The sequence below is a fragment of the Ylistrum balloti genome, unplaced genomic scaffold, assembly GCF_031769215.1.
Source record: "Ylistrum balloti isolate Yb309-2 unplaced genomic scaffold, AGI_CSIRO_Ybal_v1 Utg371430, whole genome shotgun sequence".
NCBI classification, from domain to species: Eukaryota; Metazoa; Mollusca; class Bivalvia; order Pectinida; family Pectinidae; genus Ylistrum; species Ylistrum balloti.
In genome coordinates this window covers 76,136-148,224 of record NW_026782751.1, presented here as the reverse complement: position 1 = coordinate 148,224, position 72,089 = coordinate 76,136, and the positions used below count along the sequence as shown (strand labels likewise).

Sequence of the window (72,089 nt, the reverse complement as noted above, 5' to 3'; positions counted from 1 at the left end):
CTAGAAGGACGAAACATCTGTATGATGTAACATCACTGACGAGTCCTAGAAGGACGAAACAGCTGTATGATGTTACATCACTGACAAGTCCTAGAGGGAAGAAACAGCTGTATGATGTAACATCACTGACAAGTCCTAGAAGGATGAAACAGCTGTATGATGTTACATCACTGACAAGTCCTAGAAGGACGAAACAGCTGTATGATGTTACATCACTGACAAGTCCTAGAAGGACGAAACAGCTGTATGATATAGCATCACTGACGAGTCCTAGAAGGACGAAACAGCTGTATGATGTAGCATCACTGACGAGTCCTAGAAGGACGAAACAGCTGTATGATGTAGCATCACTGACGAGTCCTAGAAGGACGAAACAGCTGTATGATGTTACATCACTGACAAGTCCTAGAAGGACGAAACAGCTGTATGATGCCGTTTAATTTGTTGTTTGACTATATTGTATCTAGCTCTTAATTTGGATCAAAAAATTTTATTCACTTGAGATCAAGATTTTGTATTCTTTGAGAAATATTTCAATGACTTATTACATGTATGTTAGACACAAGGCCCCCAACCCTTGCCCTACTATGAAAATAAAATAATTAACAAATTTTAAAGAAGTTTAAATAAAAACAAGAAAAAAAGTTATTAAAACTACACATACTTGAGATGTAGTATGTGTTGTTTAACTGATTCTGATACAGGAGACATTCATAACTTATGTAATTTCTAATCCACATCTTATAAAATACGCTTAATATCAGGCAAATGTGCCCACGCCATGAATCACCCTCTCAATAGCTTCCCTACACACCTCACTCGGCTTCCTTTCACCGGAACACGCATTAGGGACAGGGGTTGTTGTATAGGTTTGATGACGTCTATGTTGTGATGTGGTAGTGTTATGGAGTACAGCACTTGATTTTGTATGACTCTTCATCAAGTGACTAGAAACATGCTGAAAATTGCTTCATCATGTGTTAAGAATTAAATTAATATTTCACTCCAGTTTTCAATTTGTAGTTGCAAATGGCTTTGTCACAAACATGCTACCATACTTTGAGTCTTATGTTTGGATGCCATTCATATCAATTCTAAATTCAGATATCGAAGTAAACCGTCTTTACATACGACACATAATATTATTAGGAGTTCGAATCAATGAAAAGTTATACATACCCTCATAACAAAAGATGATACCTTAATGTAAAATGTTTACCGTTAATTGTCTCCGTAGGAATTATTTTCAGTAAACTTTTTTCCTTATCAAATTTAAAATCAGTAAACGAACTCCATCTTAAATATTTACCGTAAACTCTTTAAATAGCCACTGTTTAGAGTAAACAGTCTGGATATCAAATATTTACAGTTAACTTTCTCCATAACAAATATTTACAGTAAACTGTCTGGATATCAAATATCTACAGTAAACTGTTCAGACATAAAATATTTACAGTTAACTTTATCCATATCAAATATTTACATTATACTTTCTAAATAGCCACTGTTTACAGTAAACTGTCTACATATCAAATATCTACAGTAAACTTTCTACATTTGCATTATACTTTCTAAATAACAACTGTTTAGAATAAACTGTTTAGACATTAAATATTTACAATAAACTTTCTCTATATCAAATATTTCCAGTTTTCTGTGTTCATATCAAATATTCACAGTAAACTTTCACTCTGTCAATTTTTTAAAGTTAACTTTCTCTATAAAAATATTCACAGTAAACTTTCTCAATATCAAATACTTTATATCTTCTGTCTCCATATTAGAAATTAAACTATTCCATATAAAATATTTACAGTAAATTGTGTAAATATCAAACATCAGAAATGAATTCTCTTAATATCAAATCCTCGTATTTAATATAAACTATAGGCGAATTTTGGGAATTGCATTAAAGTACCTTCATATTCAGCACTAACTGTACGAAACGTTTAATTGTAGGCGATGGAGGATGCAGTTATATAGAAACATCTGATCCATTCCACGTGTTACTGGTTAACAATCGATGTTATCACATGGTACAAGACACGATCACATGGAACCAGGCTGCTACTGCGTGTCGTGCCAGAAATGGTTCACTTGCTGTCATTCGAAACTCAGAAACAAATAGCAGACTTCTTCAGAGAGCTCAGAATCTTGATTCTAACGACAGAGCTGAAGTGTCTTTTTACTGGATTGGAGGAAGAATACAGGCTAGAGGAGACGCCATCACATGGGAACTAGGTAAGGCAGTCAAAACACATCTATAGTGACGTTACGTATGTTTTTTTTGAAATTTTTAAAACTAGATATTCTTTGTACTTCTAACTTTTCTTCAGTGAATTGAAACCTGACAGACTTTTGGCACGTCCCTGTATATTACACAGTTATGCAAATATATGTTGGGCCCGATTGTGTCTATATTTGTGTTGTCAATATCGGTGTCGCAGTGGTAACGCTCTACTTAGTCATTTTTGTTTGGTATCTAGTGTACGATCGCTGTATCTAAAGACGTCCATTGTTTCAGATGTAAACGGAGCTGCGGTGGGCAACCCATTTACGGCATATGCGGAAGATCAGCCCTCGGGGTTTGGTGAAAGAGGATGCGTACTGATGGATCCTTCAGTTATGGGGTGGGCCACAGAATACTGTGAACTTGATTTTGAACTTGTGGGCTATGTCTGCGAATATGAACCAAATGGTAAGAAACCTATTATTGTGTTTTAACAATTTTTCGTCTGACATCAATAATGAATTATCTCTTTACTTTCTCCTATTGTATTACATCACTTGAGGTAGAGATAGGATACTGGATAAGTGGAGACCCTGATCTAAATCAGGACATATGTATTAAGATATTTGTTCCTCCTAGACAACTTTACAAGCCATCAAACTATTCTATGATAATGGAAATATCATTTTAGTTGATTAGGAGGCCATTCGTCTACAGAGTAAAAGGTGACTTGTTCGATACCTTATAGAAAAGATTTTTATTTCATTTCTTTTTTTCTGTTGCAACCTTTTTGTTTCCTAGCTTTAAAAAAGAAACATCTTTCGCCAGGGCTATGAGACTATGAGACAATCAGTTGGGTGAGGGTAATGACATGATAGCCTGTTGTCAGCATGATCTGACCGGATACCGTATCCTCATGACTGGACAAAAATACCATAAATGAAAAACCGGTTAATTTAAACCTGTATTTTGTATCATTGACAGTTCGAAATAACAATCGTAAGGTATTACTAATCGGTGGTATATTATGTAATACTGTATGTTTTGTTTATATCAACATTTTCAAAGTAATTTTTGTCTTCATTACAGGATCGATGTCAAATATGCGAACAAGTAAGTATTATATATTAAAATTGCAACCTGATTGTATCATAGATAGATAATAGATATAGATACATAAATGATATATTTATATAAGATACCTCATTTAGATGTAAAGATGCCTCATTTAGATATAAAGATATATCACATTTAGATATAAAGATATCACATTTAGATATAAAGATATCACATTAAAGATATCACATTTATATAAAGATATCACATTTAAGATATAAAGATATCACATTTAAGATATAAAGATATCACATTTAGATATAAAGATATCACATTTAGATATATATCACATTTAGATATAAAGATATCACATTTAGATATAAATATATCACATTTAGATATAAAGATATCACATTTAGATATAAAGATATCACATTTAGATATAAAGATATCACATTTAGATATAAAGATATCACATTTAAGATATAAAGATATTTAAGATATAAAGATATCACATTTAAGATATAAAGATATCACATTTAAGATATAAAGATATCACATTTAGATATAAAGATATCACATTTAGATATAAAGATATCACATTTAGATATAAAGATATCACATTTAGATATAAAGATATCACATTTAAGATATAAAGATATACATTTAGATATAAAGATATATATAAAGACATTTAGATATAAAGATATCACATTAGATATAAAGATATCACATTTAGATATCACATTTAGATATAAAGATATCACATTTAAGATATAAAGATATACATTTAGATATAAAGATATCACATTTAAGATATAAAGATATCACATTTAGATATAAAGATATATATAAAGATATCACATAATATAAAGATATCACATTTAAGATATAAAGATATCACATTTAGATATAAAGATATCACATTTAGATATAAAGATATCACATTTAAGATATAAAGATATCACATTTAGATATAAAGATATCACATTTAGATATAAAGATATCACATTTAGATATAAAGATATCACATTTAGATATAAAGATATCACATTTAGATATAAAGATATCACATTTAGATATAAAGATATCACATTTAGATATAAAGATATCACATTTAAGATATAAAGATATCACATTTAAGATATAAAGATATCACATTTAAGATATAAAGATATAAAGATATCACATTTAGATATAAAGATATCACATTTAGATATAAAGATATCACATTTAAGATATAAAGATATCACATTTAAGATATAAAGATATCACATTTAGATATAAAGATATACATTTAAGATATAAAGATATCACATTTAGATATAAAGATACATTTAAGATATAAAGATATCACATTTAAGATATAAAGATATCACATTTAGATATAAAGATATCACATTTAGATATAAAGATATCACATTTAAGATATAAAGATATCACATTTAAGATATAAAGATATCACATTTAGATATAAAGATATCACATTTAAGATATAAAGATATACATTTAGATATAAAGATATCACATTTAAGATATAAAGATATCACATTTAGATATAAAGATATCACATTTAAGATATAAAGATATCACATTTAGATATAAAGATATCACATTTAAGATATAAAGATATCACATTTAAGATATAAAGATATCACATTTAGATATAAAGATATCACATTTAGATATAAAGATATCACATTTAGATATAAAGATATCACATTTAAGATATAAAGATATCACATTTAGATATAAAGATATCACATTTAATATAAAGATATAAAGATATCACATTTAGATATAAAGATATCACATTTAGATATAAAGATATCACATTTAGATATAAAGATATCACATTTAGATATAAAGATATCACATTTAAGATATAAAGATATCACATTTAGATATAAAGATATCACATTTAAGATATAAAGATATCACATTTAGATATAAAGATATCACATTTAGATATAAAGATATACATTTAGATATAAAGATATCACATTTAGATATAAAGATATACATTTAGATATATCACACATTTAGATATAAAGATATCACATTTATATAAAGATATCACATTTAGATATAAAGATATCACATTTAAGATATAAAGATATACATTTAGATATAAAGATATCACATTTAGATATAAAGATATCACATTTAAGATATAAAGATATCACATTTAAGATATAAAGATATCACATTTAGATATAAAGATATCACATTTAATATATAAAGATATCACATTTAAGATATAAAGATATCACATTTAGATATACATTTAGATATAAAGATATCACATTTAATATATAATAGATATCACATTTAGATATAAAGATATCACATTTAGATATAAAGATATCACATTTAATATAAAGATATAATTTAGATATAAAGATATCACATTTAGATATAAAGATATCACATTTAAGATATAAAGATATCACATTTAAGATATAAAGATATCACATTTAGATATAAAGATATCACATTTAAGATATAAAGATATCACATTTAGATATAAAGATATCACATTTAGATATAAAGATATCACATTTAAGATATAAAGATATCACATTTAGATATAAAGATATCACATTTAGATATAAAGATATCACATTTAGATATAAAGATATCACATTTAGATATAAATATATCACATTTAGATATAAAGATATCACATTTAAGATATAAAGATATCACATTTAGATATACAGATATCACATTTAAGATATAAAGATATCACATTTAGATATAAAGATATCACATTTAGATATAAAGATATCACATTTAGATATAAAGATATCACATTTAGATATAAAGATATCACATTTAGATATAAAGATATCACATTTAAGATATAAAGATATCACATTTAAGATATAAAGATATCACATTTAAGATATAAAGATATCACATTTAGATATAAAGATATCACATTTAGATATAAATATATCTCATTTAGATATAAAGATATCACATTTAAGATATAAAGATATCACATTTAGATATAAAGATATCACATTTAAGATATAAAGATATCACATTTAGATATAAAGATATCACATTTAGATATAAAGATATCACATTTAGATATAAAAAAACCATTATGATTGGTTATATGTAGGTCCTGTAATGGGATATCACCATAAGGCTATATCATGGTAGCTTTATAACTTACATTGTAACAAGCCAGGATTATGATTCCTGAAAATAATATCAGATTAAGTAAATGATGTTTATGATACATCCATGAAATGTATCTAGTATTAAAGGTACAACGTATGTTCTAGTGACCGATTGTGATGGAGTATCCTACCATACCTACACACGTGTGTTGAAATACTAACCAACATTTTTGGTATTTGATTAACTCCCTGTAAAATATCAACAACTTGATACTTTAAAAGATGCACCGAGGGAGTATTTTTATACAAGCTTTTAATGTCTTATAATGACTCCGCAGACTACATGAGTGCATGTAACTATTCAAGTTTAATTGTTTAAAGAAAGTCACCATAGTCTTTAAACTTGTCAATTTAAATAGCGTTTTTATTAAGAATACCGCTTTGTATTGTTTTCCATATTCGTTCCACGTTTCCGTAATACCTAAAATTATATTTAGAAATAGCTTAAGATTTAGAATGATTCAATCTATATCATATAGGAATATATATATATATATAATAGATATATAAGTATATGGAAAAGAATTTGTGTTAGTGATAGAATTATCACTATATGTTTTTTAGCACTTTACATCTGCTATGAGTTGTCCTAAATCATGATGAACATGCTACGGTTGCTTATTGTCATTGTTGTGGTGTTTGTCCTTTACAGGGATGTCAAAAGTGCTGTTAACTTTCCTGCTTACGGTAGTCCTTGGTCACGCTGTATGATGGCGGTGCTCTGGCATCATTGAATGTTTATAAGAAACAGAATATGTTTGTATGACTGACAATCATCCAGTAATTCGTTTTTGTTATGTCAGATCCATTTTAGTTACGATTTTTTATTCTCATTGTGAAGCAAATGAACATTCCAGTGAACAGTAATGGTCAAACTTGATCACTTGTTTATCAGAAATGCTTTTCATATGTTTTTTGTTTTCGTTACCTTAAGAATGATCTAGTCAATAACGAAATTCTATACTATAATCCTGAATCATGACATAGTGTATTTGTCCTTTTTGTAAAAAAAAAATAGAAAAAAATGCACAAATGAAAAGGCAACAGTATTTTTTTGTACTTTAACAAAAAATATATATCTATCATCTTTGTCCTTAAAACAGATTGCGGAAATCCGCGAAAATAAACTTCTTTTAAATCTTTATTCAGCTTTTTTTTCAATTCGATGAAAGATTGTTTCTCAAGAAATCCCAATTGCGATGGCCGACAACAACGGAACCGACAGAAAAACCAACGAGCACAAAACACCTAAAGTTTCATATCGCCCAAACGAAATAGAATGTTTCTTAATTTGATCACTCATAATGACTTGTTCATAATTTTCATCAATCTGCATCATTTGAAACTCGGTGTAAGTAGTTTCCCAACAGTTGTCGACATCTTGCACGTCAATAGTGATATTTGGAACATACCCTTGAATATTTAATCAACTGCGACATCTAAACCCTATAGGATGGGTAGGATGGGGATGCATGAATATTGCTATCCATAAATGCAGTAGTCGCAATAAATAAAATGAAATTCTCACGCTTATCATACAACTTTGTGGAAAGCTTTCCATGTTGGTTTCGTTGAAGGAAAATACCGAAATCAGCGGCTGATTTAGAAGAGTCTGTTGTGTCCCTGATTTACAATTGTGGTGGGTATTTACGATGGGCATTGTCAATAAATGTCATATGTAAAGACAAGAGATCATTTTAATGGCAAATTCTACTCGCCTATGTTTACTTTTTACGATCCATTCAACAATAGATTTTGTGGTTTCAACAGTTAAGGGGAGGTAATCACTCTTAAACAATTTCAGCGATCTGCTTCACAATCAATTCTTTTAACATATAATGTCGTTCTGTTACTAAACATGGCTCTCCCCTGATTATGTAATAATTCATGTATAGCAAATAATTTATTTTTACTTGGAATCATAATCTCTTATTTCATATTTTAAACAGAACGTAGCCGAATTTACTTCGGTACATTGTAACTATTCCGTGTGTGTGTGTGTGTGTGTTTTTGTCCAGCCGGTCGATTCCACACCGTCTTGTTCACTACATACGTCAGTGCTAGTACGGTCCACACTAGTCATTTATCTGATGAAAGTGACGGTGTCGTCATCGAAATATTACACACAAATTCTATCATATAACATCTTTCAATTTGTTACATTCTGTCAATGACCTATCACATTTGATTCGCGCTTAACGGCACGTCGCCAGGGCTATTTTGGACCAAACTGCTTTATTGATATTAGCAATAAAACGGTATGCTGATAAAGCAAACAGGTTGTGCATAGTTGGTAAAATAATGATGCATTAAAACCCTGCATTTTGTTTAATAAAGCAAACAACCAATGGAAACTGAGCACGTGTTTTAAATGATCTGGAATCGTGAAATACGTTACAGAATGTTCCTTTGTAAGCATGGAGCCCAGAGAGGAACCCCTTTTCCCTGCCGTTTGTGTAGTTTATATTTAGTCACGTGCGACCACTTTACTGCCAATTCCCTATCATTGCAGCAGCGATAAATAAATATTATTTCTATATACCAAGTTTCTGATGGGGGATTTTTAAAGTGACACGGTTTTAGATTTTCTAATACAGAGAGATTAAGTATACAATTATGTTGTCGGCATGATTGTCTTTGATATATCCGAGCACTCAATCACCGATACAGGTTTCTGTGCCAGAAAGACAAATGGAAAACATTTACTAGTACTTGATTAAACAGCATGCTTTTCCTGTCTTTTAAACGCTATATGTTTAACATAAAATGTGAAAGTTAATTTAAAAGGAGTTCTGTAAGGTTTGCTCTGTGTTCGGGGTAGACTTACCATGATCTTGCAACGACAAGTCAACATGAACTGGTTAAACAGTCTACGGTAAGACATCGGGAATCTCGTTTGAAAGCTATAAAGAAAGGACTCGCAGAAGTAATGTTGGAATCAGGTTTTTAGTGAGTATATATCTTCATGATTCGAATTGGCTAAATGATTTTTAGTGTTTAATTTCAGTTGTCATCCGAACTAGAGTAAAAATTTCGTTCTGCAATCAGTAAGAGATTGTTTATAAAATTCCATGTTAATGTTAGAGCTGTACGAAATGTCCACAGTACAAGCCAAGTGGTTATCAATTATATTTGTATATGCGAGTTAAGCCTGCATGGTGACCTATGCACCATAGATTCCTAGTCAAGCTGACAAACAAAATCAGCCCGCATTTCAAAAGATGCAGATTGGTGACAATAACGTGAAGTTTACGTGTCTCTTGAGAGACATTCTATTTATTTGTGTGATATGAAGCTGGATGTTTGGATGCTCGTTAGTTTGTTTGTTGATTCCGTTGTTGTATACCATGTTCACATTTGGGGACATGACATTATTTACTTGGATTGACCAAGGTTTACATGACGGATTTATCATGATATAGATGTGATATAAGAATCAATTTGACATTTAAATGACAAATTCCAGCTCTCGGTATATCTTCTATAACACTAATCATAATGAATATGATTGTGTTGAAGGATTAGATCAGATTGTACTATGTGTATCAAACTTTGAAAATATCATAAAAGTATACAAAAAATACAGAAAGGGGGTCTCAGTCAGGAACAATGGAATTTTGCCCACGCACCAAATTAAATACAAGTGGATGGTATTTATGGCACCTTGAGTGACTTTCAATGATATAGGATTTAAAAAATCAAATGGTTCATAGGGCCTGTGCTACGACCAATTTAGTGTTGTAACAATAGAGTTAAGTTTTTCACATGAAAAAGTACTAAAATCACAGCGCTCATTACCAAATGATATAAAAAGAAAAGAAAAAAGCTTATTTACGAGTTCAGTGCACCAAATAGTTTTATCAAATTATTTGGTTCGTTATCTTAGGTGTTTACAAAAAATTGAGAACTTGTAAAATTGCCATTTAAAGGTTCGAGCAAACTTACTTTATTTCAATAAATTTCAATGAAAAAGAGTAAAATTTTCTAATAAACAATATTCTGACAAGGCAAGTGTTCACCAAAAATTCACTGAATTGAAGTAACCTAACAACAAAAATGAACAGATCCTACATATGTACTTAGAGCCTAGAGGTAGTTGTTAAGAAATGGTAAGGCAAAATTAGTCACTTAGCATAAAGGACATGCCTCAGCATCAATAGAGTGTGGTAGACTTATTCAATTTAATTCCTGGAGTATGTAAATGATTATTGAATCATACAGTTCTAAATTTAATTGTGATGGGTATAACAATATATATCTATTACCTGAGTGATATCATCAAGTAATATCTTGTACCGTTATTCCAAATATTTTTGCTATTGCACCCAAATGAATGACAGGTCCATCATTCCAAGTTGCCATACAAGGTTCATAGACAGTGACAAACCCGAAAAATTGACTAGGGGTCTTGATACACCGCAGTTGGCTAAAATCTTTGCTCATAGAAGAGGGATTATCAGTGGAAAGCGATTATCAAGATTTGCCAAAAGATTTATATAAAGTGTGTAAAAAAAGACCAAGATCAGATACAAAGAATGACTACTCCCGATATGATGAAGCTCCATTTTCAGAATATACGTGAGAGAATATCAGCAGTTACAATGTAAATAATGTTGAGACATTCACAGACACTACCCCGCATTTGGATGTCGACGATCTGAAGTATTCCACAACTTCTCATCCAAAATGTTCTATATGTCTTAGTTATAATGACAACTGTTGATATACCCAAATCTGCACACCACAGTCTGGTTGTCCAGAACACCTCGTTGGGAGATTTTTTACATTCCAATACTATAGTTTCTGTTGTCAACTGCATTCCATTACGAGATAAATTGGCTGACACTAGTTCATCATCAGTCATAAATGATCTCCTTGAACTCATTCACGAGACATTCACTCACGGCAATTCATCCAAATTACAGTTTAGGAACCTGTATGATTCAGCCTGTCATGCATAGACTGGCTAGTGACTGAAATAGTTCAGGATGCTGTATGGCATTGTGAATATGCATTTCTTTCAGCTTTTGGCTAGAGTCTACTTCTGCCAGATATACTCCACTTTTTTCCCGGCAAAATAAAAACCAATTTATCGTTATTTATGAAATGATTGTTTTCACAAATCTGTTCTAAACATCACTCTCTAGATTTTGTCACAAAGTTGTAGATATTTTGAACACAATTACTGTGCCCAAATGTCTTAGCATTTCCTATATCTCACGTGAATAAGCCCTTGCACACTACTCAGCTTTCACATATTAACATTTTATGGGGGGAAAGTCAACATCCTATTTGGTGGTATATCTATATCAACGAGAGTAATCACCTCGGTTCCAGAGTGCTTCCTATGGAGGACAGAAAAAAGCAACTACTTGAAATTATGTCCATTGCGTTGCCTGATGGATATGTTTTGGACACTATTGGCCCTTACTATGAAGCGTCGCCTGATGGATATGTTTTGGACACTATTGGCCCTTACTATGAAGCGTTGCCTGATGGATATGTTTTGGACACTATTGACCCTTACTATGAAGCGTCGCCTGATGGATATTTTTTGGACACTATTGGCCCTTACTATGTAGCGTCGCCTGATGGATATGTTTTGGACACTATTGACCCTTACTATGAAGCGTTGCCTGATGGATATGTTTTGGACACTATTGACCCTTACTATGAAGCGTTTTTCAGGGACCAACTACCATCCAGTTGCTTCAGCCAAGTTATTGACAAGCTGGTCCGCATTGTTACATCATGCTTGGACTGCTTCAGAAGACCGATGTATCAGCCTGACGTAGACCGGAAGCAGCGAGACATCAAAATGGCACCACGCATGCTCGCACGTGTGAAAGAAGACAAATTCCTTGCAGAGAAGGTTGAGAACGATCTATACATGTCGCACAGAGCAACAGAATAGTAGAAGAAGCAGAAAGCATCCAACATTCCATTTCCTCAGTTGAATTTGGAATACCTTGGAGACGATTGCATGCGGCACATATCAGATCAAGCTGTCGCCTGGTTACATTTCATCGAACAGAATATGATGGCTATAAAGTCTGGATATACCAGCAAGCAGATGATCTTGTTCGTGGACAGATATATCCACGTTACAAGTCTCAAACCAAATATAATGTTTGGATCCAGTTTGACATGAATGATCCTGACGGTCCTGTGAAATCCTCTCATTGTATCTGCTCTGCAGGCATGAGAGCATGTGGTATGAGTGTTCATGTTCCGCAATTCTTTACTATTTAGGACATTACATGGATAGGCAAATAAAAACTCCTTCTACCCATTTACATCAAATTCGAAAACAATACTTTGTGAAATATGTACATTGAAATCACCTCGTGACAATTATTAGATACACCCACACAACGTAAGAAGTAATAACATAACCAGGTTATAAATTTCCTCTTTTGATCAACAGTTATTGACACTTTTTCCAGACTTGGTAATGTCCAGTTCACTCATTTATTTATAAATGTTCACTATTGATAATCAGTAGCTAGCTTTGGATGAAATAATGTTGTAGAGATGAAATATTACGGTATGATCGTTTAGATGACTCTAAAACGGTATCATCATCTTCTAACCATACAATTTCTTGAAATATAGTAACTTTGCTCGAGCCTTTAAATGGCAATTTTACCAGTTCTCAATTTTTCTGAAATTTTCAGTGTATACGCTTCAGATAATGAACCAAATAATAAAAATATTTGGTGCATATTTGAAAACGGAAATAGGCTTTTTTCTTTCAAGAAAGCTTTTCTTATCTGAGAAACAGTCGAAAAATTTCATTTTTTAAGTTCGAGATTAATTAGTTAATTTTTATTAACAAACAATTCCTATATCTATTTTTGACGTGGAAACTTGCGGCATAATCTACTTATTCAAAACTGACATCCTATGACTATGTACACCATTGTTTTAACGTTTTATCGTGGAAATACTGACCTCTGTCGAACCCAAACAAAATTGACAAAAATTAAGATACTAATCTGTTGGCTTTTAAATGACACCTTTGGCATTAAGTACTAAAATTGAAAGTACGTGCTTCAGTTCTTTAAAATTGTCTGAGCTGAAAAAATGTCGGGAAAAAAAATATAAGTAAAAAGTATATTTGTTCTTAATCGGCCTAAATGACATTAAGTGACTATGATCATAATCTGGTTATATTTTGTTTGGACTTGTGAATTGTAAGATGGTGGATTTCATTAAGATAACTTAATATTTGATGACATAACTTTTTAAGTTTTGGCTTTTGAAATTTTGCGATTCTTCTGTTAGGATTCAACAGTTCAGCAGTTTTTACTGTTTACACTGCTGGTTTTCTTAAACTCCATAATTTTATAAAAGTTTTTATAAGCAATTCTTAATAGAGAAAAGTTGGGGTTTTTTTTAACCGGTGGTTATAATGTCGCAAATTCTTTTCCTGTGCCAATCAAACGCCGCGTCATATCGCGAATGAATAAACATATTTATTTCAGTCGCGAGAATTTTGCTTTACAATTTACAAAAACAGTGACAAGAAGATTGGGCACAAGTTATAGTGTTATAAACGCCCTATCCTCTAATATATACATCGTTATTTTTTAAAACTTGATAGCATGTGATATCAATTAACCAAAAAGAGAAGTAAAAACGAAAAGACAAACCAAACTGTCTCACAAAAAATGAGACAATATCACGTGTACCCACGACTGTCTATAAAAAATCTTTATTGTTCTGTAAGGTCAGATTACCATCTCATTCGCTATCGTCAATAAACAATAAACAAAGATATCATCAGTGTCCAATTTGTCCAATATACACATTAAATGTATAAACACGGGCATAACTGGGAAGGATATGATGTAAAATTAACATAAGAAGAGAAAGCTCTGCACCTATGCAATGTAAAACTGTATTTCCTCTCGTCAATTGTTTTTTTCGTTTCTGTTTACAGCTACATTTTCTATAATTGAAGTTAAACACTCCTTCAGTTATTATCTTACTACAGAAGTTCTTGCTTGTGAATTAGAACACCATTTTGACGGTATAACATATCACACCTTTGTATCAGATTCCGTTTATTTTGTAACTGGATATTGTGCTATAACACAAACCAGCCTTTTCTGTTGTCTTACTCCCTGTACTATACATGTGTTATTGGGTGGTGAACAAAGTTGTAAATCAGATGGCTGTTATGTTATCCTTACATCGACCCAGTGTCTCAAATTACACTTAATAATGATCAGCTCATACAGCAATATTTATCTGATATATAACAGTACCTGTTATACAAATTGGTACGTTTACATAATCATGGATGTCCAATATTGATTTTAATTAAGACTATGACTTTCTCCTCTGAGATTTCCGTAAACAAACCATACACATCTTCTATATAATCATTGGTAGTCTTTGCATTGTAATCTTTAAGCTGATTTGGCTCACGAGCAATATTTGATCAAGCGTTTGTACCTTGGACCCCGAAACGCTATAACACCGGAATAGTCATGGTTACATCATTCAATATCTGTGAGTGTCTGAACTGTTTTCAGCAGAACTGTATGATTAATTTCATACTTAGAAGCACTTAAGGTTTTGATAAGATGAAATGTAAATTAGATGCTTATTGCAATCAAGGTACATGATACATCTGTTAAATAAAGCAGTAACTACTGACGACATTCCAGTATAACATGTGTAAGTGTGTTTTACTAAAAAAGGGAAAAAGTAGGCAAAAAATAGAAGATTACATAGAAAACAACGAAAAATCGAGTTATTGAACATGACACGTAACTTTTTTTCCTATTTGAGAACGTCACCGTAAAAAAAAAGTAGGAAACAAATTTGACAACAAAATGAACTTTTGCATTTCTCGACACTTGCAGCAAATTTTAAGCTGGGAAAAAGTTTAGATGAAAAAAAAATCAAAAGTCCTAGGTTAAAAAGGAATATATAAAAAATAAATAAATACAAAATGTCACAAAGTCACTTTACAAAAAAAAAAAGAACAAAAAACTGAATAAAATTATTTATTTTACGTGTTTGATCAACAGGTGTTCACTCTGATATGTATCAACATATAAAGAATACGTGGTGACACGGCATCTTAATAACTTGATTTAATATCGTTATCAACAATGGCGCAGTAAGAGGTTCGCTTCACTCCACCTCTAGGCTTTATGGAGGGAAAACCTCCAAACGGATAATCTTAAATAGTTTAGTTGATTGGTTGCTGAGATTTACCAGCAGAATTTGTGCATACTCACATGGACTATACAGTGTCCTTTATCCGTGTCCATAGGAGATACATTCAATTTTATGTCCAAACCGACTTTCCAGCATCAACCGTTTACTACTTCTGTTTATGTAACCTTATCAACAGCAATAATTTAGTTCTGAAGACTAAGGAATTCTTTGTTTTGCACTTTCCATTTCTGGATAGTCACCTTCGGTCTTCCTCAGCTTATAGTTAGCGTTAACATAAAGCAGCAAATCAATTATGTACAATAGCACGATTCCAGTATAAATGTACCCAGCTTGTGGATAAACACATCTTGAGATGTAGATAAACAAAAATTATGAAACAGTTGGTTAAAATATCAATTCGGTTTCTTTTAAATATTTAATAAAGAATTCGTTTTGTGATATAATGATGCACATTTATAGCGGTTATAGAGAAGTTTCATACTGGTTTAGTTAGTTGTCCACGGCGTTTGTATATATGGTAACATTTATACAATAAAATTGTTGACTTGAATTGGTATATTAAAGGCAGGGACGTATAATACAGTATTATACGTCCCTGTTAAAGGGTAACTATTTTATCAAGACTTATTAGCAATGTTCCTGCAAAAAAAAACTGAGAGCAAGAAGCGGTACAAGAACCGTAACCCTATATCGTATAATGAATGATAAGGAATCTGGAATAGGATTGAGGATGTGCAAAAACTTGAGTCTGCAGCTTCGTGTTTAATGTTTGATGTTGCTTGTATTTTATTAGGGTGGTCTCCCTTGAAGCACCTGACAGCAGCTGTTTAACAGCTTTCGGCAAATACAAACTTTTTTTTCGTTTTCTTGACATTCTATAAACAAAATATAACTCAAAAGGAAAGGCTGAAGTAACCTGCGTTTTGCAAATCCGTACATGAATAAACAGTATACTAAGTATATGCTAGCTGCCATTTTGACAACCCGGCTGAAATGCTAATGAGGATGTCGTCAGAGAATGACATACGCATGCGTACTAGCTTTAACTATCACAGTCTACGGGGTTTCTCATTCTGATTCAGGGAGACCGCACCCCATCACAGGAAAAGGGAAACTGATTAATGCCGGCCAGAGAACTGTGATTTCGGGAGCCTGTATGACCGAATAGTGGGAGTTTTCGGACCCCCTTTTTATATATTGCTGTAAGTATAATCACGTAAGATACACTCAGTGCATATGCGGAATTAATCGTAAGGAAAATTGCCGATTTAGCTGTCTAGCAAACAATAGACGAGCTGTTAGCTCACCGCCTTTTCCGTCTGTCAGATGAGTGTTTACGTTGTATTTTCCCAGATCAAAGTCCAATTTTGTCGTATTTTGCTATGAAATAAGCCCTCGTTGTATTCTGAATACCCATTCCGTGTTAAAGAACGGGGAATCTAGATATATAACATCGTTTTTGCATCTAGTTCCCGTTTCGTACAGTCCATTCAATATTGTGTCATTGTTTACTTCATCATACATTGTATCTTTTGACAACATAGTTGCAGTACAGGTATAATCAGCTGGATAATCAACTAGAGCAACAAATTATGCGATTGATTACGGATTATCATCATATTTAGGAAAAAATTTAAAGGATGTGGAGATGCAGACGGTGGCTGAGCATGAATTTTGTGAAAGCAGCCATTTTCAAAGATGGCGATCATGCATAAATTCTGCATAATTACATATGAAATCCATATTGCCCAGGATTTGTGATATTTCGTGTTACTAGCATGAGAATTCTGTATTATTATGGGTGTGGTTGTATAAACCGGATTACAGATTCTGTGGGAAAGATTCATCTGGATGTACAAGTGATCACTGGTGACATTAGTATGTCTGGGAAAAACATCGCTATACACGAGCTGAAATATTGATCATAATTGATTTCCTTGGTCTGGCTCGGAGGTCTTTGTGAAGAATTGTGTGTTAAGTGAGTCGCGTGATATCAAACAACAGATTATATATTGTTCCTCAAAGCAGTGTTTCGAAGGCTGTGCAAAAATATGAGCAAAAACTTGTACAGGTTTTGCTCAGTATAAAATACACTATGATCAGGTTGCATATAATTTCTCATTAATGTCAGTTGGAATCAGTTTTGCATTTCAATAACCATGGACTTGCTTTCCAACAAGGGTTTGGCCATGTTTTTACATCAGATTTGAGTGTTGATATGTATATTTTCATATTTTCGAAACACATCCATTCCTCGCCCTCATTGAATGCATCCCCTCCCCAATATGGTTCTTGTTCTTGTGTTAGCAAATATGTTGGTTGGGTATCAGAAATTTATTTCATTTTTATTTCCATAGCCACCCAACTGTTAGGAAAACATAACCTTACTCAAGTCACATCATGCATTGTACACTTTCATCAATAACTTTGAGGGTAAAAATAAAAACGTCAATAGTTCTGGTTGTTGTTTTGAACAATTAATGAGAATGAGAAAGGTGTCTGTCTGCTCGGATATTCTATAGTCAAAGCAATAGAGTTGACAGCCAAAAACAGTCAACGCTAAGCTTTTTAAAAAATGCCAGACTGCAATGCCAAGGTTGAGTTACTGTTTAGTCAATTGTAGTACAGGTCTTCAAGGCTGTTTTGCCAAAGTATCAGTGAAGAAAAATGTCTGTCTGCATGATATAGAAATTTTTGAAAAGACAAACTCCAACAAGATAGTTAATCTTAACACCAAATATATGGTAACATATACAGAAGTTTCACATATTCTGTCTCATCATTCATGTTTTATGCCAAGACTGAAAGTCGTCAGTGACTCCTGGGTCAGTTCACTGCAAGAGGGGATATTTCTTTATGAACTCCCTAGGCCTTACACTGGTGTTGAAATATCACTTCTTTTTTTTTTTTTTTTTTTACATAATTTACTTTTGGCATTTTCTCATAGTACATAATGATAGAGACCCAATAGCTCTGACTTGTACATGTGAGAACACAGGTAGTGTGCTATAAAATCATCAGTATCACCTCTTTACCTTAATTGCTCTGGATGGCATATGTCGAGCCTCCCTTACTTTGTTCAATGAGCTTGCCACCAGTAAGGAGACCCATATCTTAAAATGGCAAAAATGAGAGATTTGTATTGGTGAAAATTACTCGTTTACATGCATCATTACAAGATGGATACCTGATGATAATCATTAGTTTTCAAAAGTTTGCAAGATCTGACAATATGCTTATTGATTTTGATAGTCATTTTGTCAGGTCCATCTGCCAAGTTATTTGAACTACACCTGTCAATATTCGCAAACATTTTCTTCAAACATGAAATGAATATATAATGTCAATATATTTAAATTCTTTTTCATTTCAGATTTTTTTCTTTTTTAAAAAATAATCATGTCGGAACTGGAAGCGCTACGACAGGAAACTGAACAGTTAAAAAATCAAATCAGGGTAAGTGAAAAAGAGCATGACCATCAACACAGTCATCATATATAGAAATAACCAAAATAATGATTGATTTATTCTGCCTATAATTTCTCCTTTCTGGTGTAACATGTATGTCCTTGCTTCAAGATTTCAAACAGGTGGTTGGTCTTGAAAAATAGCTTACTTATTGTAGTATCATCCTACAGCATTGTTGATTTACTGTTGGTCAAGAAAACCGATTCCAAAATTTTTGATGAGTCCCAATACTCCCACGTGAAAAGCATGAGCCCAGGACTCGAATATCTGAGTCACAAAAATCACTGATAAACAGGCTGATTTTGTTGGCAACTGGCTTTGATAAAAAAAAATGTGTGCATAAAACTTTAATAACCACGATCTAGTTTTAACATGGATCTTTGATAATGCTGAGAGAAATTAACTAATTAATAATGGCGCTGGAAATATCATGTTTTGACATTGGTACTGTACTCTAGAAAGAAATTATTTTAATCTCTAGGTTGTATTACCGGGTAGTTACCACCTCAACCATATAAACTGAGATAAAGAGGATGTTGTTCAGTGTGCTCTGTGGAAAGCATGTTATACTTTGGCCGAATCAATACATTTGAGCTGAATAATGAACTAAACTGCAAACCATGACAGCTGTACAGAATGAAATGTACAATTGCTATGTACAGCTAGATTATTCTAGTGTTTTGTGCTTGAAAGTTTTTCCTTAACTCTTAGAAAATTATGGACTGATTTGGCTTTTTGGGGAATTACTCCAGTGGAAGAGACCCATTTCTGATAGAAACTGCCTTATCTTTGTATAATTTGTAAAACTTGCCTTGAAAAGTTCCAAAGCCATTGACAAATTTTCTTTTCATGATAAGATGAAAATGTTCTATGGCTCCAATTTGGTCCAGTCAAAAACATGTTTTCAGTAGATATAATTGAACTGGCAGTCTGCTTGACAGTGACCACATAATGTCACCAAGGCATCTCTAAAATTGATTTATTTTATGGCTGGTAAATCTGATTTAGGAATCTTGAAGATGAGGAACACTGGACTGACTAGTCAACCTTGTGTGTTTGATCCCAACCCTAACCATCTGTGTTTATACACATAGTAATAGCAGAATATATGATAAAGAAGACAAAATGTGTTAAATATTTCACTTTAGGGATATATGTTAGCAATATTTCCAGTTTTTAAAAAAAATGATTGTTTCTTTCCAAAGGTTTCTATAATTATCAAAGTTGGTATTCTTATAGAAAACAGAAAGGTTTTCCTTTTTGGTTATGGCCTCTTCAACATTTACTGAAGCCCAGGGTTTTTTAAAATAAGTCCCATCAGCCCATGGTATGGTGTCCTGTGTATTACTTCTGTAAGCAAGTTATAAGTTGAGCTCTATACCTAAACAAAACTTGGGAGTCTGATGTAAGATAGATGTTTTACTGAAATAGCTCCTATGTATATGTCTGATGGCATGGTAATATGTAATAAAACCAAAATGATGGTGTATTAACCAGTAATTAAAGTATTTATCTGTCCCAGTTACATAGTAGTTGTAAAATCTGTGTGCATGTTTTTATGGAAGTATTTGTGCTGAGATATATAGCCAATAACAGTTTTATGTGCTTGCTTTGTGTCATGAAAATTATTTTGTAATGTTGTGTCGACCGTTATTTTGTTTTTCCTCTTTTCCTTCCATTTTGAGATGTCTGTTGCAGTCTACAAAAATCCAGGCAATTGAAATTGGACAAAAGCTGGTTAAATTATAAGAAAACCCAAATGGAACAGCAAAAGAAATCCAAAATGTTGTAAAGATATAGAAATGTTTTTTCATCAATATTTATTGTAGTTGCTTTTTAAAAGAAAATTATGCATCAAGACATGTGTCTCTTCATGTGATATGCATATATTAAAAAAGGATTTTCAATAATTCTTAGGTTTTGTATCATAGTACAAAGTGTGTACAGAGTTTTAGTCTTTTTGTTAATATGATTACTATATGGAGGAAGTTCAAGTGTCAGGTTTCTTAGTAAAAGTTATGATCAAATGCACAATCATTTTGCAGTACTCTTTTCTTTGTACTTGCAATATTTTAGAGGTTTCCGGCAACATTGTTCCAGTTAACGTGCATCAGTGAGTGCACCTTATTGCATGTAAGACCTATCAAAGATAACTGTTTAGGTGTTTAGTTGATATGGAAACCAATGTCTGCAGTATAACTGCTCTGTTTATTATATAACTGCATGATATTTCTGCTTCATTAGTTTGACAGATTGTAATCTGCACATTATATTCACATTTTAAAAGCATTTTGTTTTTACCTTTGAATTACTGATGTTAAAATCTTGCGTGGATTTGTTTGTCAAAACCGGCTAATGCCAATCTGGGATGTTGGAATTCCTTAAAATACAAAACAGGTTTTAAGGATAAATACGCTTTCATTGAGAAATATATCCATTACAGAAATATCTCGGGTTCATTTGAAACTGGCATTTATTGATATATTCTCGGTGCATTCAACAAAACAGTGTTGATAATTTATGATATTCAAGAATTTCTTTTGATTTTTTGTGTTTCCAGCTCTTAGTTGTTGGAAATGTCTGAAGTAAACTTTTAAACAAAGGTACTGGTAAAGAGCAAGATGATGTTTAAGTAACCTAGAAGTAGCAAAATTTTATCTTGCTGCTTATCAAGTAGAGTTCTTTGAAATAAAGGTTAGAGTTATTGAAAGGTACCATGTCTGTTTATTGATGCGTGTTGTTTTAATCAGATAGGATTTATAAGAAAAGTTTCCTTGATTTTGTGTTGTACAAGCAAGCTGAATGTTCTGTCTTTAACATCTCTGTTTATTTGTACATTACTTCCTGGTTCCTGGTTCAAGTTTGATTGTTCATAAATTACCATCAAATGGCCAGGTATACCTACCATATTTTTCGGGTTGTAAGCCACAGAGCCAATTTTACGATCCACAGATTAGCGGCATTGGAATATAATCTTGCAATGTGGTTAACCCATTTGTTGACCAAAGTTTGTGGATATAACAGACAGGGGATGGCAATTTATCTAGATCGTCAGTGAAACAATTAATATCAGTTTGCAAATGAATTATACACAGATTATACTTAATAAAGGATGGAGCATCAACACCATGGATTCCGTGATCGGTAGTTTTATTTGGTTGACATGTTTCGACTAGCTAGGCTAGCCGTCATCAGAACACCGGTACAAGTATTGGCATAGCTAAGTTTAAAATTACGGTTCAGTCATGACGTAATAACGCATTGTCTTGATCATGTGATGATAACAATAAAGATCGTTGCGCTATACAAAGTAAAAGGAACAAAGATATCTATAGATTATATACATACAAAAATGGTACAGCGATGCTGTTATTAAATTGAAGTGTTCAGTTACAATGTTCATATGTTAGTTGTTAATTTTTTCAAGGTATCATCAATGCATATTTGAGACCAGCTAGGCTAGACGTCATTGGGCAGCAATGTCAATAAATGTTTAGTACCAATCACAGGATGTTGGACTCCTCCACCTCTTTTTATTTTTCCCACAGATTATACTTATTTTATTGATTTGTTTCAAAAACAGTAATAGCAATTATCAAATTCATTTTGGATTGTCTATGTACTGATATAGGGCCTGACGTTACCTACAATTTACTGAACAATATCTCCATCAGTATCTGTACTGTTAAATATAAGCGAAGGCCCTTGCATGCTGACAAAATTACAGTCACTTATTTTTTCTTACAAGTTACATGAACCCATTCTTATTGTAAACAAGCATGGCAGTTTTTCCAGAATTTGAACCGATGAACTATCAATCTTGGTATGCAACAGGCTATCGTAAACTTCTGCAATGGCTTCTGAAGCAAGCACAAAAGTTCTGAAGATATTATTGTGATTCATCTTAAAAGGTATGATTGATTAAATCCACGAGAATGTTATTTTATTTCAATCTTAAAATCATCCAGTATACAGTTGCAAATGATGGTTCTAGATGATCTATTTCGGTCACAAACGTGTGATGGACAGGTACTCGTAAAAAAATTAGTATAGATGTGTTGTACAGGTGTCCTTGGTTAAATCACTATTTTTCATCATTTCTGGAAGCAGGACATGTTACAGCAACCAAAATTATTAGGTTGTGAGGTCAACAGTGTGATATGCCTTGACAAAATTTTGGTTCCTAAATACTTAACGGTCTGGACCACTAAGGAAAAAGCTGCGGCTTATTATGCGGAAAATATAGTAGTTTATCAGGAGTGTGGATCCTGAAGATAGCATTGGTTGTCTTTGTTATTTCAGTTTACTCCTAAACCCCACCAATAATACAGTAGTGATTCTATCTCACTGTAAGTCTGATTTTTTCCTGTTTTAATTGTAATTGATATCAGTCTTTATTATGCCTATCGTGTTTGTTTTGTAGTAAACACTTCTATAATTAGGTACAGGGCTGGTTTCAGTAGTCCCCTACTCATACACAACATGTACACAACACTTTTAATGGCTGGTTGTAAACTGTAGTGGCATCTGCTTAACACTGCCCAGATTTTCTGGAGGATGAACTATTGTACCAGGGTGTTTGGGAGATTACACATCTAGGTCAGCTTGCTATTGATGTTAGGCTTGTAAGACGTGCTGTTCTCCTAAGAAACATAGACCTATTGTTCACTAGTAGGTAAAATCAATTGTGTTCAGATTTCATGATAAAAACATATTGTAGTTGTCAAATATATTTTTTTCTTTTACAGAATTTTATTTAGTTGATACCCTACCATCATAAGCTATTGGTCAATCTGGAATGCCCTTCCTTAGTTCAAATTGGTTGGTAAACATCTGATGTCCACCTTGAACTATTCTGTCATTTTGCAATATTTCTCATTGAGCGATGGTTGTTCATGCATGGTGAATTATGAGACTAATTGGAAAAAGGAATGTTTGAATGTGTATTTAGACAGTTTAGTTTGTGATCACTTAAACTTTGTAATACAGGATTTTTCTGAATATAAAGTGTTCCCTATTGTATATGAAACTAGCAAAATTGTTTAATCCGTAGTAATGGATTCCTATAGGACAATCTTTGAAAACCAAAGGCACAAATTTTTAATCTCCATCAGGGGTAATTGAACTCGGAACATATTTGTCTTAGCTAACACATAACAGATTTATTTCTAATTTTGAGAAGAGACTGATTCAAGAATGAAGTGTGATAAGATTTATGGACTCCTGAGAGTTTTATGAAAAGATCATAACAAATATCATATACCTAGCTCTTTGTAATTAAAAATAAGTATTCCTTCAGTATTGAGGTTGAATGGCACTTTGAAAAGGCACTGCAGACAAAGTATGGGAAAGATAAGGCTTAGAAAACAATATGGAAGAAGATAACACCTTTGTTATTTGCAACCTGGACCAAGTTATTTAGAGCATGGTTAGAGTTATTCAGTGGTTAGTGAAAAATCTTAATGAAAAAACTAGTACTTTAGAAGAAAAACTGGCACTCAAAAAATGTCATTGTAACCTGTCTACAAATCTACAGCTGTGAAATGATTAAAGACTTTTTTCAATTTTGATTTGTTCATATTGGGAAATTTTCTTTTACCAAGCTTTGAATAACCAGGGTCTTGTGATTTAAAGGTTGTGTATATATGTATATCATGGTAGCAAGCTCATGGGAGAATAAGTAGCTTGAATAACATATGCTGCATGAGAACAATTGACTGCTGTGATTTAATTGTAGGTCATGTCAAATAGAACATCAGGAGATAAATTATCAAACAATTTGTATTTTAAAATCATTTGTTATTGTAATGATTCCATTTATTTACATGTGAAAAGATTCACATAAATATCACAGGCAGTACATAAAGATATTGTGAATAGTAGGGAGATTCTTAAATCACATGTAGTCTAAAATAACTTGTTAATATCATGAATGTTTTAAAGATTTGTAAATCACAGTTTAAAGTAGCCTGTTAACATTGTAAAGAGAAGAGAGATTCATAAAGCACAAGTAGTCTGAATTTTATATTTATATTTTCTAAAAAGGATTAAATTTGAGTTGAAATAAGAGGTTTACATATTTTGATGTAGATTTTATAAGATAATAATTTCATTTCTTAGTTGCAAACATGGTTTTCAAAATAAGAGACGTTTTGTAAAGATAAACTTTGGTGTCTTTGATCTACAATGATTGTTGAAAAAAAGTGTTGATATTGTTTATCCCTACTCTGTTTACTGACATTAACAACAACAAAAAATGTCAATATAGGAAAAAACAGTATCTTTCATGATTCAAAGACATAGAAAAATGGTCATGTAATCATTGATAAACTTGTGATGATATGAAAATCACTTCCTCAAGAAAAGAAGATACTTGTCTTGAAATGTAACTTTGGATAAATCCTAAATTATCGGTATATTGAATAGGCTGTATAAAAGCTTTTTGTCTAGTTTTCGGCTTCCTCTATCAACAAGTTTGGACTGTAGGTCCAATTGAAATCTTAAATTCAAATATGCAATTGGTTTGAAACGCCAAAAGATATTGACAACTGGTCTGTAACGAATGTGGCGGCTAGTCTTTTACAAATGCTGGTGAGAACAAAGTTCAAGTGGTGAATCAGAAGCAGTGTGCTGAGGACAGGTTATGTGTTCACTCGCTACTTCAGTGTGGTTAGGAGTTCTGGTCTCATCAGTGTACACACACAATGATGATTCACCTCTCCATTATGGTTACACTATTTATAGATTTACCTCCTCCTTCAGCATATTTTTAATCTGCTTTATGGCCATGCTCTCCAGCTGTACCTAGAAATAGCTGTAATTCAATTTCAGTTGGGTGCCTCTGTCGGTAATGCTGTCTGGAGGGCTTGTGTTCTTCACCCATGTGATCAGAATGATATTGGCCCTCAGCAACCTGTGGATTACAACTAATTGAGGCATAGATACACTGGCTGTATTGTTTATGGGTATAGGTTTGAAGATTGATCAGCTTATAAATGATAGTAACTTACCAAGTTTCTACATTGTAGGGGTGTACTTTAAATTCCTGTTCTAATTATAGGTATTTGTTGGAAACGAATCCGTCTCTTCTAGGTAGCTGTTGAAACTGTCCATTTTTTCACATCTCTTTGAAGCTTTGGGTTCTCTTGTTTTAAAATTGTTGGTTAAAAAATATAACCAATTTTGGAACCTCTGTACGCTTTTACACCTGTAATTAAGTTCAGGGATGGCTCATAATTATATGATATATTCTGAATATTAAAGATCTTAGTTGAGGGCAACCCTCAATAAGTGAAGGTATCGATTGTTTGTCAAATTAAGTGGCTCATATAGTTATGTTCCATTACAAGCATATTACATATTTATAGATGTGGAAATATAAAGCAGATCAATAATATAAAAATGTAGGATAACCAATTCCATATTTTTCCTTCGTAGCAGTTAAAAATGCACATGACAAGGATAACTAGGCATAGATCAATACATGCCCTGGGCATGTCACGATGTTGTACTTAACATAAATACTCTACTTTCATTGATTGAATCATGAAAGAGTAATTACTGAAATTTATCTGCTTTGAGGTGTGACATGAAAGTACATCTGGCGGTTTTTAATGAAGATCCTGTATCCACACCTCCAGTGCTCATTCAGAACTAATTGAAATGGAGTTTTATTTCTTATTCCAATATACTTATCAACTATATTCTTTATTTCTCATTTATATTTTTCAAAATAACCCAAAAAGAATGAGAAATAAAATGGCAGCACATGTCAAGTTTTGTATTATGCATGGCCATATTGGAATTTTGAGGTCACCTGTGCCCCAATAAAGCAAGTGAGCTTATACTCCAAAGTGAAAGGCAGAGTACTGATATTGGGTCTGTGAAATCTGGGATGTAGGGCTTCAAATTTTTTATACTTGAATGACCTTCACTCACTTTCAAGGTCAGGGGTCCAATGTTAGAAAAACTTTAAAAAAAAAAAAAATCATGCATCAACAATCAATAGGTCCTAGTCATAGTAGTTGCGTGGTAGCATGCTTGAGGAATAGGCTTTCAAGATTGTAGAAATTGACCTGACAAACTGACAGTGTGTAAGCTGCAGAACAAGTTAGGTATTCAGGCCTATTGGTTCTCATGTATAGAAAATAAACCTGCCAGTAGAGACAAACATCAACATGTTAAAAAATGATGATAGGATCTTTTGTGATATTAAACCATAAAGCTAGCGTAATTTGCATACCTATGTAAATTGTATACAATTTTCATATGGGTTTAACACGTAATAGGAAAAAAAGCCTAAGACCTTTGCATATTAGTATATTATGAATCCCTATTTAAGCTTTGCTAAACATTTGACATGATCTGATGCTCTGTTTATTTTTGAAGTAATATGCATAGAGTTTTGAAAGCCTATAGGCAAATGGGTGTAAGGACTCTTGTTACAAGTTTCAAAATAGATGTTTGTGTATTGTTCTCATAAATAAACATTGCTGTTTTGAATTAATAGATTATTGTCTCCTTCAACCTGTTTGGCATTTTCCTTGGCAAGTATTGGTTGTGATTAAGTTAATAATTAAGGCTAATAGAAATACACAACTGGTTGCAGGCTTATGACAGAAAAGGACCAGTTATAATTCTGGGTTTTAAATGTAAAGGGGAATTTCATTTTTTTCGACTTCTTCTCCTTCTTCTCAATGTAGCACATCCTGAGGATTTCAAGTATTATTTCAGCAAAAACGTAGATAGAAGCCCAGAAATCTAGGTTGAAAGTGATTCCAGAATGACTGGGTTTTTCCCAGATTTTCAGTAAAGTCATCTGCATGTCAATTTTTTTGGTATTGACTGGCTGGTGTTATTGTGACAATATACATTCACTGAATGTTTTACTCGTGTTTGTACTGCTTATGGATACCAGGTACTTTGAAATGCACTGAAAAAGTTTTCTTCACTTGTATGTTGATAAGTCAGAAAGCTTTCTATTGTATAAATCCTACTCTAGCATACACATTGCTTTTGAAATATAGATGAGAATTTTTGTCAGTTTTCTGAGTTATGTTGAAGAATTTTGCAAATGTTAGTTCTGGCCAATCAGATAATGTGTGAATGAATGTTTTATAAGAATTCACCACAATTACAGTAGTCTCTTAACATTGTATGAAATAATTCAATCCAAGCATCTAGAAGTGAGCTAGACCAGGAAGATGAAACCATTCTAGTAATAGATGTAACAATATCACAGTGTCTCATGACCAGTGTTTAACCTGCCACTCTCTATACATATAGATCCAGACACTGGGTTTGGTCAACACCAGTAGTGGTGGTTCTGTTGTATGTGTGTGCCAGGAGCTGGCTGGTAGCCAAGCTGTTCAAGGAGATCAATAAAAGACCCTTAGTAGAAGATTTAGGCTGGCTCTCCCAGCTCAGAGTAGTAGCAAATGCCTTTTGTGGCTAGTAGTATACAGTCCCACCCATTACAACCATATTATGCTTAATTATTACTCAAAACATACTTACATGTGTAAAATATTTTCATTATAAAGTCATTTTGATTAAATTGATAATAGTATTGATTGAGTACATCTGCTATAATAGTGGTATTTGGTAACAATAGAAATCCTACTGTATGATACACAGGGATAGATTATGTGGTGATGATCCGCCTACATTTGGCTGTTTACTTGTACAAATCAATCATGTTAACTTTCAGTAGCAAGACAATCATGAAGAAGCAGTCCTTTGTCCTGGTACACATGATCACAGGACTGAAAAAATCAAAGCATTGATTCCTAAGGCATTAAGACTTGGAACATTTAAAGCAACTCCATTGATGCTCATTTTCTCAATGCTGGATAGTGATAGTGAATTTTATTTTTAGCTGTATTTCTTGCACCCAATTAGGTTTCGGCTTATACCTAACATGACCTAAGAAGTAGGAAAGCACTCCGCTTAAAAAGCCAAGGATATAAAATCTTGCAGCAAAGCTTTATATCTTTCATTCAGATTGCCAACATTTGTGTCTAGTTCTGTGAAACATATTTCATATGTTTAAAAGCTGATGATGTTTCCCTATCAAATTTGAGTCTAGAACAGATATTCGGTTAATAAGCTAGCAATTATTTGTCATTGTCAATGTCAGCAAGATTAATGAAAAATCAATTTTGTCAAGCTAGACATCACTGTGGTAGTCTAGATCTATGTTCAAGAAGGTTTAGACTAATATTCTAGACATAATAAAATTGTTAATTACAAACTTGATGTTGATGATTAAGGTTACATATAATCCCACCTACCAGAGGTTCTGATCACATTCTTCATAGAACTCCTCCTGTGTCCTGATATTGATATCCTTGCACTAATCCTAAGGGTTTCACATCAGATAGAATTACATAGAACTATTGATTATTGTTTCTGATAGAGAGATCAGGTTATTGTCTACTTACACTGCTGCCCTTCACTACTGAATCAGGACTCAAGCACTGCTTTTGTGAATAGGTAGACTATTTGATGTATCTTTGAATTCTGATAAAAGTGCATGTTAATGTCAAGATTTACTTGTGATAAAGAATAAATAAAGAATTAATTGGAGCTTAATGGATCCTTGAAATTAATTTGAAAGCATGGATAGCTCTTAGGCAGTGTCCCCACCTCCCTTTCTATATTTGCAGATTTTCAGTTTTACCTGAAACTTCATACATCATGGGATTGTTAGGGACATCCTTCAAAAAACTGCTTTTCTTGGACTAAATGGCAATTACATTTCTGCCAGCATCAGACATTGACCAGAAAAAGCTGTTTTCCTTCCGTTGTTGTATACTGTTGTTTTCCTGACCTTTGAGTTTTCTTTCAAGAAAAAAAACCTGAATTCTTTTCTTGTTGCTTACAGGAGGCAAGGAAAGCTGCTGCTGATACGACTCTCAGCCAAGCTGCCTATGGCGTTGAACCTGTTGGACGAATACAGATGCGCACCAGGCGTACTCTTAGAGGTCACTTGGCCAAAATATATGCCATGCACTGGGCTACAGATTCTGCGTATGTATATTTTTCTAGGGACAAAAGTATTGTTGGAAAATAATCTTAATTTTTGTACAAAAGAATTAAATTTGTCAAGACAAAATAGATTTTAAAAATATTTAGTTAATTTCAGCTGACAATGGAGACATGATAATGTGCGACTGAATATATTTATATATGTACATTAACCATTTAGAAGGATTAGACTGATGATATGGATTCAGCAATGTTTTTGCAAGTTTTGTTAGGAAAGAATATACAGGATATTTTTTGAAGACAGTATTACTTTATTTAAGAATTATTGACATGAAAAAGTATTTGGACTTTGACAAGTTGAATGTTTTCTCTATGGAAGATATTCCATCGGTGTTAAACTGTGAACACGGTTACTTTACAGAAATTTAGTATCTTAAACTATGAAATTTCTCTTTGCAGAAATCTAGTATCTGCGTCACAAGACGGTAAATTAATTGTATGGGATGGATATACTACAAATAAGGTAAGATATAAGATATAATTGAAGGCTTGAGAATGTCCACTTTTTTTGTTCCCCCAAAAAAGAAGCAAAAAAAAAAAAAAAAAAATTGCAAGACAGGATATTTTTTAAACCTGAATATAATGGTGAGTTATTGTTAGAAGTAAACTTGATCTTGAATTATTGAGTCTTTTGTTGTAAATATGGATGCAAAGAAGTGAAATCCTAATCTTATGAAAAAAGTAAAAGCAGCCGTTAATAACATGCGAATAGTTACCATCACAGATACTTGATTAGTATTGGATAATATTGAATTTAAGATATACATTTCAGTAATTTTATTGGATGTTGTTTGTTTCAGGTACATGCGATACCTTTAAGATCTAGCTGGGTAATGACATGTGCCTATGCTCCATCATGTAGCTATGTAGCATGTGGAGGGCTGGACAACATCTGTTCTATCTATAGTTTAAAAACACGAGAAGGAAATGTTCGGGTTAGTCGGGAGCTGCCTGGACACACCGGTTATCTGTCTTGTTGCCGTTTCCTTGATGACAACCAAATAGTAACAAGCTCTGGGGACATGTCATGGTAAGTACCAGCAAGTGACCATGGATTGTTGATGTTTCAAGATGTCTGCATTTTAAATTCCCTTTTGATAAGTTTTCATCCTTGTTGACGTAAGATATAAGGCATTGGGATTTGAAATAACTTGTCTTTATTCAGAAGAGAGTATACACAGGAAAAAAGTCATGGTCGTATAAAATGAAGGTGCAAAGATTATGGATATATCAATAGATTTTTGTCTGCTTTTTCTCAAAACACCAAGAATTCAAATATCAAAGGTTTTTATCACACAGAGTTTGATCATGCATTGGTTTAATTTGATTGCAATGTTACAGTTGATCAAAGATTTATGTTTACCTGGGTTTTGCAGGAAGTATTTTTTAAAAAAAAGAATGAAAATGTGAGCTATTTGTTTTTTAATGCTGAATATTGATCAAAACATAAAAATAGAATTTATGCAAATAAATTGATCTGAAGCAATTACATTTATTTGAATTAACAAAAAAGTGATTACATTTATTTGAATTAACAAAAAAATGATTTCATTTTATAGTGCATTATGGGATATAGAAACAGGTCAGCAGACAACAGCTTTTACCGGTCACACTGGTGATGTCATGAGCCTCTCTTTGGCACCAGATATGAAGTCATTTGTCTCAGGGGCTTGCGATGCCTCAGCAAAGGTAATATTACTATAAGCAAACTTTGTTTGATCTGTCGTGCTGAAGAATAACTCAAATCATCAAAGAGATATTCATTTAAGCTTAGTCTTATAGTTTTTACTGGTCTTAAATATTTATGAATTTGTCATAGAAACTTGTGAAACAATATCTCTGTGTGTCCATGGTTGACAGTTTTAATATAAATAAATTAAAGTTCTCAGAATTGAAGTGAAAAAAAAAGAGAGAAAAAAAAATACTTGTGATCAGAGAGAATAATTGAACATTTCATTGTACTTTGAAAAGGTAGTTCAGAAAATTCTGTATGATTTTGTTTAATATGTTGATTAAAGGGTTGCAAAGAGTAGTGATTATTACGAAAATAATTACATCAGTTTTGATGATAAAATGCTCAATTCATAGGCACATTTCTTTTCTTCAGTTATGGGATGTCAGAGATGGGATGTGCAAACAAACATTTTCAGGCCATGAATCTGACATAAATGCAATCACTGTAAGTATACTACAAGTCAACTACATCCATTTGGTCGTTTTATGTTAAAGATATATTGTAATTATGCCTTTAACGAGTCTCATGCAAACTAAATGCAAATTTTTCATTTCATAAGTCTCCTGAAATGGAAAGAAAATCACATTGTTTGGTGTTTAATGGTTAGAAATAAAACTATTTTAGAAAATATGCTTAGTCCTTGTAGATTTTGTCTTGTTTTATTCCTGTTGTCTTCATTGTGATGTATTTATTTGATAAGTTCAGTTATGATGTCACAATAGGTTGCAGATTTTAAATACCCTATAGCAGTTTTGTAAAGGACAATTGAAGTTTAGCGCTTTTGTCAGTTTGTGTTTGTGAGTATTTCAAAGCAATTTTAAGGAAGACAAATCAGGTTGATTTCAACAATGGTAAAAATAGCCATTTTTATCAGAATTTGCCCCAGACACATCAATGAAAACAATTCATCTTCATACGCTGGCTTCGATTTATGTTTCTTAGCACTTTGTAATCTTGTGTCTGTTTTGTTTTCCAGTATTTTCCGAATGGTTACGCATTTGCAACTGGTTCTGATGATGCCACCTGCAGGCTTTTTGATATCCGTGCTGATCAGGAAATTGGCATGTACTCGCACGATAATATCATCTGTGGTATTACGTCTGTGGCCTTCTCCAAGTCAGGTCGTCTCCTCCTCGGTGGTTATGATGATTTCAACTGCAATGTTTGGGATGTCTTAAAGCAAGATAGGGCTGGTGAGTTCTTCTAGATCTCTTCTGTTTTTATTCCAACTGTGTAATAGAGATGAATATCTATCCCAAGGGAAGACTTCTCAAAAGATGTAGCCATGGATATGTGCCATGACATCAAAGAAATCTTGATGGATTAGTAAATCTTCCTAGTTGAAAAGTACTAAGGCAATATAGTGAAAATTTTGTATAGATATTCATATACAATTGTAAATTTAATCAGAGATCTTTTTTATTTTTCCTTCATTGTTTCCTGAAGTATTCCTTTTGGGCCAATATCAGAATTTTGGCTTCTGCTCGGGAAGCAAGCTATCACTTAATGTATATTTCGAAAATCAAGGGAATTGGCAGTCTCCTGAAAATCTTTGGTTCTATATTTCTGTTCATTAGCTCACCCAATAGAACAAACTCCGCAGAAACAGAAAAACTGCTACATGATTGACTTATGACAACTAAATGCTAATGTTCCTCGGAAGAAAAGATTTAATTACTTTATTTTCACAAAAAGAAATTAGACTAAATAATTTCAATGTAGGATGTTTTCAATTTCATGACCAGCTCCTTGTAAATTTTAGAATATAGATTTAAGCATTATGCACTTTTGTAAACTTGAGCTTTGGTAATGAAAATTTTATTCAACCTGTACTTTTGTTTGTGTCAGGAGTGCTAGCCGGTCATGACAACCGTGTGAGCTGTTTGGGTGTCACAGAAGATGGAATGGCTGTTGCCACAGGATCCTGGGACAGTTTTCTTAAGATCTGGAATTGAGCCAAGTATTAGCTAGCCCATCTGAGGGGAAATATACAAGACTTATTATTTATATCTTAAAACTCATGTGCCCGTGTTATATGGGGGAAGGTAACAATGTATTCACGCGCATTATGGAAACTATTGTTTTAACAGCTGCGAGAATAAACTTGTGGTTATAATTTTTTTTTTTTTTTTGAAGATTTGAAAAAAAAGTGAAAGTGAACTAAACTTTTCACAGGACATAATGGATTTTTTAAGGGATGTATCAACTGGAGGAAAGTCATGAGCAGTTGACACTTGGTGTGATGAGCCTGCTGGGCACTAAGTGCAAGAGTGGTGCCGTTAGGAGGTATATGTGCATTTATTAATGGGCTACTCATCCCGGCAACATAAGCCTAGCATTTGGTACCAAAAACAGATGTCAAATCAAAGAAATGGAAAAAAAAAGACTGGTACCTTAAAAACTAGGCAGAGCAAACTTGTACATCAGAATATATCACAGCACATGACATATATAGGCTTTCTTGGAAGAAAGATCTTGTGTATAAATAATTATTACAATATATTCCTTGTCTGTGTGTGTTACAGCAGGGGGACCATTTCATTTAAAATGGGCCCACAAAATCTCTACCCCCCGTATAACAGGTCAGCCACGATGGAGGGTCACTCTGTCCCTCCGAACCTGACCTTACTCAAGTCTTACACGGTTTTAAAGCTTAGGTGACTGCGAGTGAGGAACAGCTAATGACACATGTGGATTATGATTGTGATTTTGTTTTAACTATTTCATGTTCAATCATGCAAGTGCTCATGGATTACAGTCTGCATAGAAATGATTGACTGCTTTAAATGTTTGGAAATCTTGAGAAACTTCTCATATATATTCAAAATATTTTTCATCCAAATTATATGGAAAGAAAGACAAATTTTGTTTAAGTTTTTAGAAGTCATACAGAAATCAAATGTAGCCTAATATCTTTTTTTTTTTTATTTTCCCTGAAAATAATTTGAATAGTAGCTTACATGGATGTTTAATACTTGGAAGTGATATGGGTAGGGTGGGCCTTATGTATGTGTGATGAACTCAACTGATGCATGATATTTATGTATATGTAGATACAAATGTATTTCATTATAAACTAGTATTGTCTTCTATTTCGAAGGTTTTAGTGCAATGAAAATTGAAAAGATTAACATAAAGTGGCATTTATCATGCCAGTCATTGTTTCTTTTCTAAATTTCCTTTCCCTTCCCCGTTTTGTATAAAACTTGATGTTTTCACTTCTCAGCTTTGACATGGTCTACACGATGATGTATATATTGCAGTGACATTCAAAGCTGCTATAAAATAATTAATCTGCCTTTTACAATGAAGTGCTGTCAGTTTGAAATCAAACAGCAGGATTCAAAAGATTTGGAATGTGAGAACATTTGTCACAAAAGAGAGAAAAAAAAGGAATAAATTCCCATACAGTCTTCAGATTTGAATTTTAAGATCTGTAAGATATCATTTTTTGGACCTAAAGTGAAAGTCCTGTGGCCTTGCTTACTGTTTGTAAATGTTTGTAGGTCCTTCTAGAATTTATTTGCACTTCAATTTTAACAAAATTTGCATTATTAGAAGATAAGTTATATTTAAGACTGTTTGGAGCCTTGTTCAGCAATGTATGCAGATTATGTATTTGTCTGTTTCAGAGGAAAGGGGGGGAAAAACCTAGTGTTCAGCTTTTCCTCCCAGGAAACCTTACTGAACTAGGGTCTTTATTTGAATGAAATTTTGAGTAAATGTTCACCAACCCGCCATGCCAACAAAAGTTCATGGGGCTAAAAAAACATACAAAAATGTGTTCTGATATGTTATGATATATACAATTGTACTCCATAGATATGCATGTTGCACTCAGAGATCTGAGTGTTTGAATGTTTCCAAGCGTTTTTTTTTTTTTTTTTTAATTATTATTATTTGCGTTTTCTTTTCGGATTTAGCAAATAACTGAATGAAAGATAACGCATATCTCTTCTGTGTAATTAAACTGTATCAGAGCCCTGATACAATATAGTAATATATGTAAAGCTCGGCATGGAATAGGAGTGAGTGCGAGTGGTCGTGTGAATGTTTGCATTTTATGGTGTATTAACTGGTGAAGTGAAAGCAATCTTGATCCTTGACCCTTTTTGGGTCAATCTGATGCTTGTGTATGATTATTTACAACCCAGATTTTGGTCTTCAAGATTAATAGGTCGGTCAATCTTAGTCCCTTGAATGTTTGTTTTGCAACATGTGCAAGTGTAACTCTTTGTTTTTCTTGTGACAGATGTGTGTGAACTGATGCATGTTGAAATGTAGATGTAGATATATACTTTCATCCTAAGGATTTCCAAATATTTCTTCTAACAGAACAAATTGCTAGACCAAAAGTTAAACATCATATACAAACATCACATCTCTTCAAGATAATTCATTTCATGTGAGATTCCATATTATACAATATACATAGAAAGCTTAGGTTGATGTGAATTTTGAGTCTTATCTCATTTTGTTTTATATATTAAATGTTTTGTTTGGTTTTTTTTTTTCTGACAAATTCCAGAATGAAAAGTACAAAACTTTTGAGTCAACAGATATATTTCCTTTTAACATGCTAATCATATTTACTTGCATGTAAAACAAAAACCACACTGTCTTGTAATGTCTTTTCTCATTCACAGTGAAATTTACTCGTGTAAAATATAATAGTTAACATTTTATTTAGCAAAACTATTTAAAGACCTTTTGACAAATGTAATGGTCAACAGAATTTAAGAAAACTGCATAGAAACTATTTATTGCCAATAGCAAAAGCCTGTCGTTCATGAAGACAACAATTAGATGTATCACAGAGGCAGTAGAGGATGTACCTTACTCCAGTAATTGATTGATCTCCACACATTTTTCGTCTGCGCTGTCTGTTGGGACAGTACTTACACCAATGGGAAGTGTTTCCTACTATAAAGCAGGCGAGAGTTATATATGTGTGGTGAAGTCGGATTTCACGACAGTGCAAGATTATAACATCACATGTATTGCCTTGAATTCTCAAGGTGTAAGGGGAAGGCTACTGGAATAAGGTTGAAGGGGAAGGCGTTAAGCAGCTGGACTCTATATAGTTGTGTCGGGTGGATGGGCAGGTTCCTTTCTCCTAGTGTAAACGTGATGTGTGCTAGATATATCTCACCATCCGCATCTGTGTGTCTATTTGAACTAGTCCTACACATTAATTATGAATATTATATTGTGAAAATTATCTGTCAGTGTCAGTGTAACTGTATTTTTCATTTGTCAATAAAGCTTTTTTGTCATTAATCATTTTGTTCATCATTGTCTTCAGGTCATCTGGCACATGGATAATCTGTTCTGTCCCTTACTTTTTTTGTAAACTTTTCTTTAGTTTATAAACCAATTCATATCATTGGATCGATTTCAACCATTGATTGATGTTGGGAGGAAAGGTATGGAACTCAATATGGGGAATTTGCTCAATAATTCTCTTCCTCCCTTAACATCATGGTGATGGATAGAATATTTTTGTGTATGTCTAATTTAAGGTATTGGGGCCATATAGGAAAGGTCAAACATGCCTCGAATTTAAGGCTTTTTACTGGCTATTTGCAAGTAGAAATCCAAGAATTGCAAGTAGAAAAAATAATGACTTGCTTTTTGCAGCAAGTGGATTCATCAGATGCAAACTGTGAGTGCCTGTCTATTCCTAACATTTCACAGAATTGAATTATTTTGATTTTCAAAGTGTAAATATTGGGACAAAGCAGTTCTGCTATAATGTTGATATATATTGGATGAAGCAAGGTAATACATTATAAATCACAAAACAAAACATTATTTGAACATGGAGATTTGCGATAATAGCAAGTACAAATTTAAGGCACTTGCTGTTTTCAGCAAGTGACAAAAAATGTTTAATTCGAGGCCTGGTCCAGTAGGTTGATATTGTACATTTTGTTTGAAATTCTCTTCTCTTCCTTGGATTTGAACAGATTATAACCATATTTGACTGAAATATGTCTGAAGCAAAATATATGAATTAAGTAGGTACATTTAGACAGCTAGACGCTAATTCTCCGGAAGGCATAGACATCCATCCTATACATGTAAGCCAACCTGGACTAAGTTGTCATTGTGACAGTGTGGTTGTGCATTGACCTAAATGCGAGACAATTTTTAGGTTTTGCTCTCTTTTTTGAGCGGCGTACAACTTAGAATGTACAAAAGGTGGAAAAGTATAATCGGTCTTAGACCTGAAAGCTGGCGATGGCGGGCATCAAGGTCCATCTGTGATCTGGGGAGTGGGAAACGTTCTCTTTTTTTTGTTTTGTTTAAAAAACTATTGCAATGTTGATACTATAATGTTCCCTGCTGAGATGGCTTTACTATATGAAGTTCAGTACTTAATAATGTATTATTAAGTATAAGCTGATGAATTTTGTGTTTCCGTGCCATCGGACTTAACTTTGATCAGACTTTCAGTTTAGCTACTAGGGATTTTTAGCACGCCGTCATCTGAAGGTAGGCAATTCAAACAGTGAATTGGGACTGATCAGAAAAAGAAACTGGACGACCTGCGACTATCTTTGATTTGACAGTTAAATATTAACCATTGCTTGTTTGTACTTTGATTTCCCGGTTGGATGATTTTCTGCACGACCAGATCAATCAAGTGGATAAGGACAGTCTAATATATATATAAACTGATGTCTACAGTACAGGCGTGTTTTAGTGCCAGCTTCCTTCTCTACGGTTTCCGGGATTAACTCAATTTCAGAATTAAGAGTGTGGGTGATTATAGCGAGCCCTGAAGTTGCTCCAGATAGCTGATGTGTGTGTGCTTATAGCGAGCCCAGAAGTTGCTCCAGATAGCTGACGTGTGTGTGCTTATAGCGAGCCCTGAAGTTGCTCCGGATAGCTGATGTGTGGGTGATTATAGCGAGCCCTGATGTTGCTCCAGATAGCTGATGTGTGGGTGATTATAGTGAGCACAGAAGTTGCTCCAGATAGGTGATGTGTGGGTGATTATAGCGAGCCCTGAAGTTGCTCCAGATAGCTGATGTGTGGGTGCTTATAGCGAGCCCTGAAGTTGCTCCAGATAGCTGATGTGTGGGTGCTTATAGCGAGCCCTGCCCTGAAGTTGCTCCAGATAGGTGATGTGTGGGTGCTTATAGCGAGCCCTGATGTTGCTCCAGATAGGTGATGTGTGGGTGCTTAAAGCGAGCCCTGAAGTTGCTCCAGATAGGTGATGTGTGGGTGCTTATAGCGAGCCCTGAAGTTGCTCCAGATAGCTGATGTGTGGGTGCTTATAGCGAGCCCTGATGTTGCTCCAGATAGGTGATGTGTGGGTGCTTATAGCGAGCCCTGATGTTGCTCCAGATAGGTGATGTGTGGGTGCTTATAGCGAGCCCTGATGTTGCTCCAGATAGGTGATGTGTGGGTGCTTATAGCGAGCCCTGAAGTTGCTCCAGATAGGTGATGTGTGGGTGCTTATAGCGAGCCCTGATGTTGCTCCAGATAGGTGATGTGTGGGTGCTTATAGCGAGCCCTGATGTTGCTTCAGATAGCTGATGTATTTGCTCTACATAGGCAATTCCTTTATCATGCCACCTTAGTGGACTTAAAAGGCATAAAATTTCATTTATTTTACAACAAATGCGAAACAAATGATTAGCTTACATTAATATATTTTGTTCTACCGGATGGAAGCGTGCGAGGGTCTTGCTGTGGGAGGAAACCAGAGTACTAGGGGGATACTGGAGAAGAAAAGTATTGCTCTATTTTATCATCAGGACTCAAGGACGTTGTTTCTGTTTACAGGGGTCTGATTCAATTGTATGAAAACTCGGTTTCAGTTATCACTGAATTTGTCTTATGATGAACTCATTAAGTCGGTGAAATAGATCACAATTACAGAAGATTGGCATGTATGAGAAAGTGCCGTCGGGTCCCGATTGGATGAAAAGCCCATCATCAATTGCCTAAAATGTTCCCTTTCTAGATGAGACCACATCCATTAATACAGAGGTCACGTTAGTCAAAATGTATACTATTCTGCCGGTTGCCTGTTGACGGATAGAATCAGGACGGTTGGGTAAAAGTTCCCGCCATAAAAAATCAAAACAAAACCAAAGAAAAACTGTCTCAAATTCGAGGGCATAGAGGATCACATTTGCTTGAAGAGGTTTTGTAGTAATTCCAGGAGTTTGGTTTTGGAAAAAAGTTATTCAGTTTTACTGACATTTTAAACAGAAGGCAGGGATGTATTATTTTTAAGTCAATAGCACCGATCATTGATCGAATTGGTCCAAAAACCAAATTGTTAATGTCTGATATTTATTGTATACTCAGCCAGGTTTGTGTTTCTAACAAATTGGAATTAGATTGATATTCCGCCATTTTTTCATGCTATATAACGTTGAATTAAGTTTAGATAAAACATTTGTTCATATTTACATGTATCTATAGCTAATATAGCTGTAACTACGCTGCGTGATTACTATTTGTAGGAAACTGTCATATAACCTCTCCTATATACTACGTGTGTCAGATGAGAGGAGTTATAAGGGCCCGTTTCCTGACGATTTAACATATAAGCACTAGTGTTCTGCGTCTCTATGGTTAAGTACATCACATGATCAATTATAATAGTCGTTGAGATCAGATATGTCTGTTTAATATACACGGCTTTAGGGTGTGTAATAGTATTACACGTGAAAGACTGAGGGCTGTATCATTTACTGACGTGTAAAGGACTGTGTGAGTTGTATATCACTTACTGACGTGTTAAGGACTGTGTGAGTTGTTAATCATTTACTGACGTGTTAAGGACTGTGTGAGTTGTATATCATTTACTGACGTGTTAAGGACTGTGTGAGTTGTATATCATTTACTGACGTGTTAAGGACTGTGTGAGTTGTATATCATTTACTGACGTGTTAAGGACTGTGTGAGTTGTATATCATTTACTGACGTGTTAAGGACTGTTTGAGTTGTATCACTTACTGACGTGTTAAGGACTGTGTGAGTTGTATATCACTTACTGACGTGTTAAGGACTGTGTGAGTTGTATATCATTTACTGACGTGTTAAGGACTGTGTGGGTTGTATATCACTTACTGACGTGTTAAGGACTGTGTGAGTTGTATATCATTTACTGACGTGTTAAGGACTGTGTGGGTTGTATCATTTACTGCCGTGTAAAGGACTGTGTGAGTTGTATATCATTTACTGACGTGTTAAGGACTGTGTGGGTTGTATCATGTATTGATAAATGGGGGTCTGTAAGGGCTATACCATTAACTGACGTGCTTGGGTCATATCCTTAAATAACGTGTAAAGGAATGTGAGGGACTTGCCATTTACTCAAATTGGACTTCGAGGGTTTTACGTTTTACTTACACAGTTGTGTATCTATATAATAATCAATTAATGCTAATTGCCTGAACGACTTAACAACAACTGATCCATGTAACCAAGTTAGAGGATCTTACCACACGAGAACATTGCATATGCTCAAAATTGTACATGATTCACTCGAAATTTCCCTACTACTAAACCGACATTCCACAAAGCTGTATGGTAAGCGTGATAATTTCATTTTCTCAATTGTGAGTTTTCCTTTCTGCATAGCAATATCCCTACAATCTATGTCGTGGCTGTTTCAAGTTTCTGTTTCCAATATCACGACAACTGAAAGACAAACTCACAACACAGGGTTTCGAGTGATGCAGGTTTAGAGAAGTGTAACAGTCGTCATAGTGATCTCATTGAGAAATATTCAATATGCGACTTGAAGCTGAACTTGTTTGATGCTCGTTAGTTTGCCTGTTGCTTCAGTTGTTGCATACATTGTTCTCTCTTGGGAACGTGACATTAGTTACTTGGATTGATAAAGATCTACAAGGACGGTGTAGTCAATGAAGCGGAAGACGATTCTCTGCCGGGACACCTGGCCTTATTTATAAACAAGTTCCCATTAATATAAATGTTAAGGACTGTTTTGTTGTTCCGAGGCAAATAACGTAAGGTAGTATTGTTTTGCAGGGTGGTAACATTCTGTACCTTTGCCTGTAAAGTGAAAAATGACTGAATATTTAACGTTCCATAGGGTTAGTCGGGGTTTAACATTTTGACAGATAAATGTCTAATGTGGACATAAGAATATCTAACGACCGGCGAAGGTTCAAGACAACTTGACATTTATTCAAAGATATCTCGCACATTTTCAGATATAGCCCCATTAAGTCAATTTAGCTTGTCATGTTGTTTCAGTGTTAAATTTACCCGAATGACCGTCCAGGTCATACCACAAGCGACTAAATGACTATTAGGACTGTACCACTACAGTTATTCTATAACGTCTGGTTTGTATAGTCAGCAGCTTTCATCACGGCTTACTTAATTCTTATACCGGTGTGTAAGTATTCCTCATGGGCTTAATGTTGGTTTAGCTGTAATATTATGAGGGTATACGCTTGCTTCTGTGAGCCCATTATGGAATTTACTCTTAGTTTCTGTTGTATTGACAATATCCTTTAACAAGTACTAAGAAACTGGACCACGAAGAATACCAATATCCACTGTTTTATCTATGATCTGTGGGCTAGAATTTCACATGCGTGTGATCTTGACATTACCGGCCAGTATTTATGAAGCGTATACAGTCGTTCAAAATTTGAAATTGATTTTTCTGCTGCTTGGGTACAGTAACATGAAACGGTAAATGTTAAAAGTATTTAAAGACTATTTGTATCATACACAGTTATTTTTGGGACCAATATGCCGCTATTGTAATGAAATGCAATATTTGTATGCCCCAAGCGATGAAATGAGGATAAAAGGTAAACAGTATTTATGATGAAACAAAAATAATTTAAAATTCATCAGGGGGCAGAAACAATCGTATATTCTTCAAGTAGATACCGAGCGAGGAATTCTGGATCAAAATAACTAGATACCACGAGAGGAATTCTGGATCAAAACAACGAGATACCAAGCGGGGAATTCTGGATCAGAACAACTAGATACCAAGAGAGGAATTCTGGATAAAAACAACTAGATACCAAGCGAGGAATTCTGGATCAAAACAACTAGATACCAAGCGAGGAATTCTGGATCAAAACAACTAGATACCAAGCGAGGAATTCTGGATCAAAACAACGAGATACCAAGCGGGGAATTCTGGATCAAAACAACTAGATACCAAGCGAGGAATTCTGGATCAGAACAACGAGATACCAAGACAGAAATTCTGGATCAGAACAACTAGATACCAAGCGAGGAATTCTGGATCAAAACAACTAGATACCAAGACAGAAATTCTGGATCAGAACAACTAGATACCAAGCGAGGAATTCTGGATCAGAACAACTAGATACCAAGCGAGGAATTCTGGATCAAAACAACTAGATACCAAGGGAGGAATTCTGGATCAAAACAACTAGATACCAAGCGGGGAATTCTGGATCAAAACAACTAGATACCAAGCGAGGAATTCTGGATCAGAACAACGAGATACCAAGACAGAAATTCTGGATCAAAACAACTAGATACCAAGCGAGGAATTCTGGATCAAAACAACTATATACCAAGACAGAAATTCTGGATCAGAACAACTAGATACCAAGCGAGGAATTCTGGATCAGAACAACGAGATACCAAGCGGGGAATTCTGGATCAAAACAACTAGATACCAAGAGAGGAATTCTGGATAAAAACAACTAGATACCAAGCGAGGAATTCTGGATCAGAACAACTAGATACCAAGCGAGGAATTCTGGATCAAAACAACGAGATACCACGAGAGGAATTCTGGATCAAAACAACGAGATACCAAGCGAGGAATTCTGGATCAGAACAACTAGATACCAAGCGAGGAATTCTGGATCAAAACAACTAGGTACCACGAGAGGAATTCTGGATCAAAACAACTAGATACCAAGCGGGGAATTCTGGATCAAAACAACTATATACCAAGCGAGGAATTCTGGATCAAAACAACTAGATACCAAGCGAGGAATTCTGGATCAAAACAACTAGATACCAAGCGAGGAATTCTGGATCAAAACAACTATATACCAAGCGAGGAATTCTGGATAAAAACAACTATATACCACGAGAGGAATTCTGGATCAAAACAACTATATACCAAGCGAGGAATTCTGGATCAAAACAACTAGATACCAAGCGGGGAATTCTGGATCAAAACAACGAGATACCAAGCGGGGAATTCTGGATCAGAACAACTAGATACCAAGCGAGGAATTCTGGATCAAAACAACGAGATACCAAGCGAGGAATTCTGGATCAAAACAACTAGATACCAAGCGAGGAATTCTGGATCAAAACAACTAGATACCAAGAGAGGAATTCTGGATCAAAACAACTAGATACCAAGGGAGGAATTCTGGATCAAAACAACTAGATACCAAGGGAGGAATTCTGGATCAAAACAACAAGATACAACTAGATACCAAGCGAGGAATTCTGGATCAAAACAACTAGATACCAAGGGAGGAATTCTGGATCAAAACAACTAGATACCCAGAGAGGAATTCTGGATCAAAACAACGAGATACCAAGCGGGGAATTCTGGATCAAAACAACGAGATACCAAGCGAGGAATTCTGGATCAAAACAACTATATACCACGAGAAGAATTCTGGATCAAAACAACTAGATACCAAGCGGGGAATTCTGGATCAAAACAACTAGGTACCAAGCGGGGAATTCTGGATCAAAACAACGAGATACCAAGCAAGGAATTCTGGATCAAAACAACTAGATACCAAGGGAGGAATTCTGGATCAAAACAACGAGACACCAAGCGAGGAATTCTGGATCAAAACAACTAGGTACCAAGCGGGGAATTCTGGATCAAAACAACGAGATACCAAGGGAGGAATTCTGGATCAAAACAACGAGATACCAAGAGAGGAATTCTGGATCAGAACAACGAGATACCAAGCGGGGAATTCTGGATCAAAACAACTATATACCACGAGAGGAATTCTGGATCAAAACAACTAGATACCAAGCGGGGAATTCTGGATCAAAACAACTAGGTACCAAGCGGGGAATTCTGGATCAAAACAACGAGATACCAAGAGAGGAATTCTGGATCAAAACAACTAGATACCAAGGGAGGAATTCTGGATCAAAACAACGAGATACCAAGCGAGGAATTCTGGATCAAAACAACTAGGTACCAAGCGGGGAATTCTGGATCAAAACAACTAGATACCAAGCGGGGAATTCTGGATCAGAACAACTAGATACCACGAGAGGAATTCTGGATCAAAACAACTAGATACCAAGAAAGGAATTCTGGATCAAAACAACTAGATACCAAGAAAGGAATTCTGGATCAGAACAACTAGATACCAAGAGAGGAATTCTGGATCAAAACAACGAGATACCAAGCGAGGAATTATGGATCAAAACAACGAGATACCAAGAGAGGAATTCTGGATCCAAACAGCTGGGTATGAAATGGAAGGATCCTGGTTCCCGACAAATCCTCATGATTTAAGGCGGTATCCTGGCTCTCGACTAAAAATTCATAAAAAAAAAACACCAAAGATTCAAGGATGTATCCTGGAGGTCTTCAGAGACAAAAACTCCCAAGATTCTCAGAAAGGGATTATAGATCCAATGTAGGTTTCAAACAAGTGTTTCCTCTGTTTAATGACCTTCTATATCTGTACCAAGTATAGAATATTGTCACAATTGCTGTAATGTGATTGGCAGGTCAAACTGCTGTGACGGATTGTTTTGGGTGTGTGATACAGGAGGATTACAATCATCACTCCACACAATCTATATATATCGGGTAATTAAGGATTGTGGCTCTTTCAAGGATCGCGTGATTGAAACTGTTTGATGGTTCGTGGTTCTGCGGTGAAGTTGTCAACAACTGATCATTGATCGGGTAAAACCTTCACGTTGACTGACGTCATACTCATTGCTCAATGTCTATTGACAGAGCGTACCGTTTAAATATTTGATGATTTTAAATTTCACCAATGACTGAATGACGACTGGTAGAAATTTTAATATCATACGTGAACATTTGTGAAAAAGACTTGAAAGAAAACGATTTTCAAAAATCATTTCATGTTGATCTTTAATCATTATGTTCACAACTTGAAATCGTGTTGTTGATCTGAAGTTGAAATTTGCAACAAAACCTCATCAGTCTCCGTGAAGATTTTTTCATGACACCTTAATAATCATTTCCCGTTTAAACAGGAACATTTCATGTTAATAGGTAAACCTCGTTAGTTCGGATATAATACATTTGTGAGAAAATTATTCTGGATCAAAGAACAGTATGGGATATACATACAGAAATGTATTATGATTCAGTAATCCGGACTTACTTTGAATATCGCCAGGAACAGTTGAATTTTTTACTTAGTAATCGGGAAAACGAATGATGGACCGAGTAACCGTGGAATGGTGATAGATATCACGACATATATTCGAGATCATTAGGCATCGTATCATGGATGTTCAATTCATTAATCCGGAAATCCTTGACATATGACAGCATATGCAATTCTATTGTTTCATTCATTAATCCGAACAAATATGATTCATATAAGCAATCCGGACACGTGATCCATCAGCATTTTCACCGTTAATGATGCTACTGCCCTGTTTCTCTGTCCTATATTAATTTTGTGACATTCTATATAAAGATTTAGTAATTTGAACATCCGTGATCTATCTTCAGAAAAAGCATTGGACTACGCTTATCATCGGCTTCTACATCTGTATATACATCAGATATCATAAAGCGTGCTAAATAAGATATAAACTTTATATGTTGAAGTAAACTAGGAACATTTGATATATTCGTCATAAACCATACTGCAGCAATATATTTCACTAATCCGGAAACATAATATCTCGCCATAAACGGAACTACAGCAATATGATTCAGTAATCCGGAAACAATTCGTCAGAAACTGTACTACAGATATATGTGTCAGTAATCCGGAAACATAATATCTCGTCATAAACCGTACAGCAGCAATAGAATTCAGTAATCCGGACACTTTTCGTCAGAAACTGTAATACAGATATATGTTTCAGCAATCTTGAAACATTATATCTTGTCATAAACAGTATTACAGCATCATGTTTCCGTAATCCGGAAACATATCTCATCATAAACCGTACTACAGCATTGTGATTCACTAACCCGGAAACGTTATATTTCTTCATAAATAGTATTACAGCGGTATGTTTCACTAAACCGGAAACATAGTTCTTCATAAACCTTGTTATAGCAATGTGTTTCAGTAATCCGAAAACATCAAATTTCGTCATAAACCGTACTACAGATATGTTTCAGAAATCTAGAAACGTGATATCTCTTAATAAACCATACTACAGCTACATGTTTCAGTAATCCGGAAATACTATATGTTGTCATAAACCGTATTACAGAAATGTGTTTCAGTAATCCGGAAACATGCTATATCGTGATAACCGTGTTTCAGCTATGTATGCAGTTATCCGGAGACATTTGATGTATCGTGATGCAGCTATACGTTTCAGTAATTAATCTAGAGAACAAACGATATATTGTCGTAAACCATCCTTCATCTTTCTGTTCTATTTATCCGATTAATTATGACATATCAAGAATATTTCATTTTTTTTTTTTGGACTCGCCCTCTCTACGTTATTAATCATCACTTGCTTGTACTAAGAAATGAATAACTAGACCAGTTCGGAAACAGACGACATTTTGTCCTGTGTGGTGTCTGAATAGGTATATAGTAGTCACTATCAACAATTACCAAACCAATACCTAACCCTGATCTCTGTGACGTAAACACCGGTGTCAATTTCGATCACACACCATATGAAATATCCTAATATCAGATCATCAATAAAATATCATGTTCTAGAAACATAACAATCAACACGACACTAAATGTGTGTTTCTGTATTCTAATTTTCTAAATATTATACATTACACAAGCTCTCTGGTACGACATCACACTGGAACTTCTATCGATACCATCAGCAGACTGCCATGGTAACACCAGTTGCCATGGCACGTATGACGTCATGGGAAGAGTCCGTGTCAGACTTCACGATGGAATTGATAAGGATAGTGGGGCCGATGGAGAATCGGCGTACTAACCTCACCCGGTATGATTGATTCTTCGCATGGGGCCAGATCGGTCGCTCTACCTGAGAATCTATCGGTTATTACACAGCCGCTTTTAAACGTATTTATTTAATACGCTTACAATGTTTGATCGGTAAGAAAGACACGTTGTATAATAAATAGTGTTGTGTTAAGCAGTCTCTCTCACACAAATACTGTAGTAATAGTATGTCTTAAAAGAACAGGGAAAATCCCACTCTCGTTCAGCACTCCTGCACACCAGGTTTCGGAACTAGGTTTCTGTCATGATAGTCCACAAGACTAGAGAGCTAATTTGTACATTTCGAAGTGCATGTAAACATCATATTTATCATTAACTAAGTACTGGAGGACTAATATAGATGATACACATTTAATTAATTTCCGAACAATGAAAAAATACTTAATTAAATGAATAAATAAATAAAAGCGAAAACATGAAACTAAGGAACATCAAAGTAAAATGACGCCATTTCATTACAAGCTGCAGTGCAACCGACAGTCAATGTCACTGTCATAACAATAAACTTACCTAACCGAGTCACTGTCATAACGAGTATTATACCTAACCGAGTCACTGTCATAACAATTAACTTACCTAACCGAGTCACTGTCATAACAATTAACTTACCTAACCGAGTCACTGTCATAACAATTAATATACCTAACCGAGTCACTGTCATAACAATTAACTTACCTAACCGAGTCACTGTCATAACAATTAATATACCTAACCAAGTCACTGTCATAACAATTAACTTACCTAACCGAGTCACTGTCATAACAAGTATTATACCTAACCGAGTCACTGTCATAACAATTAACTTACCTAACCGAGTCACTGTCATAACAATTAATATACCTAACCGAGTCACTGTCATAACAATTAATGTACCTAACCGAGTCACTGTCATAACAATTAACGTACCTAACCGAGTCACTGTCATAACAAGTATTATACCTAACTGAGTCACTGTCATAACAATTAACTTACCTAACCGAGTCACTGTCATAACAATAAACTTACCTAACCGAGTCACTGTCATAACAATTAACTTACCTAACCGAGTCACTGTCATAACAAGTATTATACCTAACCGAGTCACTGTCATAACAATTAACTTACCTAACCGAGTCACTATCATAACAATTAACATACCTAACCGAGTCACTGTCCGGGTAATGAACTAACCCCACCGAGTCACTGTCATAACAATTAATATACCTTACCGAGTCACTGTCATAACAATTAACATACCTAACCGAGTCACTGTCATAACAATTAACGTACCTAACCGAGTCACTGTCATAACAATTAACATACCTTACCGAGTCACTGTCATAACAATTAACTTACCTAACCGAGTCACTGTCATAACAATTAATATACCTAACCGAGTCACTGTCATAACAATTAATATACCTAACCGAGTCACTGTCATAACAATTAATATACCTAACCGAGTCACTGTCTGGGTAATGAACTAACCCCGAAGAGTCACTGTCCTAAAAATGAACTTACCTCGCGGAGTCACTGTCATAAATATTAACATACCTAACCGAGTCAATGTCATAACAATTAATATACCTAACCGAGTCACTGTACGGGTAATGAACTAACCCTACCGAGTCACTGTCATAATAATAAACATACCTCACGGAGTCACTGTCATAACAATTAATATACCTAACCGAGTCACTGTACGGGTAATGAACTAACTTACCTCACGGAGTTACTGTCATAATAATGAACTTAACTCACGGAGTCACTGTCATAAAAATAAACTTACCTCTCGGAGTCACTGTCATAAAAATAAACTTACCTCACGGAGTCACTGTCAAAATAATAAACTTACCTCAAGGAGACACTGTCATAATAATAAACTTATCTCACGGAGTCACTGTCAAAATAATAAACTTACCTCACGGAGTCACTGTCATAATAATAAACTTACCTCACGGAGTCACTGTCAAAATAATAAACTTACCTCACGGAGTCACTGTCATAATAATCAACTTACCTCACGGAGTCACTGTCATAATAATAAACTTACCTCACTGAGTCACTGTCATAAAAATAAACTTACCTCACGGAGTCACTGTCATAAAAATAAACTTACCTCACGGAGTCACTGTCATAATAATAAACTTACCTCACGGAGTCACTGTCTTGAAAATAAACTTACCTCTCGGAGTCACTGTCATAATAATCAACTTACCTCTCGGAGTCACTGTCATAATAATAAACTTACCTCACGGAGTCACTGTCATAATAATAAACTTACCTCACGGAGTCACTGTCTTGAAAATAAACTTACCTCACGGAGTCACTGTCATAATAATGAACTTAACTCACGGAATCAGTGTCATATTAATGAGCTTACTTTAGGGAATCACTGTCATAATGATAAACTTACCTCACGGAGTCACTAACAAAACAATGGACAGTGACTCCATGAGGCAGGTTCATCATAATGACAATGACTCCGTGAAGTAAAATCATTATCATGACAGTCAATCCATGAATTACATTTATTATTTAGACAGTGAATCCTTGATTTAAATTCGTAAGTTCATTAAACGGACGTTGGCTCCCGTGAGGTAAGTTCATTATACGGACGTTGACTTCATGAAGTAAGTTCATTTTACAGACAGTGACTCCGTAAGGGAAGTTCGTTTTACCGACAGTTACTCCGTGATGCGAGTTCATTATTATGACAACGACTCCGTGAGTTCAGTAAATTTTACGGATTTTGACTCCGTGAGCATTTAGCATTCCATCTCGGGTAGTTACGATCTCAATGAAACAATCCTATGATTCTCACATCTAAGTTTGCGAAAAACAATTAGTCAGACAAACGACAAACGGAAGCTACACCATACCGATATGCTTCTGGGCACTTCGACTGACTATAAATTCGTGAACAGGCGAAATGCTATGTGATGTCAACGTCTAGAAAACGGAACTGAGCCTGATAAAAGGAAAGATTCTGTCATTATCTAACGACACAATGTACTATAGTGCAGGTGGATTACACAAATAGATAAACACACCAACAGAACAAGATACATTTAAGTGATAATATCGTTTGATGTCACAGATGCTGACATTCTAATTCAGGTAAGATTGAGAATATCTATATTCCCATCAATGGTCGTCAGAGAAAATTAAATCGTCAGTAAAAGACGTAGTCTGACATTTATCCAAACCTATTGACAAGGGCAGTAAAGGAAGGAATGCTAAGAAAAAGCCTTGTGTATGGCAGGGTTTAGGCGAGGGTTCCTCGCCATTAACAACTTGCGACTGGAAACTGAAGTTACGTATCTGTAAGTTCTGAAAAAATTCTCTGGTAAGGCGGTTACAAAGCAGGCAAAGGGAGAGGTCTTATTTTAAATGGAAATCTTTCAGATGAACTATCAACGTGATAGTCATAGGGTCAAATGTTTCTTCAGCAAAGTAATAGTGAAAACACTCTCTCCGCCAAATGACGTCGAAATGCTGTAATGTATTTTGTTAGGTCTGTCAGCTTATGTTATAATATAGAGTTAAGAAATATCAATCGTCTTCACAGTTCAGTAAATTATAATATGTTAAGCAATAGTAATAAAGGAGTGTTAGGTAGGGGAGATTACTCATATCAGTCAAGATCAGAGGCGCTTTCGCAAGACAAACGCCAGGAACAGATCTTTGGCACGTGCAATTTGAGAAGTCCCGTCGTACCTCTACGAAACTAACATGCTGAATATAATCAGTTTTCAGAATTCCAGTATTAAAAGTAGTGTCGGTACACTCACATATATCTGGGAGCTTTATAGTATTAGTGAAATGGATGTCATCTTTATTTTAGTTAATTGTTTTATGCTTGACAGGAAGTTCCGAAACTGTATTTTGATCTTTACATCCAACATCCGGTACAAGTTTGTTCGGTGAATAGTGGAATAATTCCAGACCACCTGATCCGTTTCAACCGGGTTACGCGAATACAGCCATAGTAAGATGATAAGCAGGGTAGATAACTCATCATTACTCCTCTCTCTTTTCATGTATTTCCTGTCTGTGGCAGTTAACATGTAAGGCAATGTATGTCAACAACAGGTGAGATGTTAAGTAATGGTTAAGATGTTCGGTAGGGGAGATAAGTCCTCTTTGGTAACATCTCTTAACACCAATACGTTTGATAGTAGAGGTCACTGCTTCACGGCTTGTAAGACAGGGGAGGTAATTCGATCAACCTTAGCTAAGAGGATAGGTAATGTTTACAGTATTTACTTTAAAGCTATAAAATTAACGACAATGTAATCAAGTTCAATGTTCAATTTAACCCTGCTGTTAAACAAAACACCGAATTTCATTGGATTGCATAAATGTTTTCCCATACATCTATCAGGATGACAAGCATACGTTTTTGTCTATAAACTCTTATGATATTAACAGTAGTAAGTCTGCCCATATCTAAAGAAAGAAAATGACAAAAATCCTTATATATTATTTATTCTATTTAATTATCTGGCTTATCACAAATTACACATCTTTGAAAAATATTTGTTATATGGCAGTTTTAATCATCTGTGCTTCTTACCTACCACGTGTCTCGTGTCCTAGTGAAAGATTCCTCCGACACTCTACTGACCAAATACCTGATGTGGAACTAATAAAGTCCATCACCTAGGGGATTCATTATCATCAGAAGATATTTTACAAATTGTGATCAATCACTTTCCTATTTTGAAATATAACATATAAAAAATATTAGTACAGGTAACTCTACTTCGGTTAATCACACATGAAATTAAATTTACTTAACCAAGACAAACGTTCCATTTGTCAAATTTGTAACTATATAACAAATTTGTCAAACCTGCAGCTATATAATTAATTTGTCAAACCTGTGAATATATATCACAAATTTGTCAAACCTGTAACCATATAAGCAAACGATATTTCAGTAAAGATTGAATTATATCATCACCTGATCAAATTATAAAAAAACCCAATATATGGTAACTGTTAGCCTTTACACAAAAGACAGATAAGACAGTTATCTGTCATTTATCACGATTAATACACAGGATAACATGTAAAAAAGAATGAACACATAGGGCCCAGCCTTGATTATATATCAAGGTAAAAAATACAAAAGACTAAATTAATCAAAACTAAATGCAAATTATTTGTATATTTTCAACAAGTCTTGAGATAAAAATAAATTATTTTGAACACAGATGGAATGTTTAATAAAAAAAAGTACATGGTGATGTTTGTGGGGATCCCCGTTTATTGATTAAGATGTTTGACGGAGTCCCTGTTTGGTGATGAAGATGTGTGAGGGGGTCACTATTTGATGATAAAGATGTTTTATGGTAACCCTGTTTGATGATAAAGATGTTTTATGGGGTCCCTGTTTGGAGATATAAATATTTGATGAAGTCCCAGTTCAGTGATTTAGATGTATGATGGGGTCGCTGTTTGATTAATGATCTCAGTTTTTCAAACCATCTATGTACCATAAAACCACTACGAGGTTTTTGTTAGTCATTTTCTATAGAAATTATAGAATTACTTTTTGCAACCTGAAAAACAAAAACATTTAAAATTTGTATGACAAATTTGATTCATCATTTCAAAAATTCTTTAAATTGAGCATGGAATCTTGAAAAGAAAGATTTTTAAAGAAGTTGTGCAGTGTTAGACATAAGTTTGAAATATAAGAGATTTGTGCAACAGGGGCATCATAACATTACACACAAAAAAATGAACAAATGAAAGGATTTTTCTGTACGAATGAGAAATAATCCATATTTGAAGTATACTGTAAATGTACAACTGATGCTACAAACTTTCCCAAGTAAACCATCTTGTATGGTTATCTGATGCTAATTTTGATATCATCAATATCATGGTGACAAGTTCTATCGGACAGCCAGTACAACATACCAAATACAGCATGCAAAATAATTTATGTAAAATATTTTTATCAGGACTAAGAAGTAGATAATTGGGGATAATTGAACTGGAAAGGATACACAAAGTATCCATGGTTGCCTTTAGGCATAGAACAACTGAAAAGCATTCAGCATCTCAAATTACTAGGGCCTATTTCACTAAAGAGAACTTCACAATTAACATTTTGCATCCAGCGTAACTCATAACGCATTTCACATTCAACTTTTAGCATATTGTATTGGCTTTCAACAAGTCCTTAATATTGGTTAATATCAATACACCATACTATAATTCATTTCTCCACTTACAGTATTACCAAAATTCACCGCAATTAATCTCTCCACTTACAGTATTACCAAAATTCACCGCAATTAATCTCTCCACTTACAGTATTACCAAAATTCATCACTGTCAATCTCTCCACTTACAGTATTACCAAAATTCATCACTGTCAATCTCTTAGCTTACAGTATTACCAAAATTCATCACTGTCAATCTCTCCACTTACAGTATTACCAAAATTCATCACTGTCAATCTCTTAGCTTACAGTATTACCAAAATTCATCACTGTCAATCTCTTAGCTTACAGTATTACCAAAATTCATCACTGTCAATCTCTCCACTTACAGTATTACCAAAATTCATCACTGTCAATCTCTTAGCTTACAGTATTACCAAAATTCACCGCAATTAATCTCTCCACTTACAGTATTACCAAAATTCATCACTGTCAATCTCTCCACTTACAGTATTACCAAAATTCATCACTGTCAATCTCTTAGCTTACAGTATCATCACTGTCAATCTCTCCACTTACAGTATTACCAAAATTCATCACTGTCAATCTCTTAGCTTACAGTATTACCAAAATTCATCACTGTCAATCTCTTAGCTTACAGTATTACCAAAATTCATCACTGTCAATCTCTCCACTTACAGTATTACCAAAATTCATCACTGTCAATCTCTCCACTTACAGTATTACCAAAATTCATCACTGTCAATCTCTCAGTAATGGTTTCAGGGCCCAAAAAATCTATATAACAATTTACATGTTCAACTTTCCAAAACAGGGACATAAAGACAGTTAATAAGTGGTAGGATACAGTACATCAAAAACATCTTTATAAAACTGATCATTTGTTATGTAAATTCTATAGTAATCAATATTCAAAATCAATAAATCTATATCAATTAAAATCTTAAATTCTGTACATGGATTACATCAGTCTATGTAACACAGATATATTTAATAATAAAATTAGATTCTGATTTAACACATGTATATATAACCTTTACAAGAACCATTTCAGCACACTAATTTCATCACATTATCATTATAAAATGAGATACTTTAAAATCATATATTTTTATGGGGACAAATTTTATGGTTTTCAAAAATAAACAAATTAATTGGCACTTGATTTTGTAGTGAAACCTTGCCCATCAAATCCACTAGTACTATAATCTATGTTGACTTTTATCTGTTTATTATTCAGAGTACCTGCAAATTCAATGAAAATAAATCCCCCACGAAAATGGATGATTTTACAGTATACAAAGGATCGGATTAAACAGCTTTGATCCTTTGAACTAGTCAAGCAAGGCAAATTAGGACTTTACTTTCAAACCAACGTATAAGTTGATGTACATACAACATGTATCACAAATAATCAGAACACTACAGCATAGGTCTGGGCAGGTAAAACAATGTTTCCTATGAAAATTTTCATCAGTAAGACATTTATCTTGATTCAATTTTCGTTTTTATCTTTTTGAAGGAAGTTGTCTGTTTTAGCCAGAAGGATCATTTGCAATTGAAACATATGAATGCTCCCTGAAAACAACTTTATTGGACAAAAAATTATAACACAGGGCAATAATTCTGCAGTTAAGGGGTTTCAAGCACTGAATTTAGTACACTGTAACAAAGGGCACTAAATATGTAATTACGGGGCTGCAGCCCCTGAATTTGGTGTGCGGAACATTGTCTTAGTATGACCAATGTATACACCAACTTTCATGATCCTTTCTCCACTGTGCGCAAAGTTATACTCTGGATACAAATGGACAGACAGAAAGACGGACAGACAAAAAAAGCTACCCCAAAAATTTTCAGAAGCATTTTAAGATCACATAAAAAAATGTAAGGGTGTCTTTTAAGAAATTGTAATGTGCATCTACAATTCAAATGTAACAACCTAGTGGATATAGAATACAATCCAGGGACATCTTCATCATTTATACAGGTAAGGTTTACTGCTATTTAAACATGATTAGGAACACATTTTATGAAGTAAAACTTACAGGAAAAAAAATTAAGAAAAGAAAAAAATATCTTCTTATAAATATCTACAGTGAGACGAGAATATATTGTGTGAAAATGCTATAAAATACTAAATTTCTACCATTAAACTGAAAAATCTTTAAATACAATGTGAAAATGAACTCAAATTCTGCTTAGTCTCCATTTGAAAGCTATCTAAAAATATTAAAATACACAAATTCCAACATTCAACAGCTATGTTTGACAAGAGCGTTTCCATCTGATGGAACTTACATAACACTGATAAGGCCTTGTGTGCCTTAGTAAGATATATATTATATAAAGGTAAGGCTGTAGAAGAGAATGCTGTATTTAATCTTACATTTGTATATGTATGTATACATCACATGTATAGACATTTCCTATAATCTTTGAATCAACAAAACTACAATCAATCATATTAAAAAATAAATGTTCCCAATTAGGGTTATTCCAATAAAACATCTAACTGACTTCAGAATCCCAAGATAAATCACTTCTATCCATGCTTTGGTTTCCTGCCAAATTTATATACAGTCAAACTTTGTTATCTCAAAGTCCGTGTGACTGTGGAACCACATACTTCAGTGTACTATCACTTTGAGTTAATCTTTAATCTGTACAAACAATTGTCTCTGTGAACATGTCTCTGTCTCAGTAACGTACCACATACTTCAGTGTACTATCACTTTGAGTTAATCTTTAATCTGTACAAACAATTGTCTCTGTGAACATGTCTCTGTCTCAGAAACGTACCACATACTTCAGTGTACTATCACTTTGAGTTAATCTTTAATCTGTACAAACAATTGTCTCTGTGAACATGTCTCTGTCTCAGTAACGTACCACATACTTCAGTGTACTATCACTTTGAGTTAATCTTTAATCTGTACAAACAATTGTCTCTGTGAACATGTCTCTGTCTCAGTAACGTACCACATACTTCAGTGTACTATCACTTTGAGTTAATCTTTAATCTGTACAAACAATTGTCTCTGTGAACATGTCTCTGTCTCAGTAACGTACCATACACTTCAGTGTACTATCACTTTGAGTTAATCTTTAATCTGTACAAACAATTGTCTCTGTGAACATGTCTCTGTCTCAGTAACGTACCACATACTTCAGTGTACTATCACTTTGAGTTAATCTTTAATCTGTACAAACAATTGTCTCTGTGAACATGTCTCTGTCTCAGTAACGTACCACATACTTCAGTGTACTATCACTTTGAGTTAATCTTTAATCTGTACAAACAATTGTCTCTGTGAACATGTCACTGTCTCCGTAACGTACCACATACTTCAGTGTACTATCACTTTGAGTTAATCTGTACAAACAATTGTTTCTGTGAACATGTCTCTGTCTCCGTAACGTACCACATACTTCAGTGTACTATCACTTTGAGTTAATCTGTACAAACAATTGTCTCTGTGAACATGTCTCTGTCTCAGTAACGTACCACATACTTCAGTGTACTATCACTTTGAGCTAATCTGTACAAACAAACGAAGAGTTGTTGTGAAGGTTATGTTACTTGATAATTTTGACAAATGGGACTATAAGATTATTAAAAACTTCAAATATTCTCTATGCTATTATACCCAGATATAAACATAAAAACAATTGGAAGAACTTGACTTGGTGACTTTTTGATATGGGTTAAAGGTCAAACAGATCCAATCCCAGGAAAGAAGAAGAGGTGAGGTTTCCGCAGTGTACTTTTATATTCAGACATCTGTGACATTTGATCCATTTCAATCTGAGGACACCGAGATATCTTTCTAGAAACCAGCTGGTTCACCTACAAAACAGAAAATTTGGACAAATTAAAACAAACTGCTAAATCTACCGATACAGAATATGAAGTCCTTCCTGTACCAATCACTGCGAGTTTGTAAGCCCCATATTTTGAACCTACCCTGTTTAGCATGGTACACATGTCTTCATTTTTGGCATACTTCATCAAAACTTGGACGAGGGCTTCAATATACCAGCTCCCACGTTCACGATTTCTCCATGCATAATATCCTATCAGAAAGTAAAAGAAGAACAATTTTGAGATAAAGTTTGATTTCAATTGTTATTGGACAACAACAGATAGTATCTATTCATCGGTGAAAATATACAAAATCTGACATTAACCTTTAGACCTATTAACCTTGACCTTTCCAGTCTACAGTGCATTTTTCTGTTCATCATAGGTGTAGGTGACTACCAGGTAGTGCACCATCAAAAGCAAACGTACTAAACTAACTGCTCATTGTTCATCACTGAGTTCTGACCAAGAATTTCTTCAGCTCAAAGAATTAATTCAAATCTACTGTTATTATTGGTCATTTTGATGCAGATTTTATTCACCTCATGAAAGAAATAAACAATATTTCCAGCATGTTGATTTTTAAGTAAAATATTAATTGAACATGTGCAAATACTAGAGTGAAAAGTGGTGGTCATTTAGTAATTTTAGTTGTGTACATTGCCTAGAGACTGAGTATGAGTAAGCTAACCAAATATAAATGAATCAGATGAGAGTTAGAGACAGTAAGAACATTCAATTATGCTGAAGAATCAAAACCCTAAAAGGTTATAAAAAGATTACCAGTTAATACCAATCTAACATTTAATAACAGGAATTCAATGTACATTATGGAATATTCCCCAGACATGTACAAGTGAGGATCAATCTTAGCTGTAGTTATAACAAGTCTAGGAACTTATGAAAGGGAGACAACTTTAGACATGTGACTGGGGCAACTCTGTAAACTCTGGTTGTTGGTGTTCTACAATTTCAACATTATCATGTTTTCTTCACATAAATGTGATTATAACAGAAAAAAAGTTTTAATAAATAGCATATAATAGTAAATAGTAATGATCTCGCATTAAAAAATAAAGGATAAAAAAAGAGGCCCAATGGCCTTAACAGTTACCTGAGTTGCAATGCATCTTGTAACATGTCATAGAAAAGTGACTTAACTACAACTATATTCTACAGATAATGCAAATGTAAATTGTGTGAACATTTACTGCTGTCCCACGCTAAGGCTTCTAACCAAGTTTGAATTAAAAGAAATAACATGGAAGATTTGAAATTTCCTATAAAAAAATCTTCCATCCAAGAACAGTAGAACATCTTTGAAATTCCAGTCAATTTGAAAAATTTTTGGCCCGCCAAACAGCCCCTGGGGGGGGGTCAGCTGAGGTCAATAGGTGCATCTCATAAAACTGTCCTCTTAAACTAATAATTCTAACCGTGTCTGAACTATTAACAATAAAATACAAACAAATTATGTTAACAAATGTAATTTTCTTCTATAAACTAGTAAACTTTAACCCCTCCCTTGTGGGAAAAGTGAGACACTGAGGTCATGAAATTTACAATTATGGAAAAGCATCTGAAGGCCTTTCCATTCATGAAGAGACTTGATTCCAACAAACCTTGGATTTGAGGAGAAGTTTCAATCAATATGACCCTTTTTGGCCCTTCCCCTAATGCCCCTGGGGGTTGGGGACCATATAATTTACTATTTTGGTATGCCTTAAGCCATGGAAAGTTTTGTGTAAAATTTCATTAAAATTAGTTCAGGAGTTTTCAAGAAGAAATCAAAATGTTAAAAGTTTACGATGCACGACGGCAGACAAAAGGGGTTTGCGATAGGTTATGCTGAGACCTTAAACACTATGCTGTGACAAATACTTGATCAAGTGATTCTTCCCCTTTTTTCTGAAAATGATGTTTAAAATTTCCATTTGACTGCAATAAAGTATTTTTCTTATCAAGAAAATTTGTTAAAAGATCTGATTTTTCCTTTTTTCACACACATTTTCTATTGCTACATACTAAGTTAATTTCCCCTGAAATCTAACAGTATACTGACAAAATTTAATTCTTTTTTACTGCAGTAATAGAGATTCAAAGAAGGAATATAACTCCTCCACAATTGTGATCACTTCTATTGATGTCTTGTACTGTGCTACATTGAGTACAATGGAAGTGGGGTGGAAAAGATTCCATGTGATATGTCAAGATACCAGATAATGTGAACTTTTTTGTCAGTTACTCCAGTTCCTTATATTCATCGATGTAATCAGGAGTCGCCATAACTTGTCCATAGAACTGACTTGTCAACAGAAATCGTTATCACTTGTCAACACAACTTCTCAACAAAATTTATAAAAACTTGTCAATAGATGTAACTTGTCAACAATTGCTATAACTTGTCAACAGACATAACTCATCAACAAGAGTTACTATAACTTGTCAATAGACATAACTCATCAACAAGAGTTACTATAACTTGTCAATAGACATAACTCATCAACAAGAGTTGCTATAACTTGTCAATAGACATAACTCATCAACAAGAGTTGCTATAACTTGTCAACAGACATAACTCATCAACAAGAGTTACTATAACTTGTCAATAGACATAACTCGTCAACAAGAGTTACTGTAACTTGTCAACAGACATAACTCATCAACAAGAGTTACTATAACTTGTCAACAGACATAACTCATCAACAAGAGTTACTATAACTTGTTACTATAACATCAACAAGAGTTACTATAACTTGTCAATAGACATAACTCATCAACAAGAGTTACTATAACTTGTCAACAGACATAACTCATCAACAAGAGTTACTGTAACTTGTCAACAGATGTAACTCATCAACAAGAGTTACTATAACTTGTCAATAGACATAACTCATCAACAAGAGTTACTATAACTTGTCAACAGACATAACTCATCAACAAGAGTTACAACTTGTCAATAGACTAACTAACTTGTCAACAGACATAACTCATCAACAAGAGTTACTATAACTTGTCAATCAGACATAACTCATCAACAAGAGTTACTATAACTTGTCAACTTGTCAGACATAACTCATCAACAAGAGTTACTATAACTTGTCAACAGACATCAACTAACTCATCAACAAGAGTTACTATAACTTGTCAACATAACTCATCAACAAGACATAGACATAACTTGTCATCAACAAGAGTTGCTATAACTTGTCAATAGACATAACTCATCAACAAGTGTTGCTATAACTTGTCAACAGACATAACTCATCAACAAGAGTTACTATAACTTGTCAATAGACAAAACTCACCAACAAGAGATACTATAATTTGTCAACAGACATAACTCATCAACAAGAGTTACTATAACTTGTCAACAGACATAACTCATCAACAAGAGTTACTATAACTCGACAACAGAAAAAACTCGTCAACAAGAGTTGCTATAACTTGTCAACAGACATAACTCATCAACAAGAGTTACTATAACTTGTCAGTTACTATAACTTGTCAACAGACATAACTCATCAACAAGAGTTGCTATAACTTGTCAGTTACTATAACTTGTCAACAGACATAACTCATCAACAAGAGTTACTATAACTTGTCAATAGACATAACTCGTCAACAAGAGTTACTATAACTCGACAACAGACATAACTTGTCAACAAGAGTTACTATAACTTGTCAGAGTTACTATAACTTGTCAACAGACATAACTCATCAACAAGAGTTACTATAACTTGTCAACAGACATAACTCATCAACAAGAGTTACTATAACTTGTCAATAGACATAACTCATCAACAAGAGTTACTATAACTTGTCAGTTACTATAACTTGTCAACAGACATAACTCATCAACAAGAGTTGCTATAACTTGTCAGTTACTATAACTTGTCAACAGACATAACTCATCAACAAGAGTTACTATAACTTGTCAGTTACTATAACTTGTCAACAGACATAACTCATCAACAAGAGTTACTATAACTTGTCAACAGACATAACTCATCAACAAGAGTTACTATAACTCGACAACAGACAAAACTCATCAACAAGAGTTGCTATAACTTGTCAATAGACATAACTCATCAACAAGAGTTACTATAACTTGTCAATAGACATAACTCATCAACAAGAGTTACTATAACTTGTCAACAGACATAACTCGTCAACAAGAGTTGCTATAACTCGACAACAGACAAAACTTGTCAACAAGAGTTACTATAACTCGACAACAGACATAACTCATCAACAAGAGTTACTATAACTTGTTATTAGATAGTAATGATCACATCTAGAACGATTACCAACTACACTGATATTTAAGTTTATGTATGATATTTACCTGACTGTGTTGGATAACAGATCAGCATGTCTGACATGGTTGGAAGTTGTCTCATGCTCGGATGGGACCCATCAATCTCATCTGCTTGTTTCCATGCTACACCTTCATCTAGAGCTCCTAATCAACAAATGAATCTTTTTTGTAATTTCACATTGGTAGGATTACAAAATAAACTTGTTTGATAATGCTCTATTAAAAGTGAGTTCATTATACTGGTTTCAAAATGTAAGATGAAAATCAGAAAGCCATCTTATTTTTCTAAATCAGAAAGTCATCTTATTTTTCTAAATCAGAAAGTCATCTTATTTTTCTAATTAATTGAGGCTGCAATGCTGGGAAGCAAGGAAAAATGTTTATCAAGAAAGACAATCCCTAACTCCTGCTGACCACCCTGTTGGCCATCTTGTGTTGTGGTAAATGTGCCGTTTTGGGTATATATATTCAGACCAAAAATGTACAATGCCTAATTCGGATAATTCTGTTAAAACATCTATCCTACTAATGGACTCCTGGTTTTGTTTAGGGATATTTCCCATAGAATTTAATTGATAATTCACTTAGAAGTGATACGGAAACTGAACCATCAATAGAAATGACTTAAGAGTCCTGGGGTCAAGCAGATGTTTTACTGGAATAGCTCTTTGGGTCAATGGAAATTAAACTTAAAGTTAAAGATCTGATTACTACTTTCAGATTACTACTTTCTGAGAAATAATCAACACACAAGAAATGCTTGTAAACATGTTAAATTAACAACAACGTGAATGAAAGGTGATTTGAATAACATTAACATCTACACATTCAATGAACACAGGGCTCTCACACCCCATTTTGGGCCTGGGGCCCTTAGAATTGGGAAAAATAGGGCGTTTTCCTTAGAATTGGGAAAACTTGGGGTCTAAATTGCTAAAAAAAGATACCATTTTGCATTGGCAATGAGCCGAATATTGGCCCCAAATCTGGCAGATCGAGAGCCCTGGATCATTAATCACTACAACTAAATGTAGTCAGGTTTCTGGTCATTTATTACAGCCTGCAAGTTATATCATACGATAATCAATTCCTACGGCTGCTACACCTGTATAAACCTATGTATTCTGTGTCTGCCTGTCTGGGTCAATGTTTACTGTGGTCACTCCAAAATAAACCTAGGATCCCCTGGTTAATTCATTTTTCCCTAAAAGAGTTCCCAGGTTGAAACTGATTTAACCTAACCGACATGGATGTAAATTAACAGAACCCATACACATTTGTCAGATTGTAGAATAACCACATCTTTACAGAACCTACAGAAATTTAACAGATTATTTTTTTTCTCAAACTTACCACCTCCACAAAATTCAGTACAAATTTGACAGATTAATAGTTTCAAAACTTACCACCTCTACAAGCCTGAATGAAGAAAATCTTTGGTTTGCCAATGAGACTTTTACAACTATTGTTGTCAAACAGAGAGAAGATGTCATCCAATTTAAGTTTGTTTCCATCTGTGCCAAACAGGTATCCTTCCTCTCCGTGACTGAGAAGACACACCACACAGCAGTCTGCATGGACATGATCCTCCAGAGAAGCAAATTGCTGCAGTTTTTTCCCAATATCCTGTCAGAAGAGATTCACTTTGAAAGTAAAGCTAGCAGTCATTCTTAACTAGTCACACGTAAAATTGAAGCAAATATCTTTTGTTTTTGATCAGTAGGTCAAGGATATTTGTAAAGACTAACTTGACTGTTCTTTTTTGTGTGAAAATAGAAAATGTCTGCATGGCATGAATGCCTCTACTGTTACACAAGTCAGAACCTTAAAAACTAATAAAGTATAAAACTTAATGTTATGATGGTAAATATGAACCATATCCATCAAGATCGCTTAATCACAAATCTCCAATATAACATTTCACATAAATTTGGACATACGTCTGCTGTAAGTTTGTCGGAATCGTTGTAGACTGTGACACAGAAGTGAAGCTGAGTAAGCAGATTGTGAAGGTTATCTCTGTCTATATTAGTTCCTCGTCTTGGTAACTTCCCCTCCACTTCATTAACATTGATGATCAGAGCTTGGCCCCGTGGAATCCTTCGCATCGCGTAAGACTACAACAAGTCATATGAACATGTCGTCAAAACTTTTTGAGCTCACGCTTTGCATAGCCGAGACTTCTTTAGAAGGAATAAAAACAAGAAAAACCTTAATTGTTATTCAATACTTAATCTTGATACCTTTTAAATTTATGTGGGTTTCTTGTGAAATAGTGTATAGTTGTTAAATTCCACAAGGTTAATATTTCCCTTTTGTTCTGGTTTGGGCAGTTTCCAAGTAATAAATTTGTACATATCTATGAACTTGTGTCCATGTACGGTATATAGGCATGAAAGGTATTTCGTGAGATTTTCGTTCACTATAAAGACGTTGGCTGGGATTTTAATTCTGCGCTATCTTTACTGATAAGGGATATAGTATAATTAAATTTCCATGAATATCACCAACTATACAGTATTTTAAGATGTAAAGGAATCATCCATTCATATTCATTCTCAATAAATTAATTCACTAATTTTGCACTTTTTTTGTAATAGGTGTCAATATTTAAGATAAACTAAATTATCACTGCTACAGAATAAAGGCTTATTATTACTGTAATGCACCACAATGACAGAGATGAAAATTTAATGTAAATCAGTAGGACTTTTTAAAGACATAAAAAAAAAGATACAAACTTTCTTGAAGTGACTCAGATAAAACTGCCGCTGACAAAGTGCAACATGTACGGAGACTGGTCCATCAGTAAGGTCAATATCTGGATCATCAAACTCTCCGATGGATTGGAAAGGAGGGACATGGGTGTTCCTCTGGCTGCCTGGGTCCACCATAAAGATTTCTGGATTGTACATTCCCTGTGATTCATATGATGTGTCTCTGACACATATTGGACCCCCAGATCCATCTCTTACAGGTAAAATCACAGTTTCTTCTGTCCGAAGTCGTTTGATACCTGTCAAATCAATGTTAAGTTAATTTGTTTCTTTCTGACAAACATGATACCAAAGCCTTCAACATTACATCGATTACAGCCCTGCCATACTGTGTAAATAAAATAATTCACATCTATAGTATCAGCTTAAAGAACAGGACTATCAGGTGTCTGTTTCTGGCAAAGCTAGATTTATTTGAAGGTTTTGTTAAAGATCAGAAATTGGGACATGAATGGAAATTACCGTGTTTTAAGTTTAAGTATTGCATATCTATGAGTATCTTATGTAAAATTATTTACAAAAACCGGGTTTTTTTCTAATTACATTTCATACAAATAGCTAGTTAATAATACATTCTGAAACTAACATGGAAGGCACAGGTCAATTATAGACTTGAATAAATGTTTGAACACAAACATATAAAACATTATTAAATTCATCACAGCTACTTGTACAGGGGCTTTCAGGGTCTGTCACACACATGTACATACATATGTTACAATGCAAATCACAACAGATGTGTCAATCCAAATCAAATGACATATGACCTGTTTTCCCATAGTCAGAAATATTTGCCATTTAAATGAGAAAACCATTTTCTTGTCATATGTTAATATTTGACAAGTTTTTTTTAATATCTGTTAGATAAGTTTGATAGATCATCAGAGGTCAAAGAAGATTAACCAGAAGTGTAGACCAACCACGACATCTAGCATGGCTGAAATCAGGTTACTTGTCGATAACAAAAGTTAAAAACAAAATTCCAGTAAATCTGAACAGCTTCATCCAAAATAAATGAATATAGACTGTACATTGCAAAACTAGATATCATTTTCACTCACCAGGATGGTCATGAGAGTCCTGACTGGGATTGAAAGGTCGTTTGATTATACCATCTGAAACACAGGATAATACATTCAACTCAAGAACAAAACTCTCAAATCACAATCGATCTGGCTTTGATTTTCCATCCAAGAAGCTCAAACTTTAGAAAAAAAATACAATATCGTAATGAAAAAAAAATAATTGAATTTGTCAGTAATATTCGATGGAAATCATTAACATGTTCACAGTGATTTTTTAAAGATTTTTCAGGCAAGTCATGAATATTGATATCACCCTTTTAGTATTAGCCTTTCTTCCACATACTTCCCAACTCCATATAAGATTTTAAAACAGAATATGCAGAAAAGCCGATTTCAAATATGATTGTGACAAAGGGATAAAGACTCAGATAGTGAATACCTTCATAATGTTTCAGTAACCTACAACTGTTACAAACGTACCTAGACTATCAGTGCGTGACAACATTTCTCTGTCACTTTGTCGTATTCGGAAATATTCCTCTTGTAAAGATGATCTCTGTCCCACATACTCTTGTCCCTGATGGGCAACAAATACCTCCCTGGGAGTCATATTGGGAAGGGTATACATGGAGTCCTTTGTCACATAATGTTTGGACCTGATTCTGTTGTTTAAATATTCCTCATGTTCTCTCTCTATATAATCTTGATTTTCAGTCAAGCCCTTTTGAGTATGCATCATATATGGCATCTTTTGAAATCTAGCTTTGTCTGGTATTGTGTTCCATGTGTTTCCATGGGAACTGTACTCTGACCACTCTGGGTCCTTCAGATGTTGATTTTCTGACCCGGCACCATAACTATATGGATTTTGTTTTTCCAAGTAAGGTTTTGGTAAATTGCTGTAACGATCAGGTCCCTGCTCCTGCATGATGGCCGCATACTGAAACTGTGATCTGCTTGGAGCAAGAACAGAGACCCCTGACGGACCAGCAAATTCAACAGACCCCGAGTTATTTTCTGAAATTTTGGTAATCTGGGTATTTTCTGGGATTTTTTCTGTTTTCTGTGTTGATGTTTCTGTTTCTTTGACACATTTTGTCTTCTCAGAACTTTGATCTTTTTCTTCTTTCTTTCCGTCTGATTTCAAGTACAAGTCAACAATATATTCTTGTTCAGTAGCAATGAGAGCATCACAAAAGCCTTGAAATGCATTAGGTCCATTCAAGACATCCAACAGTTTTTCAGTTCTTGCTTCAGGAGTTGAACACGCCTGGAAATTAATTAAAATAGGGAATTATTATAACAAATGGTTGCTAATGAACTGTTTCTATCTGACTTGTTTTACACAAGAAGAGTAGAAAAAGAATTACTCAAAAAGCAGAAAATGCAAATACATGTTACAAATAATTGTGATTCCCTTCACACAAAAATTCTCAAAAGCTGCCTTCTTCAAATGGAAATATTTCAGACAGAGGATAGGATCACAAATCTTTGTGTTGACCAAATCAGTCTTGGGTGTAATACTGAACATGTAGGATAAGCATAAATGTGTTGTACTTACTGAGTCTTCTGACTCTAGTGTTTTGTCTCAATTTCTGATAGTCAAAAAATCTTATAGAACTGTTCAATATCCAATTCTTCCAACAGAAAGACCAGCTTTAAAACATCCCTTCTCAAAATAATAGTTTGTTCAATGGGAGCATATATGAACCTTTCACTTTTCTGAGGTTTTAAGTTTTGAATACATGCAATCTTCATCAGTTATATGTGTTGAAAATTGCAGCACTTTTAAGTCAAAAAGAATAACTGGAACACTCCCAAGCCTACTTTAGAACACCTTTTTGAGCTCACCTGTATTGTGTTGCCGACACGTTTAGAAATTATTTTACGTGACAAGAGCTGTGTGATAAGTCCATCATCAATATTTATGTTATCGACGAGGTCCACTCGACTTGTTCGCAGAATCTCCTTGTGCTGCTTGTCCATTCTTAGTTTTAAAGCAGGCTCTCTGTCATTTTCTACAAAAGAAAACAAGAATAGAGATTCAAAACAAAACAAAATATTATCTAAATGTAAAATAAAATCATTTGTCTTTTCACCTGCCAGTAAGTTAAAAATCTGTTCATTCCACTATACTTTGACAGAGTAAAACTTGAAAGTTTTTTCACCAGATTTCTTGTCAAGCATCAGTCAAATGAATAAAAATCAATTATGAATCATACAACATAAATATCTCATATTCGAAAAACATTTTCAAAATTATCACTTTTTATGACTCATTTCTTACATGAATAAACTAATGGGTTGTAGATAGATAAATGACAAAGGAACAGTTTGTGGTATGGAAAAACAAAAATCAACTAATAAATATGGCTAATATGAGAAAAATTACCAAATATTAAATATTTACATTGTACATCTAATCATTTAAAAAGGCACACACACATGTACAGCAATTGATAACCACCAATTTCAGAATATAGTTTTACATATTTGTTTTCATAAAAATATCATTCATGTGCCCAGTGATGATTTTATGTAATATCTGTGTCACTGTTGGCTAACTCAAGCATCTCTGTTATCCAGTGTCATCAGGAAAGGAAGTGCAGTCACATTCAAATACATGTCTGTCATTTCAGGTGAATGAATTTGAGGTTGTATCCACACAACAATTTAACAAATAAATCTTCCAGTATGAACATACTTCATTACATTTATTCACGCATACATATTTGGACGAGATTCATTCTGCATGTCAAGACAACATGGTATGGTTAGAAATCCTTTCAATTCACAGCCACCTGGGTGTGGAAAAGTCTAATTTATGGAGTTTGATATGCAGTTGCAGTAGATGTAGCTCCTGAAGATTTGCATTTCTTCTCATAAAATATAACTGGTCAATTTAATCCCTTTGTCCCATTAATCGTTAGTTTTTATGTCATATCTATATATGACCATTAGACACATATCTCTTAATATATAATCTACAAGCAGCACTATAATATTGTAGTACTTCAATATGTTTGTAATACCTTTTAAAAATAATGTATTCTATGCATTCAGTTTACGTGGTGCATGATCGTAATGTTTTGTTGTTTATTATTGTACCACTGTTATAGTCATAAGCATTGCATACTAAACTAATGTTAATTGTTTCAAAACACAGATAAAATAAAAGTTCTTGTATTTTGTATCTTGTTTAACTGAAATAGCGTAGCTAATGAGTCTAAAGCTGAGGTCCGAATGCGCCAAAATACCCGTCTTAGACCCATGTCTGCAGACTACAGGTACAACATGTATCGTGTATGTGTTTTACGGTCTTCCTATTCACTATTTTGAAACATCTCTTGGTGGAATACAACGCTAAAATGAAAGGCGTTCTCGTTAGATTGAAAAATGAATTAACTTTTTTTTCTGTAAAATGCTCGCCCACATGTAACGACAGCTAGCGCCATTTTCAAAATATTGAAATAAGCACCAACCTATCGGTCGCGTGAAGAACTTATCATACAACCAACACTGGCTATATATATATATATAAATCCAGTTAATATAGAAATGCAGAAGTCCAAAGTAAGGATTTTCTTGTTGTGTGTTTACCTATTTCTGGTTCCTGCACTGTATTTTTCCAAGTTTCCAAACTTCGTCCATTTTCTCAACATGATTTTAACGCCTCACTGTTTGCTCAATGGGAGAGCGAAACAAGGGAAACAACTTATGTGAATGAAAATTTTATATTAGAATTAGTAAATTTCGTACAGCCCATTCGCAAATAGCTTGAAATGGATTCATGATTTTGGCAAGTAACAAGTAGATAAATACCTTCCTATGAAATCTATTGAATGGTAAACGGTAATAAGATGAAAGAAGATATTGGCTCATTACTAAGGCCATATTACGGTTTAACGGGACGTCTTATATGTCCCTGGTTTAAGTAAATAACTCTCTGTAACACTAAGATATAGTTTTCCCACTTTAATAGTCAATTATTTTTAAATCATGAAATGCCTCCATATGAAAGGTCCACTGGTCATAACTTATCTTAAATTGCCCGCACTTGTTTGCCTGCATTAGAATTCCGATCGATAATAATTGAAACGTGTCATTGCAGGATACGACAAACATTGAGGGATGGAGAAGTGGGTGGAATAAATGATCTTATATTGACAGGACATCAATGACATTTTTGGTTTTTTTTTTTTTTTTGTTTTTTTTTGTGTGTGTTTTTTTAAATATTATTTTTGCCTGCCGGATTATTTAGACAACCTTTTAATTCTTCCTTTCAGTATAAAATGCAAAATGATTAAAGTACCAATCAAGGGATAGATTTTGAAAATGACCCCTCCAGTAGTTGGCTAGAGATCCCTGCATGATCTTAGTTCCCGAAATGTAGTCTGAGAAAGAGAAATCCAGAAACTTTCACGAATTAAGGATAACAAACTTCCTATTCAAAATCAAAGATGGCCACCTGTCAGCCATCTTGTTTTTTCAATTCAATCCCAAACTCAAAATAGCACAACCAAGGACCAAGGGGGACCTATCGAAAAAATCATTTCTCAGTATTTTCAAACAAATAGCAATAGCAAACCTTCCTATTAAGAAATCAGGACGGCCACCTTTCAACCATATGAAATCTGAGAAAGATCCAAACAGCACTTCTCCAGAAATATGGCTGCCAGTCGACCATATTGTTTCCAAGATTGGTACCAAAAAATTAAACAACTCGAGATAAAATGTAGCCTACACATGAAATATGAAAATTATTCATCAGGTACTTCTCAAGAAATAGAGATAACAAATAATTGATGTCAAAAATGGCTTGTCGACCAGTATTTTTTTTCTGGATTAGTCCCAAAAGCAAACAGGCCCTACAAGGGACCAAAGGAAATCTACATATGAATTTTGGGAAAGATCCATCCAGGCCTTCTACAGGAATAACAATAACAATAACAAATTAAGACCGTTAAAATACAAGGTGACTTTTAGCTTTTCCGAACAAAAGGGACTATGCACAACTAGGGACAAGGTCCCTATGACCTATGAAATTTGAGAATGATTCATTGAACAACACATCTTTAGAAATAGTACTGTCAAAATCTAAGATGGCGGCCATATTATTTTTCAGATCAGTTCATAAATCAGACAAGAAACAACTAGGGACCAAGTGAAATCTAACGTAAAGTTTGAGAATGATCCATCAAGCACTTCCCCAGAAATAGCCAGAAGAAATTATTACTGTGAAAAAATCCAAGATCGTCACTGGTTGGTAATTTTGTTTTTCCAAACTGTCCCAAAGTGGTATATTGTACAACTAGCAACCAATAGAAACCGTACATATGAAATTTGAAAATAATCAATCCATTACCTTTCAAATCTTGACAAAAACAAGAATTATTTAATGTTGAACAGATGAACAACAGAATGCTTCAGACCAAATTTGGATGAAATACTGCCATTCTTACAGCAGGAATGATTCCTCTTGTTTCCCTATTGGTTCCCACCCTGCTACCCCTATGGGGATTGAGACTCACCGTTTACATAAAACTGAGTTCCCTTCAGCCAAGGATGCTTTAGACCAAATCCTATCATTCCGACAAAAAAAATATTCTAAATAATTTGATGTATATCCCGTTTGGGGCCCACCCTGGGCCTCTTGGAAGCGAGGATCCACCAACATTACAAAAACAAAATTTCTTTCCCATTCTGAAGACTGCTTTCATCCAGATCTGCTCAGTTGTCCGTAACTAGTAGAGATTTTTAATAAAAGCTGACATAGAGATGGATGGACTGAGAGATGATGGATGCTGTGTTATGCTAAAA

The 72,089-nt window shown here is 34.1% G+C and overlaps 3 protein-coding genes across 3 annotated transcripts; 2 read left to right on the top strand and 1 right to left on the bottom strand.

Moving 5' to 3' along the window:
* The first annotated feature begins 1,929 nt into the window (after positions 1 to 1,929).
* On the top strand, positions 1,930 to 7,586 carry LOC132562485 (uncharacterized). Its single transcript, XM_060227229.1, has 4 exons — positions 1,930 to 2,241; positions 2,525 to 2,698; positions 3,320 to 3,343; positions 7,133 to 7,586. The coding sequence occupies exons 1-4, from the start codon at positions 2,034 to 2,036 to the stop codon at positions 7,189 to 7,191; spliced, it is 465 nt and encodes a 154-aa protein (XP_060083212.1). The 5' UTR covers positions 1,930 to 2,033; the 3' UTR covers positions 7,192 to 7,586.
* A 9,185-nt stretch (positions 7,587 to 16,771) lies between these two features.
* LOC132562487 (guanine nucleotide-binding protein subunit beta) lies at positions 16,772 to 37,210 on the top strand. The gene is made up of 9 exons (XM_060227231.1): positions 16,772 to 16,880; positions 19,052 to 19,134; positions 30,032 to 30,177; positions 30,595 to 30,658; positions 30,996 to 31,225; positions 31,755 to 31,884; positions 32,303 to 32,374; positions 32,907 to 33,123; positions 33,779 to 37,210. Exons 2-9 carry the CDS (start codon positions 19,078 to 19,080, stop codon positions 33,883 to 33,885), a joined length of 1,023 nt encoding a protein of 340 aa, XP_060083214.1. The 5' UTR covers positions 16,772 to 16,880; positions 19,052 to 19,077; the 3' UTR covers positions 33,886 to 37,210.
* A 20,261-nt stretch (positions 37,211 to 57,471) lies between these two features.
* On the bottom strand, positions 57,472 to 68,258 carry LOC132562483 (caspase-2-like). Its single transcript, XM_060227228.1, has 9 exons — positions 68,121 to 68,258; positions 66,750 to 67,539; positions 66,306 to 66,359; positions 65,209 to 65,483; positions 64,408 to 64,584; positions 63,874 to 64,093; positions 62,495 to 62,611; positions 58,249 to 58,358; positions 57,472 to 58,131 (listed from the first exon to the last, which is right to left on the bottom strand). The coding sequence occupies exons 1-9, from the start codon at positions 68,253 to 68,255 to the stop codon at positions 57,997 to 57,999; spliced, it is 2,013 nt and encodes a 670-aa protein (XP_060083211.1). The 5' UTR covers positions 68,256 to 68,258; the 3' UTR covers positions 57,472 to 57,996.
* Between the last annotated feature and the right edge of the window lie 3,831 nt (positions 68,259 to 72,089).

Coding starts and splice junctions, on each gene's coding strand:
- LOC132562483 (XM_060227228.1), bottom strand. CDS start 68,255: ATGGACAAGCAGCACAAGGAGATTCTGCGAACAAGTCGAGTGGACCTC. Junction 65,484..66,305: donor GGACTCTCATGACCATCCTG/GTGAGTGAAAAT, acceptor TTGATTTGACAG/GTATCAAACGACTTCGGACA. Junction 64,585..65,208: donor ATCTGAGTCACTTCAAGAAA/GTTTGTATCTTT, acceptor GACTTGTTGTAG/TCTTACGCGATGCGAAGGAT.
- LOC132562485 (XM_060227229.1), top strand. CDS start 2,034: ATGGTACAAGACACGATCACATGGAACCAGGCTGCTACTGCGTGTCGT. Junction 2,242..2,524: donor CGCCATCACATGGGAACTAG/GTAAGGCAGTCA, acceptor CCATTGTTTCAG/ATGTAAACGGAGCTGCGGTG. Junction 3,344..7,132: donor GATGTCAAATATGCGAACAA/GTAAGTATTATA, acceptor TGTCCTTTACAG/GGATGTCAAAAGTGCTGTTA.
- LOC132562487 (XM_060227231.1), top strand. CDS start 19,078: ATGTCGGAACTGGAAGCGCTACGACAGGAAACTGAACAGTTAAAAAAT. Junction 19,135..30,031: donor AGTTAAAAAATCAAATCAGG/GTAAGTGAAAAA, acceptor TGTTGCTTACAG/GAGGCAAGGAAAGCTGCTGC. Junction 31,885..32,302: donor CTTGCGATGCCTCAGCAAAG/GTAATATTACTA, acceptor TCTTTTCTTCAG/TTATGGGATGTCAGAGATGG.